General features: G+C 32.6%; 6 protein-coding genes across 7 annotated transcripts; 3 read left to right on the top strand and 3 right to left on the bottom strand.

Annotated features, from left to right (window-relative positions):
* Positions 1-8999: 8999 nt before the first annotated feature.
* On the top strand, positions 9000-13113 carry LOC133289304 (uncharacterized). Its single transcript, XM_061487214.1, has 7 exons — positions 9000-9311; positions 9719-9788; positions 9897-9956; positions 11631-11745; positions 11897-12012; positions 12252-12376; positions 12732-13113. Exons 1-7 carry the CDS (start codon positions 9235-9237, stop codon positions 12853-12855), a joined length of 687 nt encoding a protein of 228 aa, XP_061343198.1. The 5' UTR covers positions 9000-9234; the 3' UTR covers positions 12856-13113.
* An 884-nt stretch (positions 13114-13997) lies between these two features.
* Positions 13998-14550, bottom strand: LOC133289294 (uncharacterized). The gene has a single exon (XM_061487199.1). It carries the CDS (start codon positions 14440-14442, stop codon positions 14056-14058), a length of 387 nt encoding a protein of 128 aa, XP_061343183.1. The 5' UTR covers positions 14443-14550; the 3' UTR covers positions 13998-14055.
* A 1206-nt stretch (positions 14551-15756) lies between these two features.
* On the top strand, positions 15757-17829 carry LOC133289293 (pollen-specific leucine-rich repeat extensin-like protein 3). Its single transcript, XM_061487198.1, has one exon. It carries the CDS (start codon positions 15757-15759, stop codon positions 17827-17829), a length of 2073 nt encoding a protein of 690 aa, XP_061343182.1.
* A 1446-nt stretch (positions 17830-19275) lies between these two features.
* Positions 19276-20341, bottom strand: LOC133289278 (protein ALP1-like). Its single transcript, XM_061487174.1, has 3 exons — positions 20150-20341; positions 19847-20072; positions 19276-19727 (listed from the first exon to the last, which is right to left on the bottom strand). Exons 1-3 carry the CDS (start codon positions 20339-20341, stop codon positions 19276-19278), a joined length of 870 nt encoding a protein of 289 aa, XP_061343158.1.
* Positions 20342-29810: 9469 nt separating this feature from the next.
* LOC133289282 (thylakoidal processing peptidase 1, chloroplastic-like) lies at positions 29811-32598 on the top strand. 2 transcript variants are annotated; one of them, XM_061487179.1, is made up of 7 exons: positions 29811-30783; positions 30903-30963; positions 31025-31041; positions 31087-31155; positions 31251-31337; positions 31426-31493; positions 31718-32598. In XM_061487179.1, exons 1-7 carry the CDS (start codon positions 30094-30096, stop codon positions 31842-31844), a joined length of 1119 nt encoding a protein of 372 aa, XP_061343163.1. In that variant the 5' UTR covers positions 29811-30093; the 3' UTR covers positions 31845-32598. The 2 variants fall into 2 exon arrangements, with proteins under 2 accessions (XP_061343163.1, XP_061343162.1); XM_061487178.1 differs by lacking the exon at positions 31025-31041 and having other exon boundaries at positions 30903-30971; positions 31718-32589.
* A 5692-nt stretch (positions 32599-38290) lies between these two features.
* Positions 38291-50286, bottom strand: LOC133289277 (protein NRT1/ PTR FAMILY 4.5-like). Its single transcript, XM_061487173.1, has 6 exons — positions 50278-50286; positions 40815-40893; positions 40487-40704; positions 39517-39963; positions 39271-39395; positions 38291-39149 (listed from the first exon to the last, which is right to left on the bottom strand). The coding sequence occupies exons 1-6, from the start codon at positions 50284-50286 to the stop codon at positions 38291-38293; spliced, it is 1737 nt and encodes a 578-aa protein (XP_061343157.1).
* Positions 50287-51003: the final 717 nt, after the last annotated feature.

Here is a 51003-nt window from a genome sequence, read left to right as displayed (position 1 = left end):
CTTTAAATTAAATCACTAATGAATGCATCCTTATCTATGTACTTTCTCAATGAATTTGTTTTTTGTGGGTAGTTTTTAAACGAATTCATTTCTAAAAGAATCTGATCTAAAATAAAAAGTAATTTCTTTTTAAATTTCCCTACGGATTCATTAATTATTTGACTGATCAAATTCAAAGTTAGCGGTTAAACATGAATAATTTCGTACTAATTGATTCACATATATATTCAGTCATAATAAAAATTTAAATTATTAGTTAGGAGATAAAATTTTGTTTGATTTAATTTCTTAAATTCAAGAAGCATGATGGAGATAGCAATAGCTATAGTGCATATCATGCAAGAACAGAGATGATCTAAAATCTTGTAGGCATTAGTAAATTATTTACTATATATCGCTACTGACTCGGCATGGCTAGCTGACGCTTAATGTCTTACCATACTTGCCATTCTGACTCATATGCGGACTGCTATTCGTAGTACATTCACGTCCAGCGTGCAAGACATGCGCGGTGCGGTGCAACATTACTACATTAGCAAGCGCAGTTGATACAAGGACAAGGAGAGAGAGATCAGTGGACTTTTCATTTATATATCATATAAAAATTGCAAGATAAGTTGATAGATATTACAGACTATAAGTTGATAAATTTTGTGTTTCCGTAATTTGTCCAATTTGATCAACTGTGCAGGGACAGACACATATATTAATGGAATTAATGTAAAAAAAAAAAACTGTATATGTACATTTATTTTGTGACGGAATCATACTTAAATAAAATAGATTAGATTGTAAGAAGTTATGGGACATGCAATAATTTAAGTGCCTGAGTCCAAATACTGCAATGCACCGTGTCCCCTTTACTTTTATCGTAGGATCCTTAAAAGACTTTTCTGGTGACCCATCTTAATAGTTACTCTCCCAGTCCCCTTATATATATATATATATATTTATCTCATGTTATATGAGATAATTATCTTATACAATAAAGATAAAATAATTATTTTTCATATATATATATATATATATAAGTAAAACTATTGTCATTATTTCCCATTTTAAATTTAGTTGAATAGGCAAATGGAAAACTTCAAACTCTAAATCAATTGAATACGTCCTTTGGTTTTTTGTTACAAATAGCTTAACCAGTTAACAAAGTAGTCCATGGCTTTATTGATGTAGCTAGCTAAGGACCGCAGGAGATTGGAAACATAAATAGTTGTTCAAGCTTGTAGTGATTGAGACAGTAAGACTATATAATTTTTATATGAGTATATAATCTTATTGTTTAGCCAAACATTAATAGAACTCGAGATTTGGGCAGAGATTTGCCTTTGATGCCAACCCCCGTTAGCAATTGTCTATTACTATAAGAAGAATATTAGCTTCCTCATGGTTATTCGCGAGATGGGAATACTGCCAGATACACAAGCATGTGTTGCTTCGAAATTTGAGTTCCAGCGTTTCCCCTAGCCCATCTATTTTGAGTGTCAATGAAATGACAAAAAAGAAAGGATAAAATCACCGGAATCAACGCCGTTTAGGCTGATGTGCTCTACGACATTACATGATATATATATATATATATATATATATATATATATAATTATTATTTTATAATCATAACTACTGATGAAATTAAATTTAACATTATATTATGAGAAAAACTTTTCTCATTTTGTAGGAAAAAATAAGTTATCTCCTACTCAAACAAAGATGTGGGGCCACCGTTCCTTTTAAAAAATAAAAAATAAAAAAATATTTGACACAAAATTCAATGTGAGTGTAGGAAGTATTCCTTCTCTCCAGTAAAAGGAGAGAATCATTGCCCTTATATTATTGCGTCCAGGAACGAGGAGTTGTTTTGCTGGTTCAACCAAAAGCTTCAATAGCTTTAGCCTTTTTGTCAAGTATGACAGCTTTTAGGCAAGACCACTGCTCGCAAATGGCAAATCGTCATTCAAGATTAATAATGTGATAGTAATGAATGCACTAACGAGTGAACACTAAGGTAAAAGATGTTCAGATATTTAAGTGTAACGAGTCACGTATTGATTAATAATGAACTAAGTGAAGTATATATAAGTGAGACTTATAAATTGAATGTTAAAATTTTGGGATGAGATATGATGTTGTGTGGGACTGATTTGGTGTAGTTAGTCTAACTTAATCTATTATTAATGGTACCGGCCGTCACGCGCTCCTCTCTCACTCCTCACAAAAAAATCTCTTCATTTTCAAAAGATAATTAGCCTAGCTAAGTTACAGTGTCATCAATAGGTTCTCTTCTTTCTCATATCAGTTACACCTAACAGCCAAAAAAGGGCATGGATAGCCGCTGGTTGCAGAACTGAAACGAGGTAAAATATAGTAATAGACAATACTAAGAGAGCAGTGAGAATGAAGTCATAGCATACGTATGCCTAATTAACACAATTTAAAATTCTTGTACACTTGAATACCAAAAAAAAAAAAAATTCTTGTGCACTTGACAAAGATATCTCCAACGTCGAAATTTGAAAAGTTTCGGACACTTTTTTTTTAAATATATGTAATGGGCTTTCATCTAATAGTAGAGAAGTTATTCTTATAACAAGAAACCAGGATCAAGTCCCTTGGGGACATCCGAAAAAAAGAAAAAGAAACCAGGATCAAAGAACTAAACAAATCACGAATTGATTCACAGAAAAACAAAGTCTTACATCTCGTTCATAAAAGAGAGCGAGAAGAAATGTAGTGCTGCTAGTCCATACAATTTGGGGTGCTCCTTCTAACAAAACAGGGGTAAAATGGGAAAAGAAAAAAATAAAAGGGGCAAAAATGGAAGACAAAATTCATTCATGTGAGAGGGACCATCAAATAATAAAATGGATCTGGATCACTTAATTATTTTTCAAAGAGAGCAATACGGATACAAAAATCATCATGAAGTGTAGAAAAGGGAAAATAAGCCTGCCACATATAAACCTTAGTTACAGTCAGTAAAATAAATTAACTAACCAAGGTTACTACTAACTGTAGTTAGTACAGAAACTAATTAAATAATAATATGCTTATTAGTTATCTTATGTTGTGAGATGAATGACCCATCAAATTTTTTTTTTAAAAAAAAAAAGAGAGGCACATCTTTTTATATGAGTACAACATGAGAGATAAATTTCATATAATATGAGAGTATAATTTTTCATATATATTTTACTAATCACGGCCTCTCAGTATCATATCCCCTATAAATTCAACAGGACTATATCTATCATATGCCTTGGTACGTATCCCGGATGCTGACATCTATGATGCACTGAAATTTCAAAAAATCTGATATGTCGTGTCTGATACTCCCTTACACTAAACACATGTTTCAAAGACTCAAAAAGATTCAAAGGTTGTGTTGCGTTACGTTTTTATTTTCCGTCGAAAGTTTCACAGAAACATTTCCCTCAAAAAATTTCAAAAATAATTTCTTCAAAATTTTCATTGGGTTGGGACTTATTTTCATCAAAAATTTGGACGAAAAATATTCCATCAACTTTTTGACGGAACTATTTTTTTCATCAAAACTTTTGATGGAATTTTTGTCGTTAAAGATATTTAACAAATCATTTTCGTCAAAACTTTCGACTGAAACTAAATTTCGTCGTAAATTTTGACGGAAAATTTATTTTTGTAAAAAATTTCATCGGATAAAACTTTTGTCGCCTTTCGATGAAAAAAATTTTGACGGAAAAATATTTTTTTGACGAAATTATTATCATTTGCACTTCTTTAACTATATATATACATATATGTTGCACTTCTTTATAGAATTAATATCTTTTAAAAATATTTATTATATTGAAAGTTTATATTATAAATACATATTAATTTATAAGAAGAGTTATATTTACAAAATTTTTGTTTACAAACTCAACTATATATGTATTCGGATGAGTAAAAAAAGCCCTAGATTTATACATTAACTCATTAAAGGATAGCGAGGAAGAGAGGTTATTTTCATTCTGGATGAAGTGTCCGAACATATCACTGATCGATTGATGGCTATTATGGAAGACTATAACACAACTTCAAGATAAATAATGTGTGGTCTAAGGCGAAATCTGAAAATCAAGAGGTGTGAAGGATACAGTTTGGCTGATGCCTTCTCATGGAGGACTAGTACTGCTTTATGAATTATGTAGGATGAGTGAACCAAAATTATTTTGCCATATGATCTCCACAATAAGTGTAATCCCTCACGTGAGAGGGAAATGTTAGAAAATCGTGTATAAAATCGACTTTTGTCCTCTTATAAAAATGATAAATTGGACCTCCTGATTGGACCCAATATACCGGTTCAAAACAATACTCGAATTATAGTCTGAAGATACGAACATTGACCCTCCGGCTCTGCCTTCCTTATTGCCTTGTCATTTTGTCATGCTCAGAGATTCCTGCTTATCTATGTTGTTGGGCAATTAAACCCCCAAATGCCAACACAACAAATAAATTAGTAAAAAGTCCCTTTCACCAAAGAAAAGCCAACAGCATGACATACGGTATAACTATTTTTAAGCTGTTTTTATCTTTTGATTTTATAGGATAAGTACTTCTATAACGAAGCCAACCTTGAAGATAAGTCAGTCCACGAAGGTCAGAAGCAAAGGATTAAGGCCAAGTCCAAGAATGGTCGAATTTCTTGTTAGGTTATGGCAACGGGAATGGGTATTTGCCTGTTGAATCTATCCTTCATAGCATGAAAAGGACAGATATATAAGTTGATTTTATTGTACCCTACATTCTTCATTATTCACTTCTACATCCTTAATTATTCACTTAACCAAAATATGATGGCAAAATTGGATAGTAGACATAACCTCAGACACTTGATAATTGTTTGGGAACTAAGTGATGATGTTAGAATTAATGAAGACAAATTAAAAGAAAAAGAAACACTTAATTGATAAATTCTAAAATAGACATCTTTGAAAGTTTAGAAATTTATTATAAAATAAAATAAAATAAAAAATCGGGTGATCAGATTGCGGATTCAAGTCTTGGGTTGAAAAAATCATGAATTTAGGATCTGAATCAATAATAATTAGTTTGAATCATGTTTGACACAAAATAAAACTAGTATCCAAACCAATTTAATTTATTTGGTTAAATTTATTAGATTGATAAGGTTAAATCGGCCTAATGAACACTACTTAAAGTTCGATCTCTCTTTAATGATATTTTCTTTCTCATTAATGGTTTCTTTTTAATGGGAGGAAATATTCTTATCTTTCAATGATAGATTTTTCCAAACATTTTGAGTTTCTCATGTATGTCATTTGTTAAAACAGATTTTAAATTTTCAACTAAATTCATAGATTGTCTTATGTCTCGACCTTATAAAATAGTGAAACCTTGAAAATGATATAAAAGGCTTGGAATATGTTGGGAACATGCATGTAATTGAATGTATATGATACCGTGAAATTGATTTTCTACATGATAGAGGTACAAATAAACATCTTATTTAATTTCCTCGTATGAATGATTAATAAAACATATTCAATACAACTACTTCTTCTTTGTTTTCTATATTTAATAAGTTGACATAGATTCATTGACATATACTCGAGTAATCTCTTAAAATGAAAATGACTTGACAAGAGTGGTTGATATAATCCACGACGCTTTTTATTGAGAAAGATGGGTTGTTCTTCATAATCCATGACTAAAAACAAATTTACTAATCAAATGATGGTAGCTCAGTTAGTCTGGAAAATTGAACAGATAAAGGTGAAAGTATATGTTTAATTCTTTTATTACCGTCTTTGAGATGAGTTTAAAGCCTTAACATCGGGGCTCATCCCGAATCGGACTAGTAGTGAAACGATGAACCAATTGGATTATTAAAAAAAAAAAAAAAAGCTACTGATCATTAATTAGTTATTTTTGAGTAAAAAATTTATATGACAAAAATATCTATATAGCAGTACAAGTCGTCTGCGTAATGATAAATTCCACACATGGTGGTTGAAAGCAAACAAACAGAAGAATTCAAAAAGACATGAAAGAAATTGTACCACCTTATCATATTACATCCAAGTGTAGCTGCGTAAGCTTTCATCGCATTTCTTATTTATTCTTCGGCAATACTCGATAACGATGACCATGTGAAGCTGGGGGATTGAGACCGTCCAGGAATTTGTCATCTGGGGATGCTTTGGTGCAAATTCAAGTGTAGGGATGACAATTCCTTAGAATTTAGAGTATATTCTTTTATGAATTATTTAATATAATCACATTATATGAAATATCGTAATTATTTATGAATAAATTAATGATGATAATCTTAATATTTTTTCTCTCGTTTTTACCATTGATTTGCTCATTATTTATTAGGATACTCTAACATGCTATAGCTATATTAATAGTGGCGGAGCCGGTCTCCAAACCCAGTTAGGAAGGTTATTTAGTCACATTTAAATCGTGGCTAATATTTAAAAATAAGCTAAAGCCATTGTATATTAAATAATATTTGAGAAAATTCACTCCCAGGCCTTATGATTTTTATGAAATTGTAATACGGATAGACAGTGGAGGAGCCACGTTAGATGTTGGGCTAAAATTCAAAAATTAGCCACATTAAAAATAACCTTCCATATTTTAGTGTTTAACACCAGTTAAATTTTTCTTGGCCCTAGTTGGTTTCAGAGATTCACTTCGTCACTATAGACAGGGAATAATAATTGAGTCGAGTCGTTAATTAATTAGCAGAACTGAGCAACTAAACTCAATCATTAACTAGCTATAATGATTGGACAGTCAATTTTACGTGACAATAAATCATCTTGTGTTATTTAACATGATCATACTATTTGGATGAATCCTAGCGTAGATCAATTTAAGAAAAAAAAAGAAAAAATTATTAGGATAAAAAGTTATAAAATCATTACTGTTGATTTATTTATTAATGATTAAAATTCTCTCAGATATTATAATAATATTAAATAACATATGAGAATATGTTTTTCCATTTTGCGGATATGCATGTTTAGACTCTGGCTACCCTCAAGCGCATCAGGTTTGGGCCAAACTAATCCCAAGTTAGATTTTAATCAAGGTATACCAACTTGGGCGTGTTAGGCTTGGAATAACTCCAAGCAAATCGATCCCATGCCCATACTCTGGGCCAGGAGGTATAAATATAAAAAAACTGCTAAGAATAAAAATAATTAAATTCTTTAAAAAAAAAAAAAACTTCAAGAATAAAGACCTTTGAGCGAATGTAATCGTAAAATGACTTAAATATTAGAAATTTCAATTGGTTTATCGCTTCACGACTAGTCTGATTCGAGACGAGTCTTAAGATTAAGATTTTTGTAAAAAACCTTGGGATACACCACCCCAAAAGCTAGCTCAAAGGGTGAGAGTACCCAAAACCTTGGAATGCTGTGTACGGGTTCGGATACGGGTCGGAAGAGAGGGAGGAAAGAGATTTGGGTTCGAGTATAAGGAAATAAGGAAAAAAATGTGGGTTTGGGTCGGGTATGATTATAAAACTACAGTAGAGAAAATGAATGTGGGGTGGAGAAAGAGCCTTTGAACCAAGGATCAGAACGTACCTGATACCATGTTAAAATTCTATACTGGAAAAATCCTTTCTTTCATTGATAATTTAATCTCTCAAAACCAGAATACATTTATACAGAAGCTATCAACTAAATACCTATTTTCTAGGAACAGAAAATATACAAGTTTGGATGCTATCTTGTTTGTTATGGAACAAACTTACAACAATAATTCAAATTCTAATTTTGAATTTAACTTTCTGTTTCAACACTTATAAAGGCCACTAGTGGCACATACAACCAATGTGAGACTATATATCTTAACACGCCCCCTCACACGAGAGCCCATTGAGCTTGAAGAGTGGACAATGCAATAGGTCCAGCCTAACTGTGCTAAGAAATTCCACAAGAGAAAGTGGGGGACGGCGAGGCTCTGATACCATGTAAAGAACCTTGGGATACACTACCCAAAAGCTAGCTCAAAGGGTGGGAGTGCCCAAAGTCTTATAAAGGCCACATTAGTTGCACATACAACTAACGTGGGACTATATATCTTAGCCTTAGAAAGAATCAAATACATGTCCTCACTCCCATTAATTAATTTCCTGGCCGCTGGCTGCTAGAAATCCATTTTATTAGACTCTAGAAAAAGAACAAGCATTTTGTTGATGCTCTGGAGTCTGGGCTGCAGCTCTGCTGATTTTCGTGGCTCATTTTGGCCCACTTTTTCGACTACTAAAGTCCACTGTACAGACTTGTGCGCTGACCCGGCCTGTCGAGAGCCCTATAGAAAGCAAGCCTTCTTCAAAGAAAAAGAACAAGCATTATTTTTAAAAAAAGCAAATAAAAATGTTCATATTACTTCCCCCTCCCAGAAAAAAAAAAAATTGCTTACAAAATCCTCTCAAACAATTGATAGAAACAAAGAGTACTATGTCTAAATAAGTTTTTTTTTTTGTTTTTTTTAATTTAAGGGTCAGTTTGTAGTTTTTTAAAGAATTGATAATAATTAGATAAATATTTTAAAAATAAAAAATATTTCATTTGTTTTAAATGATAGGCTTTAAAATAAAATTTTAAAAAACATATAAAAACACTTTTTTTCCCCAAAACTTATTTAAATACATTCTTGATTATGATAAAAAAAAAAAAAAAAAAGATATACTATACAAGTTTTTCAAAGGATATACTATACAAGTTTTTGCGGACCGAATCAAATTCAAAACTTTGGGAATAAATCCTCCGGTGAGTTTTCAACATGAACTATCATATGAAAAAATTATAATTATACAAAAATAAATTAATAATAAGAGAAGAGATAGAAAAAAACATTTAAATAAATAATTTTAAAATTACCACTATTAATTCACTCTAGTTAAAATTCTTACACGTGACATGGTGGTGATGTTAAATAACAAATTCACATCCACTCCCGAAAAACCTTTTGAGATAGCTGATGTTTTGAAGTTAAACTAGGTTTCTTTTTTCTTTTTCTGGTTTTTGGTGGTTATAATAACTAGGTTTCTTAATTTCTCCAAACAAAAGAAGAAGAAAAGAATTGATTTCGTGAGAAGTGGAAGCAAATATAACGTCATAACTCATATAAGAGTGAATTGTCTTGAGAATTCGAAGTTGAAGTTGAAGTGGAAGTGGAAGTGGGCGTGTTCGAGTGTTTGGATCGGAGAGAGAAAGAAAGATGACGGTGTTCCATTTCTTTAACTGTGCGATTCTCACCTTCGGCCCCCACGCAGTATACTATTCTGCCACACCCTTGTGAGTCTTCTTTCTCTTTCTCTTTCTCCCTTCACACAAATCAGATCTATGCCCCTCTTCTTTTCCTTTTCCTCGCTTTCTCTATTCTTCACATTAATTTCGCCCTCAATTCCTTAAATTATTAACTATTCATTCAAGTATCAATTCTATGCTCCCACAATTTCGCCTGCTTCTCTTTTATTTTTCAAAAAAAAAAATATATATTGTTCTATACCAAATTTTATTACTATGTATATAGCTGGGATTGAATGAAATATCCAAAGATTATCGGTTGTAAATTTACTTTCAATGTATAGCTGTAATCAATAGCTTATAATGAAGTCACTTGAATGCATTGATGAATTATTGGTTTTCCAATTTTTTTTTTCTGCATGATTGTCGGTAAAGTAACAAGTTTCAATACGCAGATCTGAGTATGATACATTGGGCACCTCTATTAAAGCTGCTGTTGTTTATCTCGCAACAGCATTAGTGAAGGTTGGTGAATATACTGAATTCTCGACTGTTTTTGCATCTTGAGCTAATGTTTGCACAAAGTGAGATAACAATCTGAGTCTTTTTCTTTTTGTCTGCATAATCTGGCAGCTTATTTGTCTGGCTACTTTTCTCAAGGTATCTGAGAGTGATAGCTTTGATCCCTATCAGGTATGTTTCTAAATTGCTTATGAGTGTGTTAGCATTGACTTATTATACTGTACACCGAGGGATGTTTAATAATTCAAGAATTGTTTTTTAAGCGACAAATAAAGACATTTGATTCACGGAAAAAAATATTTTACACTAAAGCTGAATGTTATTGCAAACGACAAGATAGAAGGATTAGTTTGATGTAAACTATTGCTCAATTCATGGTTTGGCCTTAAATTATAAGGTGTAGGGAAAGTGAAATTGATCTAATGCCCTTTACTTGTTAGAAAAACAACCTAATTTTTATAAATGAACTCTGTTTCTTTAAAAATTAAATATATGAATAAACTATCAGTATCTCTCTTTGCATTCTGTCTTCTATTTCTGTGTTTTTTGATTGCTGACTCTCCTTCCCTGAATGCTTTATCTTGTGTTCTCCATTGAGATAGAGTAAATGCATTGGTTGTGTATTCCATGTGTTGAACTGTTCACATACATTTGCATGGAGGGTACTGAGTACAGTTGCATACCCCTATATAGATGCTGAAAGAAAGAGTATGGTATGCAAAAAATGAAAATTTGGCCGGTCTTTTTAGTATTCAGATTGATTTATCAGAAGCAGTAAGACCGTGTTTAGTACACAGTGGATCTTTCCAAAATCAAAATGAAAATCGGAATGTGAATGTAAAGGAATTAGCATACCCTTTCTAGTATTTGGTTTGCTCAAATCCAATTGTTTTTTATTCCATTTCATTTTCTATTTGAGATGCAGAATCAGCATAAATGGAGCCATAAATCACAATTATAACTAATAAATATCAATAAGGTAACAAAAACGAGCACTGATTCCTTCCAGCCTAGAGGGAATGGAATTCTTGTCTATGCAGGCCCAGAAAGAAATTGCCATTTCATGTATTTTTCCTACCAAACTAAGGAGTCTTCATCCCTGCATAATAGAGACAGGAATACAATGACCATTTTGCATACTGAATCTCCTCTAAGATTGAGCCTGTGAAGTATATGACGGTGATAGATACCCTCCTATTACATGAGCCTATGTATGAAAGGTAATTATTTAATGAATCACGTGAACAAGAGAGGTGAGGTAGAAGAGCATATACATGGGGGGTTTTCTTCTTGTTTCCTAGACTCATGGTAGCAGGGGATAGAGGAGTGGGGAAGGTATATATTCTGTTAAAGAAAATGATTTGAAGCAAGGAGTGAGAGAGAGAAAGGGAAGGCAGGAATTCATTAAGTAAGGAATTTCCTTTGGGCAGGGAGTAAAGCAGACCCCTTGAAGAGTCTCCAGTGTCTTACCATTGCCATCTTTTATTTTCTTTTCAGTTTTTTTTCTCATATTCTGAGGAATATTATAGAGATCTTCCTCTGCTGTAAAGAGTTAATTTCCATATTTTCGTGGAGAAATCCAAGTTCCTATAGGACAAATCCTGAGCATAAGGCTCCCCAACTTTGCAAGGATAGGGGTGAGGGTCAATTGAACGCAGTCTTACATTTACATTTTTGCAAAGAAGCTGTGAAATCCAAGTTCCTATCAGACAACAAAATACAAAGATATAACAATAGATGGTTATGAATTTATGATCTGAAGTCCTTCGATTTCTCTGTGTCTATGTAGAGTCATTGTTATTAAGCTTATTATCTTGAGTCATAACAAATGGCTTTATTCTTCAGGAAATTTTGAAGGCATTAATAGGTTTTATAGATGTTGCTGGGCTTTATTTTGCCTTGACCCAGTTGACTCACAGGAACATCTCTCAAAATCATAAATTTCAAGCAGTTGGTCTTGGTATGTGTGACACGGTATATCATTATAGATGAAAATAAGTTCTATATTTATTTTTATCTTGGAAGTGATGTTTTACTTCCTAGATTGGCCTCTGGTGTTTCTTGTGTTACTCTGCTTCTCTGATCTTCATCTGGCACTTTTCTTGTGGCAGGCTGGGCATTTGCTGATTCTGTACTGCATAGATTGGCTCCTCTTTGGGTGGGTGCTAGAGGATTAGAATTTACTTGGGATTACATTCTGCAGGGCCTTGAGGCTAATGCAAATTTGGTACGTTCTTTCATTTGAAAGTCTTTTTTTTTTCCTAAGATTGAATTCATGTTTTGTGGCTGCCAAGTCAGACAGTCCTTTGGTCAAACTAAAGAATATGGTCAGTAATATTCTCTTAAGAGTTTGGAACTTCTTATATTGTTATTTGTTATAGATGAACACAGTTCTCAGTTTGTGTGCAGTTTGTAGTATACGTATTATCTGTGTTTTACAGGTTTTCTGTGCTTGTATCTGTGCAGGTGTTGAGCATATCCCTTGCCGCACTGGGATCTTTGATGTGGCTCCGAAAAAATAAACCCAAGACTCTCATTCCTATTATATACTTGTGCGCAGGGATAGTAGCAACTATGCCATCTATCACCAGGTCTTTCCTGACTCATTACAATTACTATGATGTTGATGTGTAAATGCATAATTTCATACTCAATTTAATTTTTACTGTAATTGTTTTCTCTGCAAATTCAAGGTTTTGAATCAAGGACCAAGCATAAAATCTTTAATTGAACATAAACTTCACACACGGTTGATATCATACGTTACCTTCTCATCTCCCTGTACAAATGGTCCATTAGGATAATATGACCCATCGTATGGTGTTGGATCCAAGTATTAGATATGTTGCTTGGCTAGATGGTAGTAATTATTCAGTCAGTCATAACTTGGACTTTTTGCGTGTCATTCTCTGTAGTGTAGTGTTTGCTAAATCATGTCTTCTGCAGCTATCTGAAGCGTGGATTGGGGTGGCACTTTCCTGAAGTGGTAGGTTTTGAGCTCTTCACATCCTTGGTGATGGCTTTTATAAGTTGGCAACTGTTTGCTGCATGTCAGAGACCTTCAGTGTGAGAAAGCCCATTACATAATGATAGAATCCTGCTTAACTATGTTCTGGCTAGAGTTTTGATCCAGGATCTGCTTCTTTTGGCTGCTGCCATGCTGTTTCGTTGAAATTTACCAAGTTAAATGTTTTATCAATTGTAGTTTCTTGACAGATTGATTTTACTTAACACGCTTATTTGTGTTTTTTGTGTTAGAATGCTGGGTGCAATTCATTAGAAAATTTTGTTTATCTGAAAATGAGATGCTATGATTAATCCCATATATTTGGGATGATACATTGCAAACATTTCTCTTCTTTGAGGCTCCGTTCGATTTATCAGTAACCCATGTCCCGTGCGTTACTAACCCATGCCATTTCCATTGCAAACTGGATGCTATGGTTTACTCCATATTTTAGAATGCTGGCTGCAATTCATCATAAAACAAAAAATTAAATTCCTCTTTAACCCATGCGCTATTGCCGTCTCTTTACACATGCACACACATCCGCGCAAATGCACTACGGATCGAGTGACTTAATTCTTAAAGTTTCTCTGTCTGAGGTAACGTGCTCTACTCATACATTTCCACATATACCATTTCACATTTATATAAGTTTCATCATCCGATTGTAATTTTTCTTACCAAAATTTGTATACGATCTACTCTGATTTTGCCACGTAATTAATGTGAGATAAAAGGGGATGTGCATCAAGCGGTTTTTGGTAAACAATAGTATTTCGAGCGAATTACAAGCCTCGTGTACATACGAAACTGAGGTGGAAGGTGGTAACGTACTTACTTTAAGATATAAAAATATCTTGTCAACAGTTTTAAAACCCAAGCTCCATGTAAGACAGTAAGAGTAATATGTTTTTTATACTACTGGTTTCTTTTTTATTCTCACACAATTCGCACTGTTATGGCGTATTACTCTAGAAACAAATGCTGTGTAAAATGTGAACTAGTTTCTTCTCGTTAGGTAAGAATTGCTTGATTGAAATCTGAGAATTGTTGACCACATGGTTCGAGTCAAATTTATGTTTTTCATCAACTTATATATATGATTAAAACAGCCTAAGGCCGTGAGGAGAGATCCAATTACGAAGACAGGAAAACGAAGTTTCACAAGTCATAATGCAAAACGAAAACAAACACAACAGCATTCGATATACAAACATATAACCAACTATTCTGAATATTACTTGGTCATGTGATTAAAAGCTTTCACTCTGCCTCGGACTCCTCAAACCATGCTTCGACTCGTAGGAGGACAAAACCAACTGCAACCCCAACGAGAACAAGACCATTCATAATAGCAGCAATCGTGAATATCTCATCTGCAGCATTGCACTTAGATGAGAGCGCCCCTCCTCCCTTTCCTTTTCCATTTGATGCTGTGGCTTTCACTGAGCTCACAATCTTAGCAAAGCATTTCTCAGTGCTCAAAGGAAGCCCCAAGGAGACCACCCCATTACTGGCCTTAAGTCCACCAAATGAATTTAGCCCTCTTACGTATACCACTTTGTTCATTCTCTTGTTGCTCTTGCTAGTTGAGCTCACTATGGCTCCGGTGATGCTCTGAGGACAGAAGACAGCTGTGGCCATGGCCATTTATTGCTTTATTGCTAACCCAGCAACAAATATTGATCAACCAAACTTGCAGAGTCAAGTTAAATGGCTCGCGGATCTCTTACCTATGTAGAGGAATTTGAATTAAGAAAATCGAATGGTTGGAAATGTGAGTATTTATTTGGATAAGCGACTCTGAAATTGATTGGCTGTTAGGCCAGGAAAGAGGATTGCAGATTAGATGCTTAAAAAAATTGGAATAGTGGGCCACATCTCCGCGTCTCACCATTTCATTTATTTCTGAATTCACTTGCTATTGCTATATTGTTCAAAATAAAATAAAATGATATTCACTTGCTGTATTTTCAAATTATTGATACCTAGTGGCCCAATTATTTAAAAAAAAACGAAAAGAAAAAAGGTAGAATTATAATCAAATTTTCTCAAAAACCTTACTGAAATTTTATATACAAGCTGTTAATTACGAAAAACAGTCGTCACAAGATTTTGATTAATTTTCATGGGTTAACTTTCACGATTTTATATTCAAACGGAATTATCATTTCTTATATATTCGGCACTGTTGTGCCTGTCATTATTCATTGCTATAATAAATTATTACCATTTAACCCATATACTTTAAGTCTATTCATTTATGCACATTAAAAGGTTATAAAAGGAAAAAATGTGTATCATTTCGAAGGAGGTAAAGTTGTGTCATTTTAAGTAAGAGAAAGAAATAGATAAAAGAGGAAAAAGGGTGGACAAAAAAATATAAAGACGTGGGTCACACCTCTTTGTGAGAGTGAAATGACATAAGTTATGTCATTTAAAAGGATAAAGAGTTTTTCATAAACTAATGATAAGAGGTTATAATACTCATAATGCACATTGTTTTTTTTTTTTACTAAATAACCAAGAAAAGGGACATGCAAATGGAACGACAGATTTGAATCCATTAACGAGGAGACGGGGACATAATATCTGAGTCTGGTATGCCTAAGCGTTATTACGTGAAACGCAAATTTAGGCAAGGAAGCTTTAAATTCCAAATTAAGCCAAGTACATCCCACGGTTGAAACCACCATCTAAAATTAGAGGTACTACACAGCGCGCGAGGGGTCGAGAACTGGGGACAAAATAGAAAGAAAAACCATCTAATTTTGAGGCACCAACAGTTTGTATAAAGGTCATTCCCATTGTGGGTTCAGAAATTGTGGCAGAGCCTCTCTTATGGCTTTTAACGCGTCTCTTATCCGTCTCTCAATATAAACACATTGTAATTCGCCCTGTCTCTCTTCTCCCTTAACACCTATAAGCAACCTTAGGGCTTTCCAAGGTGGCGTTTTTCTCAAAATGCAGGCCTTAGGATGCTTCCTCGTACTCTCATTATTCCTCCATTCATCACCCTTCTTTTCCCATGCACTTTCCAGTGATGAAGCCTCTTTCATTGCTCGTCGCCAATTGTTACACCTTCATGAGAACGATGAATTACCCGAGAGCTATGAAGATACCTATAAAACAAATCTAACATTCCCTAATGGTAGACTCAAACGTGCTTATATTGCACTCGAAGCATGGAAAAAAGCGATATATTCAGACCCAACAAACTTCACTGGCAATTGGGTGGGTCCAAAGGTTTGCTCATACAACGGAGTTTTCTGTGAAAAAGCACTCGACGACCCAAAGATCGATGTTGTGGCTGGGGTTGATCTTAACAATGCAGACATCGCAGGGTACATTCCTCCCGAGTTCGGTTTGTTAACTGACATTGCTCTTTTGCACATAAACTCAAACAGGTTTTGTGGGGTTCTCCCAAAAAGCTTCTCCAAGCTAACGCTTTTGCACGAGTTAGATATCAGCAACAACCGCTTTGTTGGTCCATTCCCCATGCCCGTTCTTTCAATTCCTGATATCAAATACCTTGACCTGAGGTTTAATAACTTCGAAGGGGCATTGCCTTATGAGCTTTTCAACAAAAGCCTCGATGCTATCTTTTTGAACAACAACCGATTCACATCCACAATTCCAGAGAATCTTGGTTCATCTCCAGCTTCGGTTGTTGTTTTGGCAAATAACCATCTGAGTGGTTGCGTTCCTGCAAGCATTGGTGATATGAAAAAGACCTTGAATGAGTTTGTTTTAATCAACAACAACCTTAATGGGTGCTTGCCCTCAGACATTGGAAAACTCGAACAGGTTTCGGTAATTGATGTCAGCCACAACTCGTTCGTTGGTGTATTGCCAAGGACCTTCAACGGTCTCGAAAACGTGGAGCTGTTATCCATTGCACACAACAAGCTCACAGGTTTTGTGCCACGTAGCATTTGTAGCTTGCCCAGCTTGGTTAACTTCACATTTTCATATAACTATTTCAATGGTGAGGAAGAAGGTTGTGTGCCTCCTAGAAAGGACATTGTGTTGGAAGATAAGAACAACTGTATTCCAGATAGACCAAAACAGAAGGTGGCAAACGCTTGCATTCCCGTCATAAGCAAACCTGTTGATTGCAGCAAGGCACAGTGTGGCCAATCATCTCATCACTCTAATCCTCCAACTGAAAAGTCAACACCTTCTGTACCCAAATCACCATCAAAATCTACTCCTTCTGTACCTAAATCACCATCAAAATCTACTCCTTCTCCCTCCAATCCTCCAGCTGAGAAGCAAACACCACCACCATCGAAACAAACACCACCATCGAAACAAGAACCACCCAAAGCACCCCCATCACCAGAAGATGATCCTCACCGTGAAGCACCCCGCCGACGAGAAAGACCTCCACACTCTCCACCACCACCACCTGCTGTCCACTCTTCACCACCACCACCAGTCCATTCTCCTCCTCCACCAGTTCACTCCCCACCACCACCGGTTCACTCACCACCCCCGCCGGTTCATTCACCACCACCACCTGTTCACTCACCACCACCACCTGTTCACTCACCACCACCACCGGTTCGCTCACCACCTCCACCAGTTCACTCACCACCACCACCTGTTCACTCACCACCACCACCTGTTCACTCACCACCTCCACCAGTTCACTCCCCACCACCACCCGTTCACTCCCCACCACCACCTGTCTACTCTCCACCACCTCCTGTTCACTCTCCACCACCCCCACAGGTACATTCTCCTCCTCCACCAGTTCACTCTCCACCACCTCCACCGGTCTATTCTCCTCCTCCACCAGTTCACTCTCCACCTCCTCCACCGGTACATTCTCCTCCACCACCCGTTCACTCACCTCCACCACCCGTCTACTCTCCGCCACCACCAGTTCACTCTCCACCGCCACCAGTACATTCCCCACCACCACCTACACCAACTGTTTCACCTCCTCCGCCAGAAGAAGAGATTGTTCTTCCCCCTCACTTCGGCTCTTCATATGCATCGCCGCCTCCACCTATCGTTGCCGGCTACTAAATGGATTGCTCAACTTACTCCCACTTTTATTAGTTCATAGCCACAAAACTGCATCACGAGCTATATCAACGCGATAATTAAGGTTTTTTCTTTTCGTTTTTTATTTTTTATTATTATTATTATTTTCTGATGAAATATGTTGCATTCAATTTAACTGAAGATTGTATGAAGAAATTATTGTAAAAGAGAGAATTGTAATTTATTAGCTTTTGCTTCTTCGGCTCATCTCGTGCGTGTTTGACGTGTTCCTATTGTTATTATGCTATTTATGTCGCTTTTGAGCCGAAACAGGATTGTTACCAAAATATAAAAATAAAATTCATGCATAAATTATACACTACAAGTTGGCAACACTAAGGTGGTCTTTACTTTCTTTCATATTTAAAGGTAAAAAAATTAAATATAATTTAATTATTTAGGACTGTTAAATGTAAATAAAATCAACATTAACATTGAATTAAATTGGCGTAAAATGATATAATACTTAATAAATACATTTTTATGAATAATTATACAAAAAATTCGTATATTTTTAAGATTTCATAAACATAGTAATATAATTAAATAAAAATAAATAGGTTATATGTTTATAATTACTAATTACAAAAAAAATTTAAAAAAAATTAAACACCCTCTTGCATTTATTCCTATAAGAACCATGCTGTATTATGTTAACTAACATCGAATCATCTCTGTACAAATTGATGGATTCAATGACTACAAGGGCATGTTTGGTACATAGTATAAGATAAGGCCTGATAGTATAAGACCTGATAGTATAAGGCATGATTGTATAAGACCTGATTAAATTTTAATGCTATCCAACGTTTGGCATGGTACTGTATAAGATAATGTATTGTATAAGATAATACTATCCAGTGTTTGGTAATGCACTGTATAATACTAGATAGGATAAAAATAAATATTTTTGACAAAACTACCCTTTAATAAAAAAAATTTATATAATTCTTTTAAATATGTCATATGATATTTTTTTATGAAAAGTTTATCGATTAGTATGTGAAACGTTTAAGGCCTAGCTTCTTATCTCCCAATATAGAAGAGAGTAATGCAGACAACAACCTCGTGAGTGCAATAATGCTCTGGTTTAATCATGAAAGACATAACAACACTCATTATTAAAATATTTGTACCAAACGAGATTGACTTTGAATCTTTGATACCCTATTAGGCAATAGCTGATGAAGATCAACAGTGATGTACAACCAACAACATTGAATACATATCAGCTTGAAAGTAGGACAAATACCTCATCATGTTGACTAAAATCTAGTTAAGTTTCACATAATGACACCATAAACCATATCATTTCATTCATGTGGTAGTAGCACAAAGTAGTGACATGAAGTTTCCAATATAAAAGTGCACAACTTGAAGGTACAATTTTTTAAATACAAAAGATAAAATAAAAGACCACATGTAGGCTCAATGAGCAACCCAATCATTATACATTTCATTAGCCAATGCATCTCTCCAAGCACTCCACGCTTCACTTGTATCAATGGTGTCTATGCTATCATGTAGCTCTTCATCCACCTCCTCGTCAATAGACATGCTACCTAGCTCTATCTCTAAAGGATCTGTATCCATTTCCTTCCTGATCAAATTGTGCAGTAAGCAACAAGCAATAATAATTCGGTTGTGAGTCTTAACAGGATAAAAACTTGGACTTCTAAGAATTGCCCAACGCATCTTCAACAACCCAAATGTCCTTTCTATGACATTTCTAGCTTGAGCATGTCGCTTATTGAAAACTTCTTGAGGAGTTGCCGGGACATATCCATGTCTCCACTCACTTAGATGGTACCTTGTCCCCCTATAAGGGGCAAGAAACCCGTCCCCATTAGTATATCCAGCATCAACCAAATAGTAGTATCCTATTTAATAAAACAAGTAAGGTTCATTATATAATTTTCAATTTAATAGAATAAGTAAGGTTCAATATGCCATATATTGTAATAAAATGACTAAATTGAATGTAATTTCACGTTCTTACCTGTTGGAACCTTAAGGCCATTTCTCCTATTAATTGCATCGCGTAATATCCTAGCATCTGAAGCTGAACCCTCCCAACCCGGCAACACATATACAAATTTCATGTCTCGTGAGCACACTCCTAACACATTCGTGGCAATTTCACCTTTTCGACTTCTATATCTTGGCTTGTCAGCCTCAGGAACATTAACAGTAATATAAGTTCCATCTAAAGCTCCAAGACAACCCTGTAAAACCTTTAACAATTTAATTCACATGAAATAAGTACAAACAATCCAAAATTGAAAAAGAATATAATACATACCTTAAACCATTTCCACCTATCATCAGTGCAATTCTCAGGAACTGGATCCGGTACCTTCAATAAATTTTCTTGCAACCTCAACACAGACTTTAAAACTAAATTGAAGTATCTACTAACAGTTTCCCCTGACCGTTGGAATTTAAACTTGATGACACGATTCTTAGCATGGTGAGCTAATATATGTAAAAACATAGCTACTTGTTCTTCTATTGATACTAACCCATCTTCCTTTAGCTTACCCTCAACACGTACAAGAGAACATAATACTCGAAATGTGTAAGTATTCATTCGCAGTTGTTCTACACAAGCAACATCATCATTTATTAGCCTCTTAATGAATGCTACCCTTGATTCTTCCCTTATCCTTGGTATTTCTCGTTGCCTTAGTAATAATCTCTCACGTCGTCTTTGAGCCGCACAAAACATGCGTAGGTAAGACACAATACATACAATCACTATCTCCAAAAAGGCTTGTTCCTTCATCAACCACATTGACATGATATTAAGGAGCTCAGTTATATCATTAAGCCATCCATTTGGGTCATTTTGCCATCGATTTGGATCAAACCTTTCATTAGGATCCATATCACTCAAATAAAAAAAAAAAGATAAGTTTTATCTTTTTCTTGCTACTTCTCCTGCATAAAAAGGAAGCAGAGTAAATAAACTAGATACCATTGTGAGGTAAATATGAAGCCTGACAAATTCACATGAATAGCTTATACTTATATGATGAGGGAAGCAGCCTATTACCATAAATCTTATATTTTCCCGCTGAATATGATAAGGAGATACAGTAAAAAATTTTACTAGATTTTAAACCTCAATAAGGACTACAAATGGATCAATGATGTTATTCTCTACCCTGGTTACATTCGGGTTACATAAATTCTAACAATCATGGATAAACATTTGAATGCAATAGACAATAATTATTGACATTTGAATGCAACCCACTTTTCTTCCTCCTAGTGCTTATCTTTAGGCCATATCAGTTTGCTGCTTAATGGGCATTGGCAAAAAATTGACTTCTCTAGGGTAGAGTAGGTTCAAATCTATTGGTATATTTATTACATTATCACTAGAATTAACGTTTAAATAATTGGTAATTTCAGATCCCATATACTTAAAGGCCCAAAATGCTTTTGGCTAGCTGGCAGAGTAGTTTATACTTAAAATATTAAAAGAGAAAGTTAAACTAAGTTTTCTGATTTTTTGTAATTAGTTTATAGTGCCAAATGTTGTTCTCTTTAATCTTTTTTCCGTCATTCTTTGTCTTAATCTTGCCATACACTATAATGAAACTAACCAGCCTACAAAGGAATCTGATTGAAATTCTTTGTCTTCATCATTCTTTTTTCAAATTTGTCTAAACTTACACAAAAATGCTATAAACTTAACCCATTACCCATCAAAACAACACATAGTTCCTTATTTTTAATTATGAAACCACACATTCTAAGCCAAATACATTTGAAATTTTCTACATCTTAATAGAAAGCTGATTGAATCAACGCCATTTCATTATTGTGAACTTTATAGACAAAGTAGATGAACAAGTAAAACAGAAGGGTACAACTTTTACTAAAGATAAAAACAAAAGAGTCACAATTTTTTTTAAAAGTAATCTTCACCTTCAATTCACATGCAAAAGCTATCACCAAGTCTATCCTTTGAAGATCCAGAATGCAGACTTTGTTTGCATAAATGTTTATGCAACATTTGTTATTATTATTATTGGTACATAATGTATCTCAAAACATTCTCAAAAATTAAAACTGATCCTTAACCCCTTTTTATTCACTTCCCCACATCTGGTATGAACCCTAAATTAAAAATGTTAAAGAGAAGTCACAAAAAATCACTGTTTCAACTTTTAAAAAAAATAACTCCAAACTCAGTCTAACATGAAAAAGGAAAAATCACCACCAAAGTGCATTTAAAAAAAAATAAGGTTGAAATTACCACACATAATTTAGAAAAAAAAGAAAACTGAAATTTTGAAGAGAGGAAGAAGGAAAGACCTGGATCATGGGCTTGCCAAGGATTTGAACAAGAGGCTTTCCCTGGAACCGAGAGGAAGCGAATCGGGCGAGTATAATACCGACGACCTGGCTTCGAAATTTGTTGAATCGAGTCAGGTAAGCTCCAGCACTGAAAGCTTCATTCAACTCGGCACGAGACAGAGAAGCGAAGAAAGCAACATAGGTTGGGCGAGAAAGAGAGGGAGCAAGGTGAGAAAGTGATCGACGATTGAGAGACTTGTTTGTTTTTCGAACAAGGAGATGTAAAAGGTTCGAAGAAGAAGAGGGGTAAAAGGGAGATGGGAAGGATTTACCTAATCCAACGTTTTGTTATCAGGGCTAATCCCACATCCCTCTCCCTGATTAACTTATACATCATTTTGATGTATTAACAACTCCTGATGTATAAGCTTATACTATACGATGGTCACATCAAACAACTGAAAATGTCATAACGTATAGTATAAGCTTATACTATCAGGCCTTATACGTCACACCAAACAGACCCCAAACCTCGACAATATGGCATACCTCTTCTTGTAATTGAATTTACTGTTAAATCATTTTAAACTAGTAGGAACTTAATTGTATTGGCTAGTTCAGCTGGTCCAACTTACCCATTCCTGATTTTGCAGCTTTCTAATTCTTTTATTTTTCGTGGGCCTCGCCTTCCTAGTTCAGCTGGTCCAACTTACCCATTCCTCATATCACAACTTAAGTTGTTAGGCTTATAAATTCTCCTACTTATATAATCTTCACTTAATTTGCTATTTTCTTGATTTTATTAGCAAATGCACATTTTTTTACCCTTTTGCTAACTTGGGTTACAGGCTTCGTCTTATTTTGCTTTGTTAGTTTTGTTTGCTGGGCTAGTCCATTTTGCTTACCCGAAAACAAAAAAACAAAAAAAAAAATCTTCAAAAGCATGATTATGGGCAAATCAATATTAAAACAATAATTACTATCGTATCCAAACGTTTTACTATTATGGAGATGGTGGATTCGGTCCTTGCAATGCATATTCCCGTTATCCTATCTCCAAGGTCGGGCTCCCTACGAAAATAATATAGAAATTAAGTCTCAAAATTTGCACAAATATTAATAATGTTGTGATTTTTGTTGAACTACTCCGTCATGTTTGCATTAAAATATAATATATCAACATTGACCAATCAAACAAAAAATTTAATATGTTCATTTTGAATTGTAAAATTTCACAGCAACTAGTTTAAAAATGTTTTTTTTTTCAACCAGATTAAAATGTGTTTACTTACTCGTTCAAATTCCAAAATTGTTAGGTCAAATTATACCACTAATCATATCATTCAACACATGACATGTTAATAATGTGATTTGTTATTATGTTTATATTTAACACTATATTTGTTTTTTGAAATACTAATTATGATTAATGTATAATCAACTAATAATATGAGTAGTTTGTTTAACATTTTCGAAAATTAAATACTAAAATTAAAGTTGATCATATTAACTATCAACATAATGGATTATCGAGTAATAAACATGTATTTAACTTTAATCCACGGTTATAAAATGTTTTTATACTATCATATAATCATATGATATTAATGGGCACCTAAAATTTTTAACTATCTCAAATTTGCCAATTCAATTCATATCAACGGGTTGAGATCTAATATGAATACGAAAATCCGAAAACGAAAATCTCATACCATGTTGATGTTGTATAGTAAATTGTCACTCTTAGTTTTGATCTCTGCCACTCCAGGATCTTTACTCAAACTCCTCACCACTTATTGGGTCATGGAGTTTGGCTTCTCAAAATCAAATAGCCCGATCTTCACTACTTCGGCCTGCAAAAGCATTGACAAACAAATAGTAAATCGAAAATTAAATAGAGAACACCAATATTTTAACATAGAAAACCTCTTCGTTGTAACGAGTAAAAAGCACGAGAATAGGTCCACAAAGCGTCAATTATGAATAATGAAATTACATCAGGATTCACTTTAATTCAATAATCAAATGACTTCACCCTCTAAACACGAGTGTTTCTCTTTGTATAGGGAAAGAAATCATACTCTACGTGCTTTTCTTCTTTCTTCAGGAGTGGTGATGGATTTCTTCCTACTTTCTTCAGCAATGGCCATGAGTTTCTTTCTCAAAGGATTTTTGGTCTCTAACTTATGTTTTCTTCCTGTTTCTCTCTTTGCACTTTTTGCACCTAGGCCACTAAGCATATTTTATAATAAGAGATTAGGGCACTCATCAATTGAGTCAAGTCCTTCATGGGCCACTAACCCAACACTGCTAAACGAATTCTAGTTGCTTACCCCAGCATTTCCTCTAATAACTAACAATGTTGATAATATATAGTTGCTCTTAAAAAAAATATTTTAAATGTTTATAATTCATGATATATGTTTGTAAATGAGTGAAAATTTTAGAAGTTCAAATGCTACTCACATGTAGGGAGCTAAAAACAGAAAATAAAAGAAAAAATAAGGATAAAATGGTAAAAAAAAAAATTGATTGTGAGTAAGACAATAAAAAAATTATACGGGCCGGTAGCTTCTAATTATTTTTCCGGTCCATCATCTATGCTCCCAAAGCCAAGATGTTTAGCACCGTTCAAATTAATAATTTGTGAACTAATAATGTTATGGTGAATGAGTTTGGCTGAATGAAAATATATTGAGACTGAAGATAAGGTGCAGTAATCTTATTTGTAACCCTGTCGAGCTGGTTAATTACCTGGCACGTGATTCACCAATAAATTACAATAAAAGTACATTCCAAAACACCAAATCATAATGTCATAAACAGTACACAAAGGAACAATCTGTCGGAAATAAACCAACCACGAAAATACATTTTTATAGTCAAAACAAAAACAAGTAGAAAAGATATTGCTTACATCTGAAGTAATTACTAATTAATGAGTGAAAAGGGCTTTAGTCCAACCTTTGGCTTTGGCGTCGAGAAAAAAAAACAATAAACAAAGTGTAGTCAAACGTTGCACGGCAAAAAATTTGCACCCAGTCACATAAGTGCATCGTATTAAAAAAAAAAGCGTTATACATTAGATAATTAATTAAAGAAGTGATACTAAATTTAGTTTGATCCGATTCACACAGTCTTAACAAATTTGTGAAGTGTCAATTGTGATGGATAATTAAATTGATTTTTACTCAATTCAAATACTAAGTTTAATTTTTTTTCCAATTAATTAATTGTGAACTAATTTAATTATTTATTTTTTAAACATATTAATATAAAATTATTATTGTAGTTATTTTTAAACGATCAATATAAAACAATGTATTTCGATAGAATTTGTTAAAAAGTAAATAAAAACAATAGAGTAAACACATTTTTGGTCCCTGTCAATATCTACGAAATTCTTTTTAGTCCCTGGCAATAAAAAAGGACCAAATTGGTCTCTAACAGTATGAAAAAAGTGCCACGTTAATGACGGAGGAGTTGACATAAGAACTGATGTGGCCATTTTTTCATAATTTTAGAGATCAATTTGGTCCTTTTTTATTGTCAGAAATTAAAAAAGATTTCGTAGATATTAGCAGGATAAAAAATAAACTGTTTACTCAAAACAATATCAATCCCATCATTCGACCTTGTTAGTTCAAATTCATAAAAGAAATTTCTCAAAGCACCCGGGATGAATTAACTCGTCAGAAGACTCAGAACCCACGATGAACCGGTCATAGAGTTAAGGAACGTGCGTTTCAGCTTCGCAACAGAGTATTTTATTGCCTTGAGACTATTTTTATTTGTGATCTTTGACTTGTACTAATCAATTTTGATACTGCATGATTGATAGGTGACGTGGGCGCTTACGCCACTTGTGACATATTATTATATTTTGGATAACTCCTCTCGTGACATACGAATCCCTTCAGTACGCAGGTGGCCTGTTTATAATCGTGTGTGAGAAAAAATTCTTCTGTGTATTGAATGTATTCAAATGGATTTTTTTTAAAAAGAGAAAAGTTTTTTTTTTTTTTATCCAATTCATATATTTTTAATTATGGTTTTATTAGTGTTATGTTACATGATTTAAGTGTTATTTTCAACACACACAAAAAAATAGAGAGAGAAAATGGAATGATGAAAGAGAAAGAAAAACATGTGGACTCCACCTCTTTAATGTGTGTGTAGGAAAGTGATGTTATATCATGTTACATGATAAACATAAAACCCTTTTAATTATTTTTCATAAAATCTCAAATTTGACTTTTTTTGGATAAATATATGGTGCAAGCACAAAAAAGCGCTTGTGTGCGAGTGTGTGTGTTTGTGGATAAAAATTTTCGGTAGTTCAATATCATTAATTATTGACTGATCCCTTTAAAAATTTTGGAATATAAATAAAAAAAGAGTAGAGTGAAAGAATTTTTTTCATATTTCCACAAAGGAATTATTTAAAAAAAAAATTATTTATGCGAGGAATGAATTTTTATTACTTTGAAAAGTACATAATTATAATATTAAAGTTGTTTTTTTCTTTCCATGTCAACTAATAAATTTTGTAGAGAGAACTTTTTTTTAATATTATAACTATATAATCTCCGAAATACATAGTTATAATACGACTGTCGCACTGAATGATTAGTGCGATGATATTACTTAAGATTTATTCATGTGCCAGCCAGAGGTGACAATATAGGTTGAACTCAATATGTCAATCCGCCAAAATGGGGCAGGTTGGGCTACACATCACAACCCATAAACCGATGTCACTATGTTGTGGGTCAAAACGGGATTGGGACGTGTTGGCTCGCCGGGTCAATTTTTTTTTACTATTAAGTAGTATTTTATTTGTTACCAAATTTTTGTGATATCAAATTTTTTTTTATCCTGGTAATCCCATAGAAAAAAAAATTATTTATAACAAAGGTTATTCATGCATGGAGGCAAAATTAAGTTCCAAGAATTTTTGATTGAATATTAGCATACATTTGGCTTGAAATGAAAAACTAAGGCGAGTGTGAATTTTTTATTTTATTTTTTATTAAGCAGTTTGACCTGTCAATCCACCATCAAATGAGGTGATTGAATTTTTCAATACACATTCAATAGGCAAGGCGAGACTGGCCAATTCGTTTTTGGCGGAGGGACAGAATGGGCTAACCCGTTTGACCACTTGGGGGAACTGATTCATGTAAATAATAATTTTGTATAAATTTTTAATAAATCACTTAGTTATAACTATTTATTATCTTAATTTATATATTAATTATTTTTATATTTTAATAATATAATAAGCGTATATTTAAGTGATTTTTGTTTCTATATATTTCAATTTCATATGTATATATTACATTAATATTTATAAAATATATATTTAACCTTTTATTTCACTCGAATGCAAATTAAATTAAAATTAAATATAAATAAATACCAGTTATAAGATTCATAGACTTTATTTACCCCTTTTTTGTAATTCCTATGATGCAATTGGGGGTTTTATTAATAAAAATTAATGTTCATGAAAAGTTAACCGTGCAAGTGAGTTAACATGTGTAATAAATATTGGGTTTTATAAGAGTTATGTTGTAGGAAAAGTGATTGTGTAATGTTATAGAGATTCGTTTTGCGTGCCTTAATTTTTTATTTATTTTTTTGTTTTAAAAAGTGTGGGTCCCACAAAATATTGTGAGTGTAGGAAAGTTTGTTGTGTTATGTTAAAGGATAAAACGAAAACCCATAAATATTAATACATAACTATTTACACATCTGCGTAATGTTTTGAAGGAAAATATGAATTGTTCATAGACATTCACACTGTAAACTAAAAAAAAAATTAATTAGTCCAAAAATTTTAAATATAATCTTCATGTGGGTAAATAAATTTTTTATTTTCAAATAAATAAATGGTTTTTATTTCTTAGGTCAAGCAACAACTCTTATTAAATTGATAGTTTCAACTTTCAACTTCGATTTTATCAATTTAGATGTATTGAGGTCAAGTATGCACAAAAGTATTGCTTTATAAAATTTATTTTTATTATTGTAGCATGAAGTTTTAATTTTAATTTTTATTATGAATTCTTTTTGGTTTTATATTTTTATTTTCTTTCTTTGATATTTTTAACTTATTGTGTTTTAAACTTTAATTTTTTTTTTAAGTAACAATCGAAACTTATTCACTTTTAATAAATAAAAAATATGCATATTTTTATTGTAAAAATACATATAGTTAAAGTATTAAAATAATAATATTTCATTATATATTTAAAAATTCTTTTAATCTTAAACTTACGAAATTGAACGATAAAATATTATTATTTATCCATTTGATAAATTTATTGATAAAGTCGTGAAAAAAATACCATAAGAATAGGCAATGCAATATCAAATTTTATATATGATCTTTCTATTATACTTTAAAAAGAAGTATATTTAATATTTTTAATTAAGGACTGTCTTTAGTTTTCAAAATTTATTTCGATAATAATTTTTTCTTATAATAAAATAAATTAGTTTAAATGTATTTATCTATTAAATGAACAATTTATAACCTTTGATATTTAATTTAAGGAAAATACTTCTCTCATTTTACATTAATTATCTCATGTTATAAAAAAAAGTTAGATGAGACCCACTATTAAAGAGTAAAAAAAAAGTGGGGGGTAAAATTTTTGAAGTGAGATAATTATCTCATGTAAAATGAGAATAATATGTTCCTTAATTGGATCTGGATCCTCTAATGGAAAATTCACATGACCATGTAATGTGGGGAATCATAACCATACAAAGGTGGATCAATGGTAAAAAATGAGGAGAGAAAAAAAATGATAAAATAGGTAGTTACGAAATCATAACCGTTGATTTACCTTTGTATGGTTATGGTCTTCCCACATGACCATATCATATTTTTTTAGCATATTAGAGGATCCATTTCCTTCCTTAATTTAAGGGGAAAATATTTGTATTTTTAAAGACAGTCATTTTAGTTCTTCCATAACTTTTGTTTCCCTCGTCATAAAACATAATAATTTTGACTAAAATAATATAATTCTATGTTATTTAAAAGGAAAAATTCTAATCTCTTAATTTAAATAACATGCATATCAGAATATAACATATTCAGTTAATCTAATTATCTTTATATTAAAATAAGTAAAAAATGTCTTTTAGGAGAGCTGGTCATGTTATAATGTGAATGTTTCTGACTCTAATAGGATTTCCTTGGATACTTATGATTTATTAAAATGAAAATAATAATTCAACCAATAATAATAATAATAATAGAGGTAGGATATTTATACTATCAATATTTTTTACTACCATTTTACTATTATTCTAATCATCATTGGATTGAAGGAAAAGTTGAATGAAAAGAGAAAAAAGAAAAACAACTTTTGAATCCAATGGTGATTAGAGTGGTAGTAGAAAATTTTGGTAGTATGAATATCCTATCTCATAATAATAAGGAAAAAAAATTAAAAGCTGTACGTCTTCAAATTGTAAAAAATTGCAAATTGGAAAATTGGTTAGTCAAGTCAAATGTAGGTAATGTCGTAAATAGAGAATGATACAAGTCCGATAATGTATGTAAAACGAGGGTAAGCGCCGCCGTCTATTTATTAAACACAATTCTGCATCTACCCTTTGTTTGTGTTCCCATTTGATTCTGTCTCTCCTCTCTCTCTCTCTCTCTCTAAGCGAAAACCTCAACAGACTAACCCCTCCTCTGTAACAGTCTCTTGTGGTGCTTGGGGGAGTCGCGTGGCCTGCGATTCCCTTCCCGGTTTTCCTCTTCAACCTTCAATTCAACCCTTCCGTCTTCGGTTCACTGATTTATTCTTCCTCAAAAATGATTTCCATTGCTTGCTAGGTTTTTTAGCCTCTCAAATCTTCATCTCCGAAACCACACTGTACCTTTTCTTCATCAGGCTAATCAATTTCGCAGTTATGGCTATCCGGGTTACCTTTTCCTTCTCCGGTTACGTTGCCCAAAACCTCGTCTCCTCCGCCGGCGCTCGTGTTGGAAATTCTCGTTGTGTCCAAGAATGCTGGATACGCTCTCGCCTTTTCGGAACTAACCAGAAGCCCGATCTCGATCCTTCCGGCGGCGTCCGCAATTTCCATTCCAGATCCAATTGTTGGGTCAAGAAATCTGCCTGTGCCTACACCACACTCGCCGGTGAGGTTCTTGGTGACAACTGTAAGAACCCCATCATCTTAGGTTTGATTTCGATGATGAAGTCAACGGCTGGTGTTTCTGGATCATCCACGGCGGCTATGGGTATTTTGGGTATTTCACCCTTTAAGACCTCTTCGATTATTCCCTTTTTGCAGGGTTCCAAGTGGCTTCCTTGCAACGAGTCGCTTCCTGACCCCACGTCTTGGGAAGTGGATAAAGGTGGAACGCGGTGTATTGACGGTGGTGCGAATGCCGATTCTGTTTTCAACCCTAAGGATCTCGACAAAAGTAGTTGGCTTTCGCGGTTGTTGGGTGTTTGTTCGGAGGATGCGAAGGCTGCGTTCACTGCTGTCACTGTTAGTTTGCTCTTCAAATCGTTCTTGGCTGAACCTAGATCCATTCCCTCTTCTTCTATGGCCCCAACTCTTGAAGTGGGTGACCGTATTCTAGCTGAGAAGGTTTGTTCTTGATTGACTTGATAATATATATCTTACATTCTCAATCGTTTTAGTCAAGATTTTTCTCCTTCTTTCTTTTGCTTCATTTGAACTGATTAAGTTTGTTGGTGCTGCAACAGTTTTCTTTCTTTTTTAGAAAGCCTGATGTTTCGGATATAGTGATTTTTAAGGCGCCTCCTAGTATGCAGGTATCTTTAATTGCTGCTTGGTTGCATTATTGCAATTGCTTCTAGATCTTTAGTTACATTAAATATTAAGGTGTTGATGAATAATGATGTTCCGTATTTGATTTGTCTTATGTAGGAATTTGGTTTTAGTTCATCTGATGTATTTATAAAAAGGATTGTGGCTAAGGCTGGGGACTCTGTTGAGGTAAGCTTCTATATTTTGAGTAATTAATTGGTCACTTTCGAAGTAGTTAATCTTTTATCTCTGACATCTTATATGTGTTTTGGGTTTTGTGTTAGGTTCGTGGTGGGAAACTACTGGTGAATGGTGTTGCTGAAGATGAGGAATTTGTTTTAGAGCCTCTTGCTTATAAGATGGATCCAGTGGTAATGTTTGCGGTGGTAATGGTGCTTTATTAATTGATTGTGGGACTTGACAACGTGGCTAATAGTTGTTTCCTTTTTTTGGTTGCAGGTTGTACCGGAAGGGTATGTCTTTGTGTTGGGAGACAATCGTAATAGAAGCTTTGATTCTCATAATTGGTAATTTTTCACCCCCTTTACTACTGACTTTTCCCTATTGTTTGGGTTGGAGAGTAGTTGCTTTAGGTGGACGACACATTTTGGCCCATTTGTTGATGCTGTTCTTCTCAAACATCTAGTTTATGTAAACATGCTATCAGATCTCAGAAGTTCATATATATTTGTATGTGCACATTTTATCCCGATGTCCGACTGAACATATTTGCTGTTTTTGTGTCTATCAGGGGTCCACTTCCTGTCGAGAACATCATCGGTAAATCCATGTTTCGATACTGGCCTCCATCTAAAGTATCTGATACTGACTCCCTTCATAAACTCACACCTGGAAACAATCCTGTGGCAATTTCTTGACATGATTCCCGTTGCTTTCTGAGGGTGATGAAGGATTTCAGATACTTCCATTTGTTCTAAATGGATGGCTTCTCTCGTATTGGCCAGGGAGTGAGCTGTTATTCAACGATTCTCCAAGATGAGCCTGCTTGTCGTGAATATGGTTTGGGATGAATGTCTTATTCATTGATGCGAATTTGTCAATGACCTAATAAATGACATTATGCGTTCTTTAGTGCTATCCTGAGATGTTTTTCTCCTTCGGGGCGAAAAGAAAAATTAAAGAAACATGACGATATTACCGCAGAAAAGAAAAAAAGAAACATGATGATTGATTTATGTTGTATTCTTTAGTTTATTATGTCCGAGTGCTAGGGAATGGAGGAAAGCTTGGACATGAGCTAATTGACTCCCTGTAAGTTCCTTAGTCAAGCCTCCTCCTAATTAGAATCTATATTGCCATTCAGTCGCACTGGAAATCGTCTGGGCACGATTATGATTGCCTTTTTCAGAAGCAATGATCACATGATCATTTAAGATACAATTTCAGTATAACATGCCAGTCATGTGTTTTTTGTTAAGTGCTGTAATGAAGTAGTATTTCTCATTGGGTTAGATTGCCCTAAAGGTTCGATTAACGTGACCCAAAATGATCCTGATTGAATGTTTTTATTCTAATTTATCTAAATGTTGTATTATTATGGTGAGAACATTTGAATTGAATTTTCATTCCTTCATTTAGTTCTTCCTTCTTTCCAGACTTGATACTAGCGTTAATCTTTGTTTTTCTCTGCCTCGCCTCTCAAAGTTTCTTCGATCTTGCTTTTATTTCTATAGCTAATACCAAAATCAATCTTAGGCTTCTCTTGGTTGTCTTGCATTCTCTCAGATCCAACTAACTCTAGTCATTCTCTTGTCAAAAATTGAGATCTTATAGTTAATTTGTTAGTAAAAGGTGAAAACTGATCAATTTATCCAATCACGAGCAAGTTGAGTTTATCAGCTCATGTTTATAAGTTCCCCGACCAAGGTTCGATTAGTTATTAGTTCTCTTCAGCCCCAACTTTACTCGATCTGATTACATCATTATAATTTAGGCAGTTTACATTTACAATTTTTTTGGTTTAGCATTCGTACAACTTCAATTATGTACTTTAGAGAGTATACTCTTTAGTATATATAGTTAAGTTTGTAAGAGTTGTAAATAAAAAAAGTTATAATTTCATTATAATTCAGGCAGATTACGTTTACAATTTTTTTGGTTTAGCATTCTTACAACTTCATTTACGTACTTTGGAGAGTATACTTTCAAGTATATATAGTTAAGTTTGTAAGAGTTGTAAATAAAAAAAGTTATAAATGTAATTCTTCTCTTATAATTATTCATTGTTCCTTATGCTGAATATATATATATATATATATATATATATATATATATATATATATATATATTTCTGCAGCTGTTGTACGTACAACAATCAAATACTTGATATATATATATATACTTAAAAGTATTAAATGCGGGGAATCGTAATCATACAAATGATGAAAATATTAAATGTGGGGAATCATAATCATACACCTATCGTTGCTGTACGTAAAGCGGCAGCAGAAATAATTTTACCTATATATATATAGGATTTGTTTTTTCTAAAGTTACTTTAGATAACTTTATCTAATGTTCATCGAAACGACGTCGTTTTGGGACGAAATCATGGTGTTTTTGTAATTTTAATTTATTTCAGGATTATAATGGTCTTTATCATTCTAATTTTTTAATTTTTCAACCCAAAACGACGTCGTTTCGATGAACACTAGACAAAGTTGTCTAAAGTAATATTAGATACTTTTTTTCCGTATATATATATTGAACATGTAATTTACAAGCCTCGCCTAAGAAAGAGAAGGCAGCTTTGTGATAATGAAACCAACTAACAAAAAGCATTAAGGCTGCAAAAGTTAACGCGCCGATTGCGGTATAATAGAGCTGTATTTCACTAGTAATTTCTTATGCTCTTCAAATTTGAAAAAAAAATGTTTTTTGATTGAGTTTAAATTTGGTTAATTCTTAATGTAAATTTTTTATGCTTTTATTCAATAATCAATACATTTTTTAACAAGTTAGACTTGTTAAAACATAACGATTAAGATAATCAAAATTCTTTTAAAATTTGATAATAGATGATTATATAATAGCAGAAATTTTTTATGATGAAAGTAAAGGAAAAATAAATCCTTGTGATTTTATACTGAATATTCTCCTTGGAACGAGATTTAATGCACATGTCTTATTTTTTAGCTTCTCTTCTTTTTTAAAGTAAAAGTTTAACCAAATATAATTTTATAAAAGCTTTTATTATAAAAAAAATTATAAAGAAGAAAAAAAAGTAAAAGTTAAAAACTCTCAGCAAAAGTTTTTTTTTTTTGGTAAGATGTATGCTAGCTTTTACGAGTTCTTATATTTATTTTATAATTTTACTCTTATTTAATCTTATATTTATAAATTTTATCCTTTATCCTAATAATTCATCTTAATAAAAAATTATTATATCTACCTTTGTTCAAAATTATTAGAATAATTTTATATAATTATATGTATAAAAAAGTTATATAATTATCAAATAACTTTTAACTTTATTTTTTGACACTTTATTTTTAACTTTAACTTAAAAATAACTTTGTAACTTAAAAATAATTGTGACATACATGCTCTTACTAATTGGTTCGTCTAGCTTTTTTCATATAGCGCTAAAAATCAGAAAAATTTTCCTACACACACAATATTTTGTGGGGCCCACACTTTATAAAGCAAAAAAAAAAAACCTTACTTTTTACTAGAAAATAACAATTTTGTAAACTTTTAATAAAAAACTTAATTCTTATTTACACATATTTTGCATTTGTTATTCGTTGGTTGTGATTTTCTCATCTTTAACTTTTTCATTTTTTATTTCTAATAAAGATTACTTAACTTTAAAGTTAACCACTTAACTGTAGGTTGTGTTTGGTTGGAGAGAAGGAAAAACTTTCCTGGCTAAGTGATGGTGGGAATGTGAGTTGTCAACGTTTGGTTGGGGATTTTTGTTAAAGTTTGCCATCAATCCCACTTGCCCTGCAATGCAAGAGGAAGTGTAAAAATCAGATTTTAGCACTGTTGGAGATTAGCTTTCAACGGGTGGAATTGTGTGAGGAAATCTGATATCTGAAAAAGGTGGATAATGGGGTGACAAATATACCCCTCCTCCATTTTATTGTGGTTCGTATTTTGTAATAAAACAACAGGTTTTTTAAATAAGGATAGTTTTGTAATTTCAAATAATTTTTTCATCAAAATTCTATCTTCAACCAAACATACACTCAAAAAATTTAATCCAATTTTCCTGGTAAACTTTTGCCGAACCAAACAGTTTTTTTTTACATTTTCCTACCAAACTCACTTTCCAACCATTTTCCTATTAATTACATTTCCCTAGTATTCAAAAAATTTCTCCCCAACCAAACACTACCTAAAAGAGTAAAAAAGGGTGGAGGGGGATCGCTTATCCATGTTTTGCAGGTGTACTGAAACTTTATTATTTTATCCCTTATGGTCGCTTATTCATTTTCATTCCAGATTCATCGAAATCGGGACTTTTTTAAGTATATCTCGACGAAGCAGAAAGGTTATTGGTAGGATCAGAATGTTTCCACGTTGGAGGTTGGGAAGGTTAGGTTCGGCACCTCCAATAGCTGCGGGATTCGGATTGGGTTGGGAAGATTCAGCTGCGCGCACTGGAACGACTTCACAACACCAAAATTCATTTTGTTAGTTTGCTACCCGTGCTTGATTCCTTAAAAAATTAAGGTCCATTTGAGAAATTTGCAATCACTAGAAAATCGCGTAGGTAAGTAATAAAACGAATGGGTTTTGAATAATTTTCGCGAGGATATTAATTAATTGTTAAGTACTCTTACTCTTAACTTTATTCAAAAGAAATAAATAATTGGAATATAAAATAAAAATTAAATACTAAAAAAATGAAAAAAAGAATGATGATAACGAGTTAAAGAGTAAACTTGCAATAGTAAAGATATCTGGATTCGGTTTTACTTTATTTTTTAACTAGTATTTAATTTTTTTATCCAATTGAGGTTTAATCAATTAATTAATATGGAGATTTTTTAGATTAATTAATATCTAATTTCTTAAAATTTTAATCATAATTAATGATTATTATATTTAGCATATAATATAAGTCATGCATAAATTTGTTGATTTTTAACACAAATTTTATAAGATTAATTTATAAAAATATTAAAAAAATGATAAATACAAATTAAATAGACAAAAACTTATATTAAATAAACAATAACTTAAGTACATCACCGATTTTATGACTACACTTTCATTTAAAGTATAATTTTCTATTTTATATGGTCTTTTAGAATTCTATTAAATATCTAACTCCTTAAATTTTTATTAGGACATGTCATTTATTCTATTTTCATTTTTTACATTGGTAACATTAAGGTTTGAATCTACAGTCTCACTTAAGTTCCTCACCAGTAAACCACAACTATTGACTTATCCATAATCTGGGTATTTGTCTCTTTGACATATTAATATACTATCCAATTTTCGGTATCTACCAAAAGGGGTCTTTTAGTGCCTGACATTTTAATTAATTTGATTTTGAGACCGAGATTAACATTTTTCCGGGAGCAGTTCAACTTTGACCTCTGAAATGAACGTTGCAGCAGCTTAATTGGTACATTTAAAGTTCAAAGACGCTATATGGTCAAAGAGCCTCCTTTATCTTTGTCACTCTTTACCTTCTCAACCAATCAATTAAGCTGCTGCGATGTTCATTTCAGAGGTCAAAATTGAACTGCTCCAGGAAAAATGTTAATCTCGGTCTCAAAATCAGATTTTTGGCCTCCTCAAAGCAAATATTAAGCCATCAGCTGCTATCAGGTTCCTTTAGATCAATTGGAAAAAAAATGTTGGGAACATTAATGCAATGCTATTGAGTATCAAAGGTATAAAAACATTACCACATATAATGTAAAGCTGACACAATTTTTACTTTAAAAACCCTCAACCGATGTAGAAAAATTACAGGCAAGAGTTAAAGAGTTTTTTACTAAGAGAAATTTCAAACTCCTTTTTATATGTTGTCCCTTGATCAGATAAGAAGATATAGGAGAAACACTGACACTGAGATTTTCACTATGAGAATGAGATCATAAAACTAATGGAGGTGGTGTTTATAGGTGAGAACCTCTTTGAATTATTGTCCGAACAATCAATTATGCTAAACAGCTTTAGTCATCCTCAAAAGTTTCCAATCATCTTTTAACTCAGAAGTCAAAAGGTGCCATACACCTCTACTGTATTGTATCGTTCAAAGTCAAAAGTGACTGCTTCCTTCCCTTTTTGAATTTACAAATGAATGCCACCCTCAAAGGTTACGTTACCTGATTGGAGAACATGGCCCAGTGTAGAAAGTGTTCGATTTGAGATATTTGGCAGAGTTGAGGCAGACAGGTTAAGGCCTCTTCTGATCAAGAGAATGAAACCTTTTATTGAATGCTGATTGGTCTTGTAAAACCAAAAGCATAGGAGAAAGAAGAGAATTCATGGTCTTGTTTATTTGTAGCCTCGTAGGATTTGAACTTGATTCTTTCACTAAGGAGAAATCTGGAATAAGCTGGTGTGCTGTTTTTGGAATCTCTGCTTTTTATCATGCTATTGCTCATTGGTTGCATGATTTATGAAAGTCATCCAAGGGGGAGGTAGTTCAATTGTTTTTTGTTCGTTCTGACGAATAAAATTTGCAAGAACTAGTGAGCGTTGATGTTACGACACTCTGTTAACATCCTCGCTGTCGCTGCTCCCTGTTAATATCTAGTACTTTGTCCAACTAGAAGGGTGATTTCATTGTTAATTAGGTGATTGTGGAATGAAAACCAACCATCAATAGCATAAAAGGTACCACAATAGAAGATATCTTAAAGCAACTTTCTTGATGAAATATGTTCAAGTTCTATTGTACAGTAAAATCCAAATCCAAATGCACCGTCCCTTTCTTTTGGTAGTCCTCAGTCGCAACAAGAACTGTTCATGGCCAAACCTGATGCTTATTTTCTGGAAAGTGGCTTCATAATGACATAATCTATAAAATATCTAAGCATTGATTGCATTTGGTTTATCTACCGACCTTATCGCCATATAACAATTAATTATTGTAATTCCAATATAGTTTAATTCAGTCGTTTCTAGAGCAGTTGCTGGTCTTTCGACCAAGCACTGTTCTGCAAATGATTTCCATCGGCTGCTACATAGCAGAAGAAAAAAATAGACAGAAGATATTATTATAAAACCTTTTCCTAATTATGCAGATTTAGCTAGCTTCTACGAAGTAACAGTGATATTGGAACAGTAACATAAAAATTACAGGGAACGTCTGGTAGGTAGGACTAATAATCTAAACCTTGGCAATGTCAACATCATCTTTTGAATCATTTTGCTTGTCTTCCACCGTTTTGTATCGATACCAAGAAGCACAGGCCAGGTAAAATCCAAAGTTTACAACGCTTATCAAGGACAATAGCCAGTAGAAGTAATTCAACTTGTCTCTATTCAAGTTATTACTTGCGAGCCACCCTCCACTCACCTTGTTAACCACCTCAACCACCAATGTGCTTGTAAAGTAACCGAGTCCAACAGAACACCAAGATATTGCTGTGCCAAGGGACTTCATTCCAGCTGAACTTTCTGCATAGAAAAACTCTAGAAGCCCAATCAGGGTAAACATATCTGCAGCACCAAAAATACCATATTGGTAACCTAGCCAAAACACACTCATTGGCAAAGGCTCCGTGCTATCTACCATGTTGTGTTGGATGGCCACAGACTTGCGACGTGTTTCTACAAAACCAGCAACTGCCATGGAAATTGCTGAGAGAACCAATCCAATTCCAATCCGCTGAAGGTGACGAATTCCAGTGGGGATCCCTGTGATTTTTCGAACGAGTGGGACAAAAACGCGGTCGTATAAAGGGATTAGGACAAACATGAACAAAAGAGGGACGACTGGGATTGATGGGCCTGGCATTTTAAACCCCATGATTTTAGTGTTCATGGTGGTGCTTTGTTGAATAGTGAAAGTCTGAAGCTGAGCCAAACATGTGTTCATGAATATGGTACTAAATATTATTGGTAACATGCGGATTAAGATTTTTGTTTCTTCTACTTGTGTCACTGTGCAGAGATTCCAGGGTCCCGAGGTTATGGATGTTGCTGTACCAACACTGCTTCTAGAAATTGCTGCCCGGTCCAAGAATCTGGGAATCCATTTTTTCAATAAAACCAAATGAGTAAGAGGTAAACAGTACTTATAATCAATGATTACTGGTTATGTGACATTAGAGTTTAGAGGATTAAAATAATTTTATATATATGTACCTGAATTGATCTGTCCTGTTAAGGACTTCATAATTGTCCCCTCTTTCTTTTTCATGAATCTCATGTAGTTCGTCTGAATTCTCTGGAATTCGAAGTTGTCTATTTTTTAAGGCTGCCACAAACACCTAACAGTTCAACAAAATAGATATATGAGTCCGATATGCATCATATAATTTCCTTTTAAAATACAAGGACATTTTGAAATATATGAATGAGTGTATAAAAAATGACAATGATGTTATTTACCTGTATGATTCGAATTAGAGGGCTTCCCTTTGGGGTATTGTTTCGGTACAATGACTGGCCCATGCATATGAACAGAGTTGCAAATAGGACAGCTATAGTGGACACAGTAAAGCTCCATTCCCATCCTAGGTTGGCCCCGATCCAGATAATGAAAGTAACACCAACTATTGCTCCTGTGGTAAGGCTAAACAAGAACCAGTTGAAAAAGCTTGATAGTTGAGCTGCCTCCTTGGGATCTTTATCATCAAACTGATCAGCTCCTAAGCCTGGTAAAGCTGCCTTAATACCACTGGTTCCTAATGCAACAAGGTAAAGGCCAGTATAAAGTATTGCAGCCTGGCCACCCGTAGCAGCCTTACATTGGTTCATCTGTGTTGGTGCTAAATCTTTGCAGGGGATGGGTCTTAACTGGTGAAAGTGTGCTTGAACTGTGAGGAGACCATATCCCTGCAATTAGAATAATTAGTTCTATTTATTCATTTATTGTTATCTTTTGCCTTTCCTTATTCTCCTCGAAATTTGATGCTTGATTGATACATCCTTACATTGGGATTAGGAGACTTTCAATGACTAGACTAATTCTTATAATTTTAGCCAGTTTTAACTGAAGACAAGGAACAATGTTGACCTCAATTAGTATTGTTGTTGTAATAAATAATAATTGATGTATTTTAGTGTCGGCATCATGCACTGCAAATTACGCTACTCTTGCTAAGAAGATATGGTTGTTGGTAATTAACGAAAGAAACATGCTGGTCAAGGCACTACTATCTGGGCTTCAATAATTGAGCACCATGGTAATTAACGAAAGAAATATGCAATGCTAATTCATTTAGTTTTATTTATGATTATTCATTGGATTCATCCTCAATGATCGTCATAATCACAACCACTTCATGTTGCTGAAGGGACATTCTACTTTTAATCTTTGATGGGTAATGCACTCGTAAGAGAAATTAATTCAACTCACCAACAATTCTATGCATGCAAACAGAACACAAGTCTTGAACCTTGACAGATAGGTATCAGAGATTAATCCGCCAAGGAGTGCTAGTATAAATGCAGTTCCCGAATAGTTGGTCAGGGTTGTGGCAGATTTTGTTAAGCTGAAATTCATGTAACCAAAGAAATAAGTTACAAGGCTCACTGCGTTGGCAACGAAGGCCATGTTCTCTAGCCCTTCCATAGCTGCATGCACAGATTGGAATTTCAATTTATTAGAGGAACACAACAAAATGCTTTCCACACATAAAAGGGAACAAGGCAGAAGAGGGAGTGGGAATTTTAAAAGCTGTTACCGTATATAAAAAGTGCAGCTCTGTTTCCTCCTACCCTTCTTTGTAGCCTTTGTTGGGTACTCATATTTCTGCAGATTCCCTGGTGTGTGATAAAAAAAATTCAATGAACCAAAGCAAGTTTAGAAGTGCTTTGCTTTAACATAGAGAGAGAGAGACATATGCATGAGAGGTGTAAGCTTAAATATGGAGGTTCAATATTACTAAGAACGAGTGGTTAAATTAGAAGAACATTAAAAATGTTTGGCAAGAAAAATGAAAGGATTAATTACCATTGTTAGTTCCTTCTTTGATCCGAAGGACAGAGCCCGCTTCTTTAGGTACTAGCAGTTCATTCGTTTTAAATTTATATAGGAACCAACTAACACGAATACATAAGCAATAAGAAAATCATATGGCAACCTGGCATTAAAAACAATAATGTTGGTTAGGTTTGTAAGCTGAGCTTTGTTCCAGTTTTCCTCTCCAACCCTATAATATAGATATTTTTGAATAGATTAGTTGACTTCATCTTATTTTTCTGACTAGAACGAATTAATTAAATGCTGATACGGTGGAATGCACCACGTTAGTTAATTGGATTGATTGGCATCTCTGAACTACTTTGTTCATGAACGAATAATTCATCCATGCCTATATCCCTATATTGACCTTGTTGTAAAACTTACAATAACAAAATAAATTGTGCCTACATCGAAATACTGTAACAATCATTTATTTGCCTACATCAATGACTCTGGTTTAACAAAAAGAATTTTGGCATCTTATAGTTCAGAAAAGAAGATGCCTCCTTATAGAGCTGAATACATACTGTTGTCTGTTGTCCATGTATAATGTCTTAAAAATATTAGAGATTCCTTAAATTTGAAAGGTTTATACCTAGAACCGCATACCCCAACGAGATCAGTTCACCTATATTCACACACTACGAAATGACCCAAGTTCATCCATGTAATGGCATTCAATCATTGCAGCCAGCATTTCTAACTAGTTGTTGTGAAGTTTATTATGAACAATGCATGTGCATGTGTTGAGTGAACCTTCTGTTCCTAATTAAAATACATAATATCATTGTATCAAAACATAATAATAATAATAATATCATTTTATTCCCTTTTTGAAACTATTTAAAAGTCTTAATCTTTTATTAAAGGATAAATTAAATGTTATGTTATATGATGTAACATAATTTTCTTACATACACAATTGAGAAGAGAGAAGAGAAAAGAAAAGAAAATCAAGAGATATAATCCCCATACAGTTATGTATGTAGATAAATTTTGTACATCATGTGACATAATATTTGATTTATTCTTTATTAAAATATAATACCAATATGTCACTGTTTGGTCAAAGTAGTACTCGAGTAATTAAATTTGAAAGAATAATGCTTAACTTTACAAATATAAAATGTATGTGGGCCCCTCTTAATCTGCTTTCCACCCACAAGTTCTATTATACAATTATCTCACATCAAATGCTTCTCAAAATTCCTTCTTTTGATAACATACAATGGGCAAAAGTCAAGTCTCTTATCTTACCCGCAAAGTGAACCCTACCACAGACACAAAACAGTACTATTTGGGTTTTCATCACCTTCTTTTTAAAACCTTCCTCTCTCTCTCTCTCTCTCTCTCTTATGAGAAAACAAAATAAAGCTACACCACAAGCACGTATAATTATTTGAGTAAAGTATTTTTTTGCGTCTTCTAATAATATTAAAGAATTCAATTTAAATTTATTTTTTAAATTGAGAGACTAATGTAAATCTTTTATTTTAAATTTTAGATGAATTACAAGTCAATTTTTTAAAAATAAAAATAAAATAATCCCATAATTTATAATTTTTTTGTTGAAAACCAAAAGTTACTTTACTCTAATTATTTTATATTTTACGTGTGAAACAAACAAAGCCAACCCATTTGGTGATTTGGATATTATTTTATATTAATTAGTTATATCAGCAATTTCGGTTGTCTTTCTTTTCTTTTCCTTGTTATGGAGTTTTGCAAGCATGCGTGTTTTAGTGGGCTCTGTTTCAGCTTCCAAGTAAACAAGCAGTGATTGTTCTACCATTAATAAGAAAGTCATTCTCACAGGAAGTTGATCAACTTGCAAATATTTAATTAATATAAAAGTTACTGCCACTTCTGACTTCAAGGAGCATTGTACAGTTCATGAAAAGAGATAAATGTTTTCTTCATGGTTCTTTTGGTAGCAGCTCTGCTCATGCTTCTTCAACTCAAGTCCTTGAATACTTCAAGTCGATTCCTTTCTCGCTTTAGTCTCCTTTCTGGTAATATAAGCTTCAGACTCAGCAGAACCACTAGTTTAGGGAAAGTGTACTCGGGTAATGAAGTTTTGTACTCGAGTAACTCATCTTTCATAAAAGGTACTCGAGCATATGAAGCCTAATAATCGAGTACATAAACAGAAGCAGGTAGAATATTTGGATACGATAAAATACATTTTAATTAGGGATATAACTGTCAAAAAGCCTATATGAATTTCAAAAGATAGGATGCTTGACGCAGTAAATGTTCAGTGCACAATATAGGATAAGGTCTGATAGTATTAGATCAGATAGTATAAAGTCTGATGGTATAAGATCTGATTGAATTTTAATATTATCCAGCATTTAGATCGGTATTGTATAAAATAATATATTGAATAAGATAATATCATCTAGTTTTGGTAATGCACTATATAATACTATATAAGATAAAAATAAATATTTTTAATAAAAATATCCTTTAATAAAGAATTTATATAATTCTTCAAAAAATATCATATGATATTAATTTTTATAAAAACTTATTGATCAGTGTGTCCAAAACATAAATTAATTTTTATTAAAATAAAAATATTCAATATTTTAAAATTAATATATTGAAAAATTAATTTTTATTTTAATATATTAATATTAAATAATATATTAATTTTTGAGAATTGCACTGGCCAACAATATTAATACACTAACCTCTTATCAGGCCTTATCCCTCCCCCTTAGGCCAGATTAAGTTATACATCGTTTGATATATTAAGAAATTCTGCTGTATAAGCTTATACTATACGATGGTCACATCAAACAACTGAAAATATCATAACGTATAGTATAAGCTTATACTATCAGGCTTTATACATCACACCAAACATGTCTTATTAGTATAAACTCTGATAGTATACGATTTGATTGTATAAGACTTGATTGAACTTTAATACTATTCAGCGTTTGATATAGTATTGTATAAAATAATATATTGTATAAAATAATATCATGTAATATTTAGTAATGCACTGTATAGTACTAGATACGATAATAATAAATATTTTTAATAAAAACATCCTTAATAAAAAATTGATATAAATCTTCCAAAAATGTCATATGATATTAATTTTTATAGAAATATATTGACCAGTGTATCCAAAAAATAAATTAATTTTTATAAAAATAAATTAATTTTAATAAAAATAAAAATATCCAATATTTTAAAATTAATATATTGATAAATTAATTTTTATTTTAATATATCAATATTAAAACAATATATTAATTCTTGAGAATTGCACTGGTCAACGATATTAATACGCCAACTCCTTATAAGTCCCAATCCCTTCCCTTTAAGGCCTGTTTGGTGTGATGTATAAGGCTTGATAGTATAAGCTTATACTATACATTATGACATTTTCAGTTGTTTGGTGTGACCATCGTATAATATAAGTTTATACAGCAAAACCCCTTAATACATCAAAATGATGTATAACTTAATCAGGCCTAAGGGGGTGGGATTAGGCCTAATAAGGGGTTGATGTATTAATATTGTTTACAAGTACAATTCGATCTCAAGAATGAATATATCATTTCAATATTAATATATTAAAACGATTTTTTTAATATATTAATTTTTAAAATATTGGAGGATATTATCTTATACAATACCATACCAAACGCTGGATAATATTAAAATTTAATATAATCTTACCCATATTAAACTTAATCTCTTATCAGGTCTTATCACTCACCCTTAGGTTGGATTAAGTTATACATCACTTTGATGTATTAAGGGATTATGCTGTACAAGCTTATACTATACGGTGATTACATCAAACAACTGAAAATGTCATAACATATAGTATAAGCTTATACTATCATACCTTATACGTCACACCAAACAGACCCTTAGTTTTTTAATCTGCATGCAAAATGACCGTGTAATGCATGGACGAGAAAATGTCACTGCTGGCATATGTACCCAAATCTTACCTTGTATAATTGGAATCATGTGACGTATGGTAATTCTTTATATCCCAAGTTCCAAGACGCAAAAGTTAAATCAATGGCTAAAACTTTTTATTTCTTGACTAAAATTAGGGATGTAAATAAATTAAGGTGGCTTATAGGAGTTTACAATCTGCTTATATTATATCACATTTGACCTATTACAAATAGTTAAATAGAACACGTATATTTTTTTTTTAAATAACCTATTTAGAAAGTAAGGCATAAGTTTTTTTTATATATATCGAACTTTATGAGCCTACACGCCGTTCTATATCATATTATTTATTTAAAAAAATAATAAATATTTTAATAATTTTGAATAATAAAGTAATATTATTTTAGTTATTTTTTAATTATTGAATATTTAATAGACTTAAATAGATTAATAGGTTTTGGCATTATTTTTTAAATATTGAATATTTAATAGACTTAAATAGATTAATAGGTATAAGTCCAAACTTTTATTTTTTAAATATAGGTCATGATCGTTTGGCCAAACTTGTTATTCATGACTACATAGGTTAAAAGGTCAGGTCAGGCTTAAAGTTTTTTACACAAGTCTGACCTATTTAAGTCAAAGCTTAGCCTAACCTATTTACACCCTAACTAAAACCTTCATTAAAAAGTTGTGAATAGAGGTTAACAAGGCGAGTTGAGCTGAGCTTTGTTTTTAAAGGTCAACCCTGAGTTTAAATGTGTCAGTCTGATCTAGTCTTTACCTATTATGAATATAATTATTAATTGGCCTGTGGCTTGGCTTATTTACAAAAAACAAAAGTCTGGTTTAGCTTGTTAAAAAAAACAAGACAATGAAAATTTATCCAAACAAAATATACGATCAACGGCACTAATAATTCCACAAAGATTCATAAATTTAATGTATATCCAAACAATATAATATAGAACAAAATTATTCATAAAGACTATTAACCAATAAAATGGAGTGAAATGAGTTGAAGAGAGAGCTATTATGAGTGGTATAAAAAATATAAATATAAATAAAAGTTAATATATTAGGTCAGTCTGAAAAAAGGCTTTAAGGCCTGATTTTTAAATTAGAACATGGAGTCTTTTTATTAAATGAACTTTTATATAAGTTCAAGCCTAATTTTAATAACAGAAAACTATTTCTGCAATTAATGTAGATACGTTATCTGCATTTACTCTCAAAACGACATACTTTTGAGAATGAAATATTAAAAAATTATAATTATAAAGACTATAATAACTTGAAATAAATTAAAATTATAAAAATACTATGATTTCTGCCCCAAAATAACGTCATATTGACATTACTGCAAATAACATATCTGCAGTACGAAAAAACGAATCGTTTTAATAATTAATTTAAAATATATAATTATAATTAAGTTTTCACAAACCGAACCATTTAGTACCCGACGCGTGTCCCCCTATATGCGCTTGGTTTTATGATTGACAATACCTGGCTCTAAAAGCCCAAGAAGTAGAACTGTAGAAGTACAAAATTCCTAACTTAATCCCCAAGCATTTGCGTGGCCACGTAGACAGACAAAGTTGGAAATGTTACTACACGGTTGTTATAAAAGTCTTCTCTCTCATAGTCTCCGTTAGTCCGAAAATGGAAACAACAATGGACCTTCGTGAATCAATCAGCAACCAAACCGACGTTGGCTTGAGCATCTCGAAGCACTTATTATCGAAAGAAGGTGAGGACAAGAATTTTGTGCTTTCGCCGTTGTCGATTCACGTTTTGCTGAGCATCATCGGTGCTGGCTGCAAGGGTCCCACTCTCGATCAGCTTCTCTCCTTCCTCCGATCCAAATCCACTGACCACCTCAACTCCTTACTCGTTATAAGGCCACCTTGGCTTCAGTTGATTTTCAGACTAGGGTCAGTTACTCTCTTTTTCACTGGAATCATAGATGCTCTTTTTTTATTAGCCATTAATTTACCTGCACAAACACGCATATATATTCTTTATTTATTTATTATTTTTTATGGTTTCATGACCTAATTTAGAACAAATGTTGTCTAATACAACTAATCTATTTCTAAGTTATGACCAATAACCATCTTATTTAAATTGAATAAAAAATACAATGTAAGATAAGACCAGGTATTCATGTAATGCTACTAACGTAAATAGTGTAGCTTGCTAGAATCGTGTGAACCGACTTGGGTCGTAGAAAAACTAAACTTTTGTGAGAAAACGTTGATTATTTATCTATCACACATGACAAGATTAAATTTTTCTACTCTTTTTTTTTAAGAAAAAAAAACATGTCTTCTTTAATTTGGAAGCTTTTGTAATCACTTGAACGGGGACCTATATTTATTCCCCCTGTTCTCCTCTCCAACCCTATAATATAGATGTTTTTGAATTTATTAGTTGACTTGATCATATTTTTCTGACTAGGACGAATTAATTAAATGTTGATACGGTCGAATGCACCACGTTAGTTAATTGGATTGATTGGCATCTCTGAACTACTTTGTTCATGAACGAATAATGCATCCATGCATGCGTATATTTCTAAAAGGCATTTATTTGCCTACATCCATGCCTGCATCCGTGCATGCGTATATTTATTCCCCCTATATTGACCTGTAACCTGTTGTAAAACTTACAATAACAAAATAAATTGCGCCTACATCGAAATACTGTAACAATCATATTTCTGAAAGGCATTTATTTGCCTACATCAATGACTCTGGTTTAACAAAAAAGAATTTTGGCATCTTATAGTTCAGAAAAGAAGATGCCTCCTTATAGAGCTGAATACATACTGTTGTCTGTTTTCCATGTATAATGTCTTAAAAATATTAGAGATTCCTTAAATTTGAAAGGTTTATACCTAGAACCGCATACCCCAACGAGATCAGTTCACCTATATTCACACACTTACGACTTCTTGCTTTACGAAATGACCCAAGTTCATCGCATGTAATGCCATTCAATCATTGCAGCCTAGTTGTTGTGAAGTTTATTACGAACAACGCATGTGCATGTATTCCGGAAGATAGGTTGCCCAACACGCTAAAACTCAAAGCGCGAGCCCAACAACATAAAATTATTGGTCAATCCTCGAATTATATATATATATATATATATATATATATATATATATATATATATATAGGGTCAGGATCATTTTACACCAGTGTAAGTTACACTCTTAATCTTATCCGTAGATCCCACTTATATCTAAGGGCTCTAACTTTTTAGTAATATGAGTCATTGGATACAAGTGAATCAATGATCAAGATTGAGTGTAAGACTTCTAACTCTTACACCGGTGTAAGAATATCCTGCCTCATATATATATATATATATATATATATATGGGGTTTATATTTCTGCAGTTGTTGTACGTGCAGCAATCAAATACTTGTCATATATATACTTAAAAGCATTAAATGCGGGGAATCATAATCATATAAAGGATGAAAGCATTAAATGTGCGGAATCATAACCATACACCTGTCGTTGCTGTACGTAAAGCAGCTGCAGAAATAATTTTACCATATATATATATATATATATATATAGTAGGGTTATATTGATAAAAGAAAATTTTTAAACTACAAACTACACTATGTCTGACCAGTAATACCTAATACTCTACTCAAAAGTGTTTACCGGTGAGACATAGTGTAATTTGTAAAGAAATTTTTTATAAATATAACATTCTTATACCGGTGTAAGAGTTAGAAGTCTTACACTCAATCTTGACCATTGATCCACTTATATCCAATAGCTCACATTACTAAAAAATTTAAGCCCTTAGATATAAGTGAGATCAACGGATAAGATTGAGAGTGTAACTTACACTAGTGTAAAATGATCCTTAACCTCTATATATATATATATATATATATATATATATATATATATATATATATATATATATATATATATATAGAGAGAGAGAGAGAGAGAGAGAGAGAGAGAGAGAGAGTGTGTGTGGTGAGATTATAACATCGTATCAGGAGAGTTATTGTTAACCATTGAATCTTACATAAATCGATAAAATCAATTTTATAAATTTGTTTATTTTTCATTTGATATAAATATTTAAGAGTCTCCTTTTGTTTTAAAAATTTTAAGTAGTCTGCTGTTCGTGATATATAATATGTTTAATTAGTAGTACTCTTATTAAGGAATAAGATAATAAAATATATTTAATGAAAAGTATAATATTTAATACTTGAAATAATTCTCTCTGATCACCCAAAAAAAAAAAATGCTCTCTATTTTGGAATCTTTAACAAGTATCTTAAAGCATTTGCCTTTAATAAAGTGATGATGTATTTTTCATATTTTGGATATAAAACTAAATTAACTGAACAAAATTAGAGATGTTGAAGACCTTTTTCATCCCAACGGATTAGATTCTAGAAACTAGACTCGATGCATTTTCACGTCATGTTTCAAGTTGTTTGAACCTAATTAATCTATATATATCACGTAATATTTTAAAATTTATAATTATTTTGATAAATAGTGTAAATGATATTTTTTGACTTATATTAAGTTATTTTACATAATAATATGTTGGTATATTTATATTCATATATTTTATTCTAAAATGTATATTATAAAATCTTTATTAATTTCAATTTTTTACTTCTTAAATTTCACGGCCAATTTATAATGACTAAGTTTTTATGTCATAATAATATTGAATTGACACGATTCATTAATCAAGAAATGGCTAAGCTAAATTCAAATTTATAAAATTAATTGTATCAAAATATCATATCAACTTTAAATAAAGTTAAACCCGTCCTAAGTTCTCTAACGAACGGACCTAAGCAAAACTTACAAGAAAACACGACCTGAGAAGTATAAAAATGTGGGGAGGTTGGTAAAAGGGAGATGTCAAGTTCCACGATAATTTAAAAATTGAATTGCTTGTCATCTAGAACGTTTACTCTGTACAGTCACTTCACGTGACTCCTTAACCACTTTCTAAACTTAAATTTTTCAATTAGCAATATTTAAAAACAAGCTGAGCAGTTGATGATTCAATAGGTTACAAATACATGTGGACAAGACTCAAGAGTAGCCAATTAGCCATACGTTTATTACTAATCATCGCTCAGTTTCGAAAGAAAAAAAAAATCATCACTCAAAATGACACACGAGAACGTCAATGTCTCCACTTGCATAATTACGCAAACTTTGTTTGAGCATCTTACCTTGTTCATAGTCTATGAAATATACAAAACGACGCGCAATATCTGCCAAAGCAAGACAAAACTTGCAATATTTAGCTACCGTTATAAAAATGATTATAGAATAATGGGCATAAATCTAGATTGTACTTATACAATGATTAGTAAGTTCGTGATTCCGAACAAGAATTATCATTTATTAATACACTTGTTGTAAAAGTAGCTATGGGCCTGTATTCTGACACGTTGTGTAAAATATCTGCCCAAAAAAAACTACTTGCTATCAGTAATGGTTTCAGTTAAGGGTTGTGAAGTGTGTCCTCCTACATGGGCTTGGTTTTATGAATGACAATACCTGGCTCTGAAAGCACAAGAAGTAGAAATACCAAATTCCAAACTTAATCCCTAAGCATTTGCGTGGCATGCTTGTAGACAGACAAAGTAGGAAATGATAATATGAAATATCAAACTAAAGGTAACATTTTCATTATATGAAATGTCAAACTAAAAATAGCAAATGATAATAAATTAGTCTCGCCAAGCATGTCATGATGCGCATTAAATAATAGAAGCATAAATTCAACAGTGTTAAAAAACTCAACCAAAACATCTCTCAACCAACATCACATAGAAAAAAATAGGCTCATGGAAATCGTTTGATAGAGAAGAAATTTTTTTTACTTAGAAATCATAATTATTAGGAATATGATGGAAAAATAAATTTTTTGAAAAAATTAAAAACTAAAAATA

The sequence above is a fragment of the Gastrolobium bilobum genome, unplaced genomic scaffold, assembly GCF_033153095.1.
Source record: "Gastrolobium bilobum isolate Gb01-03AN ecotype WA unplaced genomic scaffold, APGP_CSIRO_Gbil_v1 utg9887, whole genome shotgun sequence".
In the NCBI taxonomy this organism is placed as follows: Eukaryota; Viridiplantae; Streptophyta; class Magnoliopsida; order Fabales; family Fabaceae; genus Gastrolobium; species Gastrolobium bilobum.
Note: the sequence above shows the minus strand (reverse complement) of the source record. Positions and strands in the feature narration are given on the sequence as shown.

What these genes read in the sequence shown, in the direction of transcription:
- LOC133289304 (XM_061487214.1), top strand. Translation starts at nt 9,235, where the DNA reads ATGACGGTGTTCCATTTCTTTAACTGTGCGATTCTCACCTTCGGCCCC. An exon ending in ATAGCTTTGATCCCTATCAG is followed by an intron (nt 9,957 to 11,630) that starts GTATGTTTCTAA and finishes TTTATTCTTCAG; the next exon opens with GAAATTTTGAAGGCATTAAT. An exon ending in ATTTCAAGCAGTTGGTCTTG is followed by an intron (nt 11,746 to 11,896) that starts GTATGTGTGACA and finishes TTCTTGTGGCAG; the next exon opens with GCTGGGCATTTGCTGATTCT.
- LOC133289294 (XM_061487199.1), bottom strand. Translation starts at nt 14,442, where the DNA reads ATGGCCATGGCCACAGCTGTCTTCTGTCCTCAGAGCATCACCGGAGCC.
- LOC133289293 (XM_061487198.1), top strand. Translation starts at nt 15,757, where the DNA reads ATGCAGGCCTTAGGATGCTTCCTCGTACTCTCATTATTCCTCCATTCA.
- LOC133289278 (XM_061487174.1), bottom strand. Translation starts at nt 20,341, where the DNA reads ATGTTTTTACATATATTAGCTCACCATGCTAAGAATCGTGTCATCAAG. An exon ending in ATAGGTGGAAATGGTTTAAG is followed by an intron (nt 20,073 to 20,149) that starts GTATGTATTATA and finishes AAGGTTTTACAG; the next exon opens with GGTTGTCTTGGAGCTTTAGA. An exon ending in TGGCCTTAAGGTTCCAACAG is followed by an intron (nt 19,728 to 19,846) that starts GTAAGAACGTGA and finishes TTTATTAAATAG; the next exon opens with GATACTACTATTTGGTTGAT.
- LOC133289282 (XM_061487179.1), top strand. Translation starts at nt 30,094, where the DNA reads ATGGCTATCCGGGTTACCTTTTCCTTCTCCGGTTACGTTGCCCAAAAC. An exon ending in ACCGTATTCTAGCTGAGAAG is followed by an intron (nt 30,784 to 30,902) that starts GTTTGTTCTTGA and finishes GTGCTGCAACAG; the next exon opens with TTTTCTTTCTTTTTTAGAAA. An exon ending in CTTATAAGATGGATCCAGTG is followed by an intron (nt 31,338 to 31,425) that starts GTAATGTTTGCG and finishes TTTTGGTTGCAG; the next exon opens with GTTGTACCGGAAGGGTATGT.
- LOC133289277 (XM_061487173.1), bottom strand. An exon ending in AGCTGCACTTTTTATATACG is followed by an intron (nt 40,705 to 40,814) that starts GTAACAGCTTTT and finishes CTGTGCATGCAG; the next exon opens with CTATGGAAGGGCTAGAGAAC. An exon ending in AACAGGACAGATCAATTCAG is followed by an intron (nt 39,150 to 39,270) that starts GTACATATATAT and finishes ATGGATTCCCAG; the next exon opens with ATTCTTGGACCGGGCAGCAA.